The 71,651-nt window shown below is 42.7% G+C and overlaps 2 protein-coding genes across 6 annotated transcripts; one reads left to right on the top strand and one right to left on the bottom strand.

The window, feature by feature from the left end:
• Positions 1-12,035: 12,035 nt before the first annotated feature.
• On the bottom strand, positions 12,036-18,121 carry CHCHD7 (coiled-coil-helix-coiled-coil-helix domain containing 7). 3 transcript variants are annotated; one of them, XM_055546037.1, is made up of 5 exons: positions 17,968-18,121; positions 16,572-16,838; positions 14,807-14,876; positions 13,142-13,240; positions 12,087-12,998 (listed from the first exon to the last, which is right to left on the bottom strand). In XM_055546037.1, the coding sequence occupies exons 3-5, from the start codon at positions 14,858-14,860 to the stop codon at positions 12,891-12,893; spliced, it is 261 nt and encodes an 86-aa protein (XP_055402012.1). In that variant the 5' UTR covers positions 14,861-14,876; positions 16,572-16,838; positions 17,968-18,121; the 3' UTR covers positions 12,087-12,890. The 3 variants fall into 3 exon arrangements, with proteins under 3 accessions (XP_055402013.1, XP_055402012.1, XP_055402011.1); XM_055546038.1 differs by lacking the exon at positions 16,572-16,838 and having other exon boundaries at positions 12,036-12,183; positions 17,968-18,095; XM_055546036.1 differs by lacking the exon at positions 16,572-16,838 and having other exon boundaries at positions 17,968-18,113.
• A 338-nt stretch (positions 18,122-18,459) lies between these two features.
• PLAG1 (PLAG1 zinc finger) lies at positions 18,460-70,477 on the top strand. Of its 3 annotated transcripts, none has more exons than XM_055546033.1 (4): positions 18,460-18,692; positions 58,496-58,594; positions 61,535-61,893; positions 62,400-70,477. In XM_055546033.1, exons 3-4 carry the CDS (start codon positions 61,652-61,654, stop codon positions 63,655-63,657), a joined length of 1,500 nt encoding a protein of 499 aa, XP_055402008.1. In that variant the 5' UTR covers positions 18,460-18,692; positions 58,496-58,594; positions 61,535-61,651; the 3' UTR covers positions 63,658-70,477. The 3 variants fall into 3 exon arrangements, with proteins under 3 accessions (XP_055402008.1, XP_055402010.1, XP_055402009.1); XM_055546034.1 differs by having other exon boundaries at positions 18,465-18,570; XM_055546035.1 differs by lacking the exon at positions 61,535-61,893.
• Positions 70,478-71,651: the final 1,174 nt, after the last annotated feature.

Here is a 71,651-nt window from a genome sequence, read left to right as displayed (position 1 = left end):
CCCTACACAAACACTGGTTCTCAGATTCTATTTGTGCTAACTGAAAAACAAATTCCGTGGTTGGTACATCTGCCCCGCCATTGGGGCCTGAAGTTGACTCTCGGGAGGGGAGACAGGCCGACTCAGAACTTGCTGGAAAGTGTTTGGATGCTCACCTATCTGTGCTGCAGACAGGGAGGCCACGACAGCAGGAGCCTTTCCCAGACTGCTTGAAGGAATGTAACCAGGCTGTCTCAGAGCTGTGTGCAAGCCAGAATATATATTGACATGATAGACCACAATGGATTTAAGTGTTTAAAGTCAAAAATACACTTTTAAAAATAAGTGCTTGAGTTGGCTGCTTGAGCAATACCTGGGTGCCGGAGCAAATTTGTTTAGAATAAACCACGGAGTATACAGTGGCTCAGACGAAGAATCTTCTTGCAATGCAGGAGACCCAGGTTCGATCCCTGGGTCGAGAAGATTCCCTGGAGAAGGAAATGGCAACCCACTCCCGTATTTTTGCCTGGAGAATCCCATGGACAGAGGAGCCTGACAGGCTACAGTCCATGGGGTCACAAAGAGTCGGACATGATTGAGTGACTAACACACACACATTCTTTTTGTCAACTTTTTTGCACTGGGGCAAGGACAATCAAAGGGGAGAAGCACAATTCCGTGGACCACTTTCACATTTCTGTGTTATGGAACAACTGCTGCTGGTGGCAGATTGTATCACGAGGCCAGCAAATCCTGCTGGCCTCTGTAAAACAAGGTTTAGCTTTAGATAAGCATGCTTCTATTACCCTGCTCTGTGTCCTTCTTGCTAACGCTTCACACACGTCCCTTACGCTTCCTGTAGCCCTCCCTTTGATGGGCAGAAACTCTGCTGCCAAAGAATCTCCCGAATTTGGGAAAAAACTGCAAAAATGTCGGCTGCCTCTCTTGCCCTGATGTGCCTGGGGGGGGCAGGGCTGGTCCCAGGTGGCTCAGCAGTAAAGACCTCACCTGCCCATGCAGGAAACACAGGAAAGAGGGTTCCATCCCTGAGTCAGGAAGATCCCCTGGAGGAGGGAATGGCAACCCACTCCAGTATTCTTGCCTGGGGAATCCCAGGGACAGAGGACCCTGGAGGGCTACAGTCATGGGGTCGCAAAATCAGGCACGACTGAGCACGCTCGTGCATTCTGAGGGCACACAGACTGCTGTCTCTTCCTCTGGTAATGCACAGCTCCTGTGACCCTTCCAGGTTGTCTCCACTGCTTCAATTCAGGTGTTACATTGTGAAATATTTTGTCTTGAGTGACATCTTGTGCGGGCGGGATAGCCAAGGGTTCTGAAGCACGGAGATGAGTTTGTCTCATTCACTTGGCTCATTTAGGGAGACACCACTGCCTCTAGCATATTCTAAGAAGCGATAGGTTATTTCATTATTTGGTGAGATTCCAAACTCCAGCTTGAAGCATAAGGGGAAAAACCCTGTGGAACCAGGCAGGTGGTCAGAGCACTCTTGGTCCTGTCATGTCCTCAGATATGCAGACACTTGGCCATCATGTAGTGACAGGAGAGGTAAGGGGGTGGCCCTGGGAAGGTCTCGGAATTTGCCACGGGGCCTTGCTCCTCCACTTCTGACCTGGTTCTGCATGCCAGGGGTGGGAACTGGGGAGCAGGACCCCACTCTCCAACACAAATGTAGAGCAGTAGGTCAGAGGCAGTTGATTCTCCCTTTGGCCTAGAGGGGCCCTCCGCAATTGAGAGAGATTTATCAGGTTTGCCTGCCTGTGTCAGAGGTGAAGTTCCAATAAATAGTTAGCTCATTCTCAGCAGCAGGTAAACAATCTACCTGCGATGCAGGAGACATAGGAGACACAGGTTCTATCCCCGGGCCTGGAAGATCCTCTGGAGGAGGAAATGGCAACCCACTCCAGTATTCTTGTCTGAAGAATCCCATGGACAAAGGAGCCTGGCAGGCTACAATTCATGAAGTCACAGAGTCAGACATGACTGAGCGACTGAGTATGCACATCAGTGGCCAAGACAGCCTGTTTCCTCCGAAGGAAGGAAGCCTTTCTTCCCTCTACCTTCCATCTATGGGTGACATTCCTCCGACCTCAAGTGAGTGTCCTGCTCATCCTTCACCAGCTCTTGGCCACACCTCCGAGCTTGACCACAGGTGCACAGGGCCACGTCCTGGAGGAAAGAGAGAAACTAAGGCAGTCATGCAGGTGCTGGGGGAGGGGGGGGTGGTCACGTCAGCGGGCAGTTAACTGCATTCCTCACTTAGGTCTTAGAATCTCCTGTGGGGAGAGATCTCTTCAAAGGCGTTAGCCCAATCGGAAGTGTTTCTGAATCCCAAACCTTCCTGCAGAGCCTCTGTGTATTCCTCAAGGGCACTCACTCCTCACTGCCCGTGGTTTACAAGTTCATGGTGCCCTGTGGGCTTTGGCTGCCTGGGCCCTGGGGAGCTTCAACACTGCTTTTCACTGTGTGTTTCCATCACCTCCATTACCTATGATTTCCAGGTTCTTAAATGCTTATTCCTGCTCTCCCTGGGACATTCATATGACCTATTTTACTCTCACATCCTAAACCAGGAGATGATCACTAGAAAAACGAGGTCAGAACAGCAAGAAGGTAAGTCATCCATTTGGGTGGTGGCCCCAACTGCTGTCAGAGAAATGAGCTTTGTTGCCCCTGAATCAGTACATCCATACCCCCTTCCCATCCCACATCCACTACTCCTCACCCCTCTTCTCTTGCCTTTACGGTCCTTTTATTCACAACCCTTACAACTTTCTAACAAGCTATCTAATAATAGTTTATTTATTGTGTTTATTGCTTACTCATTCTCTCTCCAATCATATAAGTCCCATGAGGGCACAGGTGTTTGCCTATCTTGTTCAATAATCAATCTTAAGTTCCTAATCTTATAGGACAGTGTAAGGCATAGTAAATACTCAATAAATAGTTGCTGGAAAATAAAAAAGAAATATTTGCTGTACAAATGAATGAATGCCAAAAGATAGATACCTCTCTGATGCTCAGGTCATAAAGCATACCCTTCAGAGTGCTAAATCTTTTCCTTGCTTAATTTCCTCATCTCTACATACAAACCTTCAGCACAATTTTAAAACTTGGCCTTTCTTTCTTCTACTCTCTTTACCTCTTCTCACAACTGTAAACTAGAAATTTTATTTAATCTAAACACAACCAATTCCTTGGTCAAGTCTGACTATTCTCCAAAGAACCCCATGCTTCAGTAAGAAATGCATTCTCTCTCAGTTGTTCACCCTCTTCTAATTAAATCCATCCCATTATTTATTGTTCAGAGAAGTACTCAAAATTTCAGAATCATAAACATTTCTGGAAAAAAGAACTCTTCAAGTTAATATAATTGTCTATCTTTGCAAATATGCTACTGTCTTCCGGAGGATTACTAGTGCCAAATCATACAATCTTGCACAGCTGGCCCTCTCCCTTAGAGATACCCAGATAGTAGAATTACTATAATTAGTTTTGCAATCACTCAGCACCAAGGAACTCTTACTCAAGACCGGGATACTGTTTTTGTGATGATAAGTTCAACATGGAAGGAAGTGGTACTGATCTAAAGACTAGTCTAGTGAAGAAAAAACAAAGTCTAAGATCTCTGATTTTCAAAATGTAATCTCCTGGAATGGAGAGTTCATGGGTATGTTTTGCTTTTCCTTCTCCTCAAAAGGGAGGGACACAGAATAAAAATAAGTGAGATTTATCAGTGCTTCTTATGGTCCAGTTACCGTGCTAAGCTTTTGGTAGCCATCTGATTCCTGGCCCACGTTAACTGTAAAATGTTGGCATTTCAAAGTTGCAGAACTGAGACTTCTACATTGAAGCAATTATCCAGAGCCCACTGTTAGGACAGCTAGGAAGTAGGGCTGCCCCTACCCTCCGTCACCAGCCACACCCCTCCCGTCCTGTCCCTCATTTCCTCCGCTTTCCACATCTTCTCCCCCACGCCCATCCCAAAAGGATAAATAAAGGGGCTTCTGAAGAGATACAGGTAATTGACCCAGACACTGCTCTGAGCCCTCGTGTCGTGAGGGGCTGGAGTCGTGACCCCACCAGGAACAAAACTCAGGAGCGGCGACCATGTAGGGTGTGCTGCTGTTTGCATTGTTGTTGGGTCTTGTTTCCCCAAGAAATGTAGTTCACAGAGCTTGTGAAAGGCATTCTTCAAAAGTGGGAATTACATACAGAAGCTGTCAAGGGTCTGGAATGCAGTTCTACAGGATATCATCCATGTTTTAAGGGCGACAAGATGACAGCCCCAGCTGCCAAGCCCACGAACCGCAAAGTGGAAACACCCCCATCCCGGCCATGAGTCCCCAAGTCTCCAAGAAGCCCGGGTGTGTGTCAGGAAGCACTTCAGCACACCAGATTGACAAAGTCCACCTTTTTATCCAGGAGAGCCTCCTCTCTCTGCAGATGACCCAGACCATGGCCTTCCTCTTCCTTGCTCTTCACGACAAACAGCGTGGCCATGTTCCTCTGACATCTCTGGAGCAGAAGACACAAGCACCCAGGACCGAGCATTTGGGGGAGATTTCTTAGAGGTTTAGTGAAGAGTCAGTCACACGGTCACACACACTAATTAACTTGTAAATTTACTCATATAAATCCATATTCATGTTTACATCCCATGTGGAAGCCTTTTATTTGTGTAGACTTATTAAGTATTAAATGATGAATAGTAACTGGAACACTAGGCAGAGTCAGGAGCTGCGAAGAAAATGGAAAATGCTGTGAGGCCGTGTCTATGCGGGGTGAGGAACATGAGGGTCAGAGGCGCACAGCATCTGCATGGATCACAGCTTATAGGGCACAAGTTTTGCTTCTGTATCTGCGACCCAGGAAGACGCCTGGCTTCCCACAGGGTGGGCTGTAAGATTATAGGACGTTTCTGACCCTGCCTTAAAAACTGCAAGGTGCCACGCAAACAGAAGTGTCAGGTCAGCCTCTGCTTCTGCAGTTTTGCACAAGATGTAATGGGGACAACATAGGTCTACAGCTGGGCACATGACAGAACACGCACCTAGTTACAGAGTGGACCAGTGCTGCATGGGGAGCTCAGGCACTGGGAGGGTACAGATGGCAGACGGTTACTTCTGGAACAGGGCAAGGACTGGTGTGAAATAGAGCTGAGCCACCACGAGTCTGCTCCTCAACGGAGCAGAGGATGGCTTTGTAAAAGGAGCAGGAGAATGCTCCCAGCCGTGGGCAGAAGGACCAGTCAGCTCGGTTTATGCAGCTCAGGCCCTAAGCACCGAGGCACAGTAAACTTCTGACTGATGTGGTAAATAGCTTGTTCTTATAATCTGCCCCCACCCCAAAATGAAGTTTACTTGTTCTTGCTTATCAGAGGTTTCGGGTATACATGAAGCAACTAGGATGGGGGCGTAGAGTGTGGAGTTGAAGCTCCAGTACTCTGACCACGTGATCTGAAGAGCTGACTCACTGGAGAAGACCCTCATGCTGGGAAAGATGGAGGGCAGGAGGAGAAGGGGACAGCAGAGGCTGAGATGGTTGGATGGCATCACCAACTCAAAGGACCTGAATCTGAGCAAACGCCAGGAAATGCTGAAGGACAGGGAAGACTGGCGTGCTGCAGTCCATGGTGTCACAGAGTTGGACACAATTGAGTGACTGAACAACAGAATGTGAGAAGAAATCTATAAGGACAACATTCTGGGCCAAATTATATAATAAAACTATAAAAGTAAAGGAGTAAATGAAACAAAGAGTTTGACTTTTTGTAATCTTCTCCAGCAGAGATGTTTTTAGGGGGTCAAGTAAGAAGATTGTCATAGTTTATATCATAGTTTTCAGAGTAGACCAAGAATTAGCCAGGCTTTCACGGATTACCTATAAATCCCCTATCTTTTTATCAATGCATTTGAAATATTAATAATAACTACTTGCATGCCACACATGAAACCTGCTGTGGGACAACCTACAGGAAGTTATGGCGTTTTTTAAAGACGTATTCCCAGGGGTGAAAGGCTTTGAAAGAGTCAGTGGTTTGCTCAGGTTGTAATGGCAGCAAGTGGCAGAGCCTGAACTCAGTCCTGGGAACAACTCCAAATGCAGTGCCGTTTTCACACCAAGTTTGGGTCTGGCTTCTGGGTATTACGTGGATTTCTGCTGTTGGAAGCTTTATTTTCACTGTGAACAACCTTATTCCTCAGTGTTCACCACACTGGGCAGGTCACCCTCTCCTCCCCCACAATCCCCACACCCCACTCCCGTCTCAACACCCTATACTTGCCCCTCCTTCACTCCACCCACCCTGAAGACAGGTAGAGCCCACCAATTCTCTTTATTTCTCCAGGACGACGATCAGGACTGGTGGAGAAGTCTGAGTTGGTATCGAGCTAATCTGTGGTCTCTAAACACAGTAATGAGGGGACTTCCCTGGTGGTCCAGTGGTTAAGAATCTGCCTCCTAATGTAGGGGGGCCCAGGTTCAATCTCTGGTTGGGGAACTAGATCTCACATGCCACAACTTAAGATCCCACATGCCGCATGGTGTGGCCAAAATAAAATTTTGAGAAGAGAAAAAATAAACAGTGATGAAACACAGTGAACCTCAGCGCACAGCCCAAGGGAATGTCTGTGACTGGGGCTGGTCCTATAGGCCAGCAGGTTTGCAGAATGTAAGCCAGGAGGTCTCCTAGAAGCAAGCAGGTGTTCCGATGTGGATTTACATTTGGTTGTGCAACAGCTCCATCCAGGGCAGAGGCAGAGCCTGGTGGCCCTGAGAGAGTCAGCTGCCTGGGGCCAGGGGGCAGCACCGGCCACCCTGCCATCTCAGGCATCAAGCACACTCGCTTCTGATGCAGGTGCCTGTCCATGAAAGCTGTTTCTGGGGTTGTAACTGCAGACCAGAACCAGTTCACCTCATTCAATCTCCTTTTCAGAATAGAGCATTTCACACTTCTACAAAATACAAAACCAAAAAGGTGAAGTTAAAAAGTTGGTTCAGGTGGCACTGGTGGTGAAGACTCTCCTGCCAATGCAGGAGACGCAAGGCACTTGGGTTTGATCCCTAGAGCAGGAAGATCCCCTGGAGAAGAAAATGGCAACCCACTCCAGTATTCTTGTCTGAAAATTTCCATGGGCAGAGGAGCCTGGTGGGCTTCAGTCCATGGGGCTGCAAAGGGTCAGACACAACTGAGCATGCATAGGTGACTTTATTTTCCAGGTTCTACATCTAACTATGTGAACTCACAAAGCGAGAGCCACCATGGAGTCGGGGAGTGGGGAGGGAAATGGGCTCTGATGAGGTGGTACGGAGACTGCATAGACAGCCAGGGGCTGAAGGTCAGGGGAGATCTGACTGCAGCCCAGGAGGCTGGGGCACTCGGCTCGGAGGACTAGGTTGCTCAGGGAGCTGCGTGGGTGCAGGAGACCCCGTGTCTGGAAGGAGGCAGCTGTGTACCTGTCTGTCTCCCTCCCTGAAGACTAGGGCCCTTGAGGATACAGCCTGGGTCTTGTGTGTCCAAAAACACACCCTCCCCACCCTGTTCTAGCCTGCACCCTTTACATGGAGCTGGATGGCCAGGACCATGTAAACAAGAGGGAATGTGGATGTTTATCCTAAGGTGACAACAGGTCTCGGGAAGTTCAAGGAGGTAGGTTGCTGGGTTTCTGTTTGGGGAAGGTTCTCTGGGCTGCAGTACCAAGGAGGGCCTGAAGCGGACCAGGATTCCAGCGGGAGACAGTGTAGATAGAAGGGATCCCGGACCATCACCATAACCTCTGACTCAGCATCTCCACAATTACCCTTCTCAACACACAAGTCAAGTGTGTTGACTTGACCTTCTTTATCTCAGAACCCTGCAGAGCTTCCCTTTCTGTACAGAGTCAAGTTTAAGTCCTTGTAACAGCCTTCAAGGCCACACACAATGTGATCCTAAGCCACCTGTCCACACCCCCTGCCACTGCCTTCATCTACTCTATCAGCCAATAAGAGGATGTGTCTGTCAAGGCCACTCACCCTCTGGGAAGCTTGCTTCTGCCCCTCCCAGGAGCCAATCCTCCAGGGAGCATCTCAAAGTCTCCTGAGGCCAGTGGTGCCTTGCTCCTCCCGACAGTTACCCCAGCACTCTGCACACTGTCGGCACTTTGCTAAGGCTTGTGGAGTAGAATCAAACTGCAGTGCTTGCAGCCGGATTCATTTAATACTTACTGAGCAGCAGAAATCATAAGCAAAAAGACTGATTCATTTAATTACCTTAAAATATAAAATACTGCTCCGAAATGAAAATACAAAGTTAAAAGACAAACTGGGAAAAATACATAGAATACATATGATGAAGAGGTATTAATAAACTTACCAAACCAAGCATTCCCCAACTGGTTCACAGCAACAATCTAAGAAGAAAAAAAAAGGGGGGGGGGGGTAGCAAGGGAAATAAATACACCCATTCCATTTTTCACCCATCAATGATAAGGACGGAAGTTTTAAAGTGCCCAGCGGGAATGAGGGCCTGAGGAATGAGGAAGGACTCGCAGGCTTTTCATCCAGGACTGTGGAGGTGTGCTTCCTGGCCTGGGGGAAGGAGCAACAACAAAATTCCAACTACTGAAAATTTCAGCCTAGAAATTTCATTCTTAGAAATGCAGCATACAGATAAAGACAGAACAAGCAAAGCACCACAGCTGACATCATTTCTAAGAGGGAAGGAATCCATCTGTGGGAAATGGGTCCATGACCTAGTATCTCACAGGGAAAGACCTACAGTGGACCTGTAACCGGCCATGCAGAACTATTCCAAACTACAATTCTCAGCGGAAAAGGCCAAGCGCCTCCACTCACGCACTACCATGCTCCTTTTTTGCAAACCAAATATACAGCTACACCTGCTGTTTAGTGGCTAAGTTGTGTCCAACTCTTTTGCGACCCCACAGACTGTAGGCCTGCCAGGCTCCTCTGTCCATGGGACTTCCCAGGCAAGAATACTGGAGTGGGTTGCCATTTCCTTCTCCAGGGGATCTTCCTGACCCAGGGATCGAACCTGTTTCACTGAGTCACCTGGGAAGCACCAGATGTGCCTGTACTTGCATGCAAGACCTTGAAAACCCCTAAAATTGGCTGCTTCTGGGCAGATTAATCTACATTGTATACCTGTTCACATCGTTTGAATCAGCCATGTTTTCCAATGTGTTCAATTTTAAAAGCCTGCTCTCCTGCTCTCCCCAAACACATACACAGATGTTGATCATTTATTATATACTAGAAGCTTCCTAAGGAGGTGTTATGGACAGAGCTGCTTCTTGGAGTAGTTGACATTGCTATGTCCATTATAGTGGATGACATTGCTTCCATCCTTCAAGAGCTTCTGGATAACTACAAATATGCAGCTCTTAGAAGAAACACACGAAGGCAATGGCACCCCACTCCAGTACTCTTGCCTGGAACATCCCATGGATGGAGGAGCCTGGTGGGCTGCAGTCCATGGGGTTGCTAAGAGTCAGACACGACTGAGCAACTTCACTTTCACGCATGGAGAAGGAAATGGCAACCCACTCCAGTGTTCTTGCCTGGAGAATCCCAGGGATGGCGAAGCCTGGTGGGCTGCCGTCTATGGGGTCGCACAGAGTCGGACACTACTGAAGCGACTTAGCAGCAGCAGAAGAAACACAGATGTTAACCTTTGGACTTTTTTGTAGACATGACACCAAAAGCTACAACCACCACCACAAAATGGACTACATCAAAATGAAAAGCTTCTGTGTTTCAAAAGACACCATGAAGTGCAAACACAACATATTCAGAATGGGAGATAAAATTCAGAAACCATGTATTTTATCAGGGACGTGTATCTAGTGTATGTAAAGGACTCTGGCAGTGATAAAAATACACAACCCAATTTAAAAATGGGCAAAGGATCTGAGCAAACATTTCTCCAAAGATCTCTAAGTGGCCAATATGCATGTGAAAAGATGCTCAGCATCATCAGCCATCAGGGAAATTCAAATCAAAACCACAATGAGATACCAACCCAGCCCCTCTAGGATGGCTGTCATCAAAGGCAGGTATTACAATAAATGTAATGAGCACGTGAACAAATTGGAACTCATACACTGGAAAGTGGTGCTGCCACTCTGGAAAACATGTTGGCTCCTCCAAAGACTAAATGTACTCACCATATGACCCAGTATGGTCACACCAGGTCAACTGCCGGGCATATATCCAAAAAGACGCTGTCTATGCAAAATCTTGTACACACAAGTTTCAAGAAGCAACACACCTCATAAAATAGCCAACAACACAAACAACCAAATACCTGTCAACTGATGAATGTATAAATAAAATGTGGTGTATTCACACAATGAAAGCTTTGTCAGCAACAAAAGCAACGAAGCACTGATAGAAGCAATGGGACTGAACCTTGAGAACATGAGGGTGAGTGAAGGAAACCAGTCACCAAAGATCACAAGGTACATGATTCCATTTATGGAAATGTCCAGAGCAGGCAATTCTAGAGACAGAAAGTAGGTGAGTAGCTGCCTGAGTGCTGGGGATGTGAAGTGGAGACGAAGGGTGGTGTGTGTTAGGAGCAGACCAAGAGTGCTACAGGTACAGGCTTTCTTTCTGGGGTGATGATTCCTAAAATCAATTGTGGGGATAGATGACAATTTTGTCAATATACTATTAATAAAAACCATTGCATTGTACACTTTAAACAAATGATTTACATGGTATACAAACTACATGTTGATAAACCTGCTATTTAAAAATAAAAAGAGCTAGGCCAGGACAAATAAATGTGGATATTGGTATGTACATTTAAAGAGGTGACATTAAAATTCCACTTTTAAATAAGCCTAGAAGTACTGAAATGTTTGTTACACAGTAAGTATTCATTGCTTGTCAGCTCCTATCTAAATCCATCATTTTTACAGCAATCAATACAAATCAAAGAATTTCTGAAACAATTCTACCTTTTATTCAAATAGAATCACATTTGAAAATAAAGGTTGCATAGTTTAAAAACCTCTGACCTGGATTTTGGACTAGGACCAACGAGCTGGACAGTTTGTGTCAGCAGCCATCGTAATACTCCTGCACCAGGACCAGATGAAGAGAAGGGACACAAACTATGTTTTCACTTTCTGTACACATGAAATTTGATCAAATAATGTGTCTTTTACAAAGCAATCCTGTAAATGAAAGACCCTGGATTTTAAAAGGCGTGGGTTTGAGAGCTGCTTTACAACCCCACCCGAGTCATGATACTGAATATTCTCACTTTTGTATCATAAAATGAAGCTCAGCTCCAGCCTCATCCTGTGTTGCCATCACCTGATGAACCCCAGCCCCTCCTGTCCATCTCCTCCTTCAGGTGAAACCCCACCTCTGAAAGCACCACCTTTTCTTTAGAAGGCTGTCCAGTAACCACAGACTTCAGTCTCAGAATCCTTTGACTAAGCCCATCCTTAAGGAAACATAAAGAAAACCAGTTCTCTGTATGTCATTTAAAGACACCCGTGCCTCCCCAGGGCTTTTTAAATCAAGGTAAAGGACTGAGATCAGGGCAGAGACCTTAGTAACATGCCTGAGACTGAGGCCCATCGGGTATCCACCCTGAACTTGCTGTCCAGTCTTCTCCCCACCACTCAGTCCCCACCTCCCCTTCAGGGGGACAGTCCACACACTGCTCTCCACACGTGGCTCCAGCCCGCCCTCCTGTCGTGCTGTCACGCACATCACTTCTTCCTTGGAGACACTGCCTCCCTTTCACCCCCTTAATCCCTCCCTTGTTTGCATCTTACTTCTTTCTCTCGAGACCTGGCAGAAAAGCTCAACTCTCCACTGAGCTGTTCCTAAGGCCCCCTTGCATTCAGCAAGTCTTCTGAAGTCGGGGACGTGGCAGAGCCGGGGTGGCTTGCTCTCATTGCGGCACTGAGAGCAGAAGTGGAGGACACGGGGCTTCCCCTGAGGAATCCAAGATCTGTCTAGGTAAGGCCTGGAAAGTCTTATGAAGATGCAGTAACCACTTATTAAAAATATTTATCTGTTCCTAAGTTAAATAAATAATTTTAATGCAAGCACTCAATAGGGCATCTTCCCCAATCCTCCCAAGATCTCGTCTCTCTCTGCTGCCGTGGGCATGGGCGGCTTCACTCCGTTTTGTCTTCTCTGGATCATGACAGAGTTCTGTGCGTATGTACAAAAGAGAAGAAACCAGAATCAGTCATATACTAAATGCCAATCAACTGCCAGTAATCGGGTATCTTCTAAAAGGAAACATAAAAGGGCAGGTTAATAAAAAACAGAAAATAAATTCTAGGACTCCAGATAATGTTTTGAGATTATTATCCATTAAAAAGAAGTGATTATTCCCTTGGTGGTGGTGGTAGTTTAGATGCCAAGTCCTGTCTGACTGCTTTGCAACCCCATGGATTATAGCCCTCCAAGCTCCTCTGCCCATGGGATTTCCTAGCCAAGAATACTGGAGTGGGTTGTCATTTCCTTCTCTAGGGGATGTTCCTGACCCAGGGATCAAACCCACATCTCCTGCATTGCAAGTAGGTTCTCTACTACTGTGCCTCCAGGGAAGCCCCATTATTCCCACAGGAATAATATGTCCCCTGTTACTAGGATGGGGATACAGTGTTGAACTACCAGCCCAGGAGCACAGCCCACCAATTCAGGAACAACTGCCCAAAGAAGCCAACAGGTGACCACAACAAGTGAGTGAGCAGAGGGAAAGGAAGCCATTGGAGCCGGTGCTCAGAGAAGCAGAAATTACAATATATATGAGAAAATGGGGACCATGGGCAGCAGTCGGGGAGGAGGCAGAAAAAGAAGCTGGATACACGTGGTGACAGGGCAAGCCCGCCATTCCATCCACATCTAGAAAACTAACATGATGGCGAGATACTGATCCACGTAGGAAGACCCACCTCAGTTGGAGCTGAATCCTCACACGTGGGAAGGGTTGAGGCACCCAATGAGAGTGCCCAAGGGTCCTGAGGGCACACGGGGGATGTGGTCAGAAAGCTGGGCTTCCCACAGCCATCACTAAGGAAGGGTGGTGGGTTCTGACAAACCTCAGGCTTCAGACTCATGCATAACAAATGAGTTCTGACAGAGGTGACCGAGCCAAGCTTACCCAGAACTTCCGGCAGTTCTTGTACTTCAAGAAGTGAGAAGAACAGCTCTCCTTGTCATAGTTGTTTTCGGCCATGCATCTGGTAGACGCGTCCGATTCCTTAAAAATGTAAGACAGGCAGCATTTAGGAGGCAGAGTGGCATCTAAAAAACAGATACACACACTTCTGTAGCTGCGTCCCAAGCAGGTAACTGGAGATAGTTTCAAAACGGACTTAGCTTTCCAACTATCCCAGCATCCGTTATGCTCAAGGACAACACCTGCCTCTTCATAGTTGGGGTCAGTTTTCTCTGTATCTGATTCACAGGAATTTGAGTTGAAGCACTGAATGAGATCAGTCAGTAACCATTTATCGAGGCGGCTGAGGCAAGGTTCAATTTCGATGTGCTCAGTCATGACTGCAGGGAGCTTTCTGCGGGTCCAGGGTTAGGGCTCAGCACTTTCACTCCCACGGGCCTGGATTTAATCCCTGGTTGGGGAACTAAGACTGCACAGCAGGGCCAAAAGAAAAAAAAAAATCACTGCTGCACAGCAGAAGCCAAACGCCATCTCCTGACTCAGAGGGCAGCTCTCCACTCCTCCAAGTTCTCACCTGGACTTGAACGTTTGATGTTAAGGTGGTTTCGAGACCCTGAGTAAATAACCAATGACTGGTCTACAACAAGGTAAATTAAAGTAATGACATTCATCTCAACGTATGTTTGGCTATCATTCACTCCATTACGCAAGTAAATACACTATTATGTCAGTAATTTTAATAGGTATCATTAATATCACTTCAAAACTGAAGTGAGCTACACAGGGCTACAAGTTCAAAGGAGGGTAGCTGCCATTTGGGAATTAAAGTTTAGCTGTCTGAACTGCAAGTAGATTGGATAACAAACTTCAGAGTGAAAGGCATGATTCTGAGAAGTCATCTAAAGGAAAACTTTAAATTAAGGGCAAGTAATTTGCTTCACAGATCTGAGAAACATGGTTCATCTAAAGCAACTTAGGAAAGCTGCTGAAAACAGAGTTCAAGTAGAACAAAGCCAATACTCCACGCCAAAGAGTTAACAAATGTGTATATTTGGAAAATGCACATGAGTCAGGAAATACAATTTTCATAGCACCAGTCCAATGGCTGCCTTATTCAAGGATGACAATGCCACAAGAACTGCTAATTGTACCAAATAAATGCCAATAAAAGCTTATTATAACAACCAAACATTTTGTTTACATGATACCCTTGTGAAAACCTTCAGGCTTTAAATACTCTAATTCAGTTATCAGCCCTTCACTCTCAGCGAGGTGGTCTCAGGGACATGATGAAATCATTGTTATCAAAACAAATTTCAGTAACCATTTAAAAATACCTACTTTCCAACTTTGCAAGTTTGGACTCAAGAATTTCCTCAGTGTTGCACATGCTTGTCTAGGGTTAAGAGTGACAACTAAAAGCTTGTATGCTCTACAAATTAGGGAAACTTAAAAGAGATGAGTCTTTGTCAGCTAAATGATGAATATCTAAAAATGCTCTTGTGAAATAAGGATACGCAGGCCAGGAATGTTTCTTGTACAGGAATAACTTTATTCAAGAATTGAAGAAAACTGATGCCCACAAAATCAGAAGATGCTTATTTTTCCAACATAATACTTGTGACAATTCAAAGCCAACCAGCTTACCGACAAGCAAGGGTTTACGTCAGGATCCCTCAGCCTCCGTGTCACCAGGGGCATCCTAAGTGTCTTCTCCCTGCAGGTAGAGGTTGGGAAGGGGAACACAGGGGATGACGCACGAGTCACTTAAGCCTCATCAACTGCACAAGTACAGTACCTGAAAAGTTAACTCTGGCATAAAGATTTTCTAGTGAGGAACTCACGCGCTCTCTGTATTTTCAGAATGAAGACTTGGATGTGATTCTCCTCTACACTGACTCATGCCTCAGCACAAACACCTTGTTTAAACTGTTTAAGTGCCTCTACTGAAATCTGACTAAAATGAAAAAGACAGTTCTGCTAAAATTCAGTTTTAGTTTACTCCTATTTCTAAAGGTGGCTCAGTGGTGAAGAATCCGCCTGCCAATGCAGTAGACAAGGGTTCTATCCCTGGGTTGGGAAGATCCCCTGGAGGTGGTACTGACAACCCACTCCAGTATTCCTGCCTGGAGAATTCCATGGACAGAGGAGCCTGGTGGATTATAGTCTACAAGGTCGCAGAGTCAGACTGACTTTCAGGGACTAAAAGACAACAGTATCTATAGACTAAGCAATTAAATGTATTAACAAAACAAAAATACAGCATGCACTCTAATGATTACTTCCTTATTATACACTGATTAGCACACAAAATAAGGGTGGAATAATTTAGTACAACCCAACTTTAGCAAGTCAACTAAAGTATCTGAATGTCTACTCTGTGGCCTGTCCTGTGTTGGCCAATGTACCAAAAAAAAAACACCACACACACACCAAAGTTATTGCTCAGTGGACTTTTTGAAAAGTTTAAAAAAAAAAAGAAATCTGAAATTTAACTTCCCAAAAGCATCTTCTATTTAACTGATACTTACGGGGATAAAGGAAGTGAGGGAACACCACTGTGGCACATTCATCTTCCGGCTAAAGCCCTATAGGCATACAGCTTGGAGGAGCCTTTATCAATTAAAGATGATCACAGTTCTCAAGAGCCAATTAGGGATTCCAAGTCAAATCATATACTCTTATAACAAGTACGTCACCTATACTCCCAGGACAAATGCCCTCTCTAATGAATCTAACTGAAATTGGTATGTCTGTTATCTTCAAAGACACCATCACAGAAATGAACTAAAAGAGAATTTTTTTTAAAAAACTCAATTACTTGTTAATTAAACACAATTCTTTATTTCAACACATTGGCATATTATCAATGAGCCACCCACAAATATTTTTAAATGGTCTGCGCTAACTTTATGGAACTTACTCCTGAATCCTGCTCTAGCTTAACTGTCTTTTACCTAAAGATCAAAGAAGACAGCAAATAATGTAGGATGACCTACCCGAAACACCAATGAATAAAAAACTGAGTCAGTATAACTAGACAGAGCTCTGAATTTTTACATAAAGTGGTTTCTACTTTCCCTCCCCAAGATGGGACCATCACAAAATATGAGCCATGTTAAAAGAAATAAAGTACATTCAGGAAAAACAATCAAATCCCCATAAGCTCCTGAAAAGTGGAGGTATTCTAGGATCATGAGTCAACTAGTTCCGTTTCTCTTTTACAAGCTCAGTATGTCTAAGCTAAAGGGGATAACCTTTGCAAAGAAGGATGGAAAAAAGTCTAACCATTCTGCGTCCTTTCAGTAAGTAATCCTTCTATGTTATGATCTTCATTGACCAATACATGAGTACACCTAGCTAACAGAAATCTCTTGACAGGAAGAAAATTCAAGATGCTGTTCAACTGTACCTAGAAGCTTCTTCCTCTCCCGCACAGAATTCCTTTGTAGGCTTGACTTCTTCCTAAGACAGGTGAGGCCACAAAATGAACTCACGGCTTTCTTGTCTACGTGTGTCCTGTGTTCTGAGCACAGAGCTCTGCTCCGCTGTTCACACTCCTTGGATGTAATCTCAACAATGATCGGACGCAGACTGAACTCAGGTTGCCCCCCTTCCGTGAAAGTGTTCTACTTTTTATCACCATCGTCGGTTAGAAATTCTTTAAAAACCACACCACCTAGGTAACATTACATATACTGAATCAGGTTTGCTGTAGGAGTTTAATCACCGTTCCTTTCCTTTCCCTTCCGGGTTCTAAATACCAGTCAATCTAAGTTGGATTTCCGACTGTCAACCTGCTCTGCACGAATCCACATGTAATAACTGGAAATGAAGAGGAAATGTCAGTTTACAGTGAGGACCCGGGCTGAAAGCGGGTGTTCCGCTAGGGAGGCCTTATCTACTTACTCTCTGAAGGTAACAAACAAACGTGCCTAAGCTCTGTCCGCAGAGGATAGTGGGAGAGAAACCAACGATTTGAGGGAGGGGGCGCAAAAAAGCACAGCACGTTTGAGGGAGAGCGCTCAACTCTTTTTTGCAAAGGGCAAAATGCTTTAAAAAGTATTTCTTGACTTTCCATCCAGTGGTTCCACGTCCCCACTCGGAGCAGCTTTGCAAGAGAAAGGAACGCTCCTGACCCGTCCAAGGCCCCCTGCCGCCACCACCGCCCCGCGCTCCAGGCTGTCCGAGCCCAGGCAGGGCTGCGGGCCTCCCCACCGCAGGAGCAGCCGTCGGGAACCCGCAACGCGTCCCGCGAGGCATTCGAGCCTTCAACATATGTCTAGGAGCAGGCGGCGGATCAGGAAGTCGGGGTGGCCTTGCGGAGGGGGCGGGGAAGGCGAGAGGAGATCCCGGAGCGAGGCGAGCCCTAGGCCCGCGGCCTCCCGATAGCTGCCCGTCCAACCTCGTGAGCGGTGGGCGCAGGTGAACACACCTTGCTCTCACTTTCGACGGCACCCAAGAAGGCAGGGGGCGAAGAAAACGCAGGGAACTGGGGGCGCGGGCAGGGGGTTGGGAGGGCGATTACGCTCCAAAGGCCGAGAAGCAAGGGTGAAGGAAGGGCTGGGGGTGCCCAGGCAGGGGGCATCTCCCTCGCCCCCGGCCCGAGGAGACCCGCGTTGCTACGAGGAAGCGCAACGGCAAGAGGCCCGCGCTTTAGGCGAGGCCTGGTGGAGGCGGCTTCACGCCGGAGACGCGACTGCGGGTCCCGCGGCGGCCGGGACGCGCCAGTCTCTTCCCGCAGCCCTGCAGCCGCGGCGGAGGGCAAGGCGGGGGGGGAGTGGGGGGGAGGCGGGGAAACCACTCACCTCGGGCGGCCGCTCCGCCAGCGCCCAGGCCGTCTCCAGCTCCAAACACGTCAATGGCTCACGCAGCTGGGCCTTAAGTAGCGCGCATCCCAACGTGCTGCCCCCGCTCCGCGGCGGCCGCCGACCCAATGAGCGCGCCCCGCCGCCTGACTGACAGCCGAACGGGGCCCGGCTCGGCGGGGGCGGGCGGGCCTCGCCCCGCCCCCAGCCGGCGGGAGGAGGGCCGAGACGAGAGGAGTGGGCGGGGCGGTGCTCGCGACCCCGCCTCCGCCCCCGCCCCGCCGCGCCCCCCGCGCCGCGGCCCGCCTCTTAACACTTCGGCTTGACGGGCGGCGCGGCGGGCCAATCGGAGCGCGAGGCTGCGGCGGCGGTGGCACCCAGTGGCCGGCCCCGGGGAGGAGCGCGCGGGGAAGGGCGGGGAGGGAGGGCGCAGCGGCGGGCGGGGGCAGGAGGCGGGCCGGCGGGAGGCGGGGGCGGTGGCCGAGCGGGCCGGGGGAGGCGGCGGTGGGCGCGACGTCGGCGGCGGCGGCGGCGGCGGCGGCGGCAGCTGCAAGTTGGGCTGCAGGGGCAGCGCATACACTACAATGGCTGCTGGAAAGAGGCGTAAGGAAACAATTTCCAGGCCCGCCGCGTCCAGCCCGAAATATGAGAAAAAAATTATTAGAAATTCCGCGGGCGGTGTAAAGGCGGCGGACGGGCCGGAGGGAGGATGTTAAAGCCCCGCGGTGAGTTCTCCCGGGGTCCGGGGCGGCGGAGAGGCGTTTAGCGGGAGAAATATCAGGGTTATTTAAATTATGGGACTCGCTGAGGGGGCAGAGGAGCCGCGGCGGCGAAAGGAGGAGGAAAAAGTTTGTGCTGCTCTCAGCCCCTGCTCAGGACCCCAGAGAGAAAAATAATAATAAAAAATAAAATAAAAATAATCGAGCGGGGGTGCGGGGACTCCCGAAGTCGCTTCTGACAGGGCAGGGGGCGATGCGGCTGGAGACCCGAAGGTGAGGTCGGTGGGAAAAAAAAAAACCCCTTTATTCAGGGTCTGGAAAGTTTGAAAAGTTTTCCTCCTCCTCCGCCTCCTCTCTGGTGCTGCGAATATTGTGACAGCGGCAGCGGCAGCAGCGAGAGCGGAAGACATTAGAGACCCGAAAAATAAGGGAAAAATTAATATAAATTCGGTTTTGAGAGTAAACTCTCCGCATTTTCTACCAAAACATCCCGGGGGAAGGTGGGTCCCCAAAGGGCCTGGCGGAAACCCGCAGTCGGCAATATTTGGGGGGCACTTGGAGTGACTTGGGGGGAACTTTGCCCCTTTTTTCAAAAGAGGTTTTTCTTTTTTGGAGAAATGCATTTGTTTTCGCCCTTTCCTCAGGTGGGCGAGTCGGGGTCGGGGTGCGGGGTCTGCGAGGAGGTGTGAGCCCCGGGTGTGTGGCTGCGGGGGGGGAGGGGGGTGCTAAATGAAAGCAGGAGATCTGCACAGACCAGGGACAGCTTGTTGTCAGTATCATAAACAACCAAAATGGAGGGAGAACTCAGGCATATAACCAAATAAAAATTTTTTAAAAATCGCAAAAAAATCCCAAAAAATCCGGGATGCTCCCCCTTTTCTCGCTCAAGGTAAAAGGATGAACCGCCTTTCCCCTGAAGTCCATTTTGACTTTGCAGGGACCAAGGAGTTAATATTTATTTATTTTTTCAAAACTTTCGAAGGGCAAAAGCCTTTTATAACTCAACCGACAATGAGAAAACGTGAAAATCCGATGCTCGAGAAGGAGGGGGAGGGGGGGGGAGGTGGTAGTGCAGAAACTGCTAAACTTATTGGTAATGTGGGCTGATCTGACATAAGATAAACACTATATTTGCTATTTTATAACTCTGTTTTAATGATCGTTGCGGGTTTTTTTTTCTCCCCCCCCGGTGGAAAAAAAAAGTGATGCCATTTTCTTAATAGAGTTAATATGTGTGATTGGAAGAATAAACCCTTTCGGCTTTGAATTGCATTTTCGTCGCATTTATGCTTCAGGTTTTGTTGGTGGCTCCCTCCTTTCTTTAAACTAGGCTCTACAGAGGAGGGGTAGAGAGGTGGTGGTGCACACAGAGGCTGGTGTGCAAGACTGGAGCACCTTTTGGGGTGGGGTGGGGAGTTACTGAGCTGCTCGCCTCCTGACACGTTTGCTTCACCTGCTCATCCTCAGGATAGAATGTCCAGCCGAGGTTTTCTGGTTTTATGTATAGAAAAGGATGGTGCCTCTTGCATCACAGTGAAGTTAATGGGAAAGTGCTGCTGATGTTGGTTTCCACGTGGGATGTGGGACAGAGCAGGGCATTTTAAAGGGACAGCTTCTCTTTTCTTATGATTTTTCATCACCTACACAGAAGCCCTGCGTGAGGACCAGCAGCAGAGGTGCTGGGAGGGTGTGGTGATGGAAGAGCCTCCTCTTTCCATGACTCAAACGCACCCACCTTTAGCAGTGATGGAGGGAAAGGAGGGCTAAAGCAGGCTCAACAGAAGATGGATATTGTGTAGATCAGTTTGTTTCCAAGCTGTTCTTTTGTGTAACAAGCCCTCCCAGGAACTTTGCATGTTACATTGCTGTGCTCTGGAAGCTGATTTTGGAAGGAATTGTGGAAAAATGGAAATAGTTTAAGGTGTGTGGTGTAATGGTATAGCATTATTGAACAGTTATGAATTCTGTGCAGTGAGATCAAAGAGCTGTGTATGCCCATAACATGATTTTACAGCCATTTTGTAAAAGCTGTAAAATACCTAATATTCAGTTTGGCTTAAGGTACACTGAGGACTTCTGGTTGAAAACTGCAGACAGAGTGGTGGAGATTCTTTTACTCTGTAAGCAGTAGGCATTTCTTTAAGGGAAAAAAAAAGCACATACACCAACACCATGGAAAAGTTTACGCATACCCATTTTAAAGCCCCATCCTATACATGTGCAGTAACTCTGTGCCTCTGAAATGAAAAGGTTTTAAAGTCCTGTGACCTACCGGTTTGCATCTTTTAAGTTGAATTTATTTGTGTTATTTAACAGGAAATGTTTACTGATCATAAACTACTATTGACTCTGATGGCTTAGATTTTCACAATATTTTCAAAATTGAAAATATGTAAGTTGTGTGCTGTACTCTATTGGACATTAAGGTTCACCTTGAATAGAATTTACTTGTGTTCCGTTTTCCACAGGTATATGAAGTTTCTGGAATAGATGCCTATTTTCCTTTGTTTTTATGATTTATAGAAATGGATTAATATAAGGACTGGATTTTTAGACTTCTTATATAGAATATTTTTTCTGGCCATACTTTACAAATTATTATTTTGAAGTCTGGTGTACGTTAACCTGTGTTCACATCTGAACTCTTACCTGCACCTTTCTGTAAATACCTCCATAGTAGCAGTTACATCAGTGTAGTGTGGTTTCTGATTTTGGAAGCAATTGCAACTTTCTAAGAACTCATTAAAAAAATTAATCCCATGAACCACTATTAAATCAAAATTGGTTGGAAAGTGATTAAACTGTCAGTGGAGAAGGGAAACTCCCCCCTCCCAAATAATCTTTGCAGAGATTTCATGATGCCATTAATACTTATAAAACCTTTGAAATTTATCTTACATGTTCATTGTAGTTTGGCTGGAGACAGTTACATTGACTGTAAGTAGTCAAATTCAGTATGGATTTAAAATAAGTGAGACTTTTAGATCTTGAATAGTTGCCACTTTGACAAACCCGTTACTAACATCAATAAATTCAGTTTCTGTAAATGTGAAGGAAAAGTATTTCTTCCAATTACATGTGACCATGGAGTTATTCAGTTTGCTTGGACACTTCACATTACGATTAATTTATTGTCATCCTAAATAAAAGTGCTGGTATTGTGATTTTTTTTTTTTTAATATCACAAAAGGTGGTATGAAACCTTCTTCATGTTTGGGTTTTACACACCTGGCTACTTGTCTGAATCAGAGAATACACTCAGAGCACACAAGTATAAAACCTGTAATTCCTTGGAGAGTCTTATTTAGCTGGGACATAGCATAATTCCTCATTTGAATTGATTGTACTGAGCTTTTGTAATGCCTAAGAAATACTACCTGTTCAACATCCTTTTTCTGAAGCTACTATTAAATTGTACCAATTAACAGAAATAAGTTAAGGCTGTTGTATACTCATAATCTTTATTTCAGGTAGAATTAGAGAAGCCTCATAGCTGGAGATGCTTATTTGAAATTTATATTTCTAATTTTGCTATTGGACATTCTATAAGGAATTTAGCTGCTGTGGAAGATGATTTATAAATATGGGCTAATTCTGATAAAATTCAACATCTGCATATTTATTACAATCTAAATATTTTAATAAACACATCTTATAGCTAAATAAATTAGTGAATATGTTTTTATCAGTATATTTTCAAAGTTGTAAGTGTACTCTTGGTGTTTTAAAATCATACAAAGGTGTTCTTTTTTTTCCTTTGTTTTTAATATAATACTGGTTGTCACTATATACATTTTGGTTTGGTATTCTGGAAATTTTCCTTTCTAAGGATTAAATTGTTATTTGCTGAATGAAATATAATGCTGCTGTCTTTGAGATTTGAAAAGCTTGAGAACTAAAACATGTATCTATAGCTGTCTTTGAAGTTTTGTTTTGATAATCATTTGCCCCTTGAGCTGTGTAATCAAAATATTGGTTCCTTCCAGGAATGTTTTAATGTTTTTTATTTAGAATCTTGTTCTTTGGAAAATTAATATGTCTGAAAAGTTACCTGTTACACATATACACACACACACACCCCCCCAAGAAAAAAGTTTTACTGAGTAGCTTTACTTACACAATCTGGAATACTTGTTCTTTTTGATGTGTTTCCAAATGTATAGGAAATAAATAGAAATTTTCTCTTTATATTGATAACATCTTAGATTCTTTGGTTAAGTTATTTGAGTAAAGGAAGAGTTTCAGAAGAAGGCAAGAACAACTGAATGTGTTCAACAAAGTCCAGGATAGTGAATGTGTTCAAGGTAAAAAGGCTAACAGTTGTCCCTTGAGCCATTTTTTAACTGTTTTAAAAACCTGATGAACACCTTATCTGAAACATCAAATACTTTGAAAATATATCAGACACTGCAGAGGAGCAAAAACTGACCCTTAATTTCTTTAATTGTAACAGGAATTAATGTAGGCAGCATATTTAACCAATTAGTAAGTGTTTAGGTAGCCTTGGAAAAGTATTTACAAATAAGTTAAATGTGAGGGCAGGGTACAGTGAATTGATGAACTGAAAGTTAACTATGATTTTAGAATTCATGCAGGAGAAGTCTTTTCCATTTTATAATAGGACCACTTGGAGGTAACTAATTTTTACTTTTGTGTGTATTTCAGTACCTAATTTTTTTCTTTTTTTGAAAAAGCCTGAACCTGACATCTACTGTGTTACTACATTTCTTTTATAACAGGGCAACTTTAATATCTCATTAGCAAATTTAATTTGAGAAATTAAATGCAAAATTTTACATTGTAACATTTTCTGAAAGTATTGATGTGTAGTTATTAATATTTGGAGTTGTGAGAAATACTCATGTATGAAAGCCTAGTAGCCATTATTGCAGGGGCATAATTTGATTTTTAGTTTTGAGTCGCTTGGCCTAGTGCCCAGTAGCTTACATTCTACCCTGGGTGTCCACCTGTCTCTGCCTCCTCCCTCCAGGGTGGTATTGACAAGGATATGGTGATGAAGAACTACCAAGGGTGCTTTGGTATTTTTGCTTTCTGATTTTGTGTATGCAATGGTGTGTGTTGTTCAAGTGTTAAGGTTTTTGTTCTTTTTTTTTTAAATGCTTATCAGAGAACAAAATCCCAATTTTAGAAAACAATATCTCATTTTTAAAAAGTGAAGTGGCGTGATACTGCATTAAAATTGTTAGTATTGAAAAGTCCCTGGATGTCTTGTAAACAGAGTTACTGCAGGGACATGGCATTAAAACTAACCACAATGTGTGGGGGGAATTTGAGATGGCAACCCAAGAAATGGGTATGCCTATGTAGAAGGAGTGAATTTAGGCAGTTGTATCCTAGGTTAATAGGAGGAGCAATTTGCATGAAGTGTTTCCCTGTGTTTTTTTTAAGTGAAAACTTTTTCCTAATCTAAATACATAGAAAACCTAGAAATATGAATGTGTTATAAAGCAAAAATGTTCTTTTTGATGTTTTTTTTTCTTAAAAAAAATTGTAAGGAAAAGTGTATTATAAGAACCTAAGTGTCTAAATTTAATGGGGAAATGTCCAAAATTAATGGGGAAAGAACTAGGTATATGAGAATATCAGATTTAATCGTGGTGAATTTAAAAATTTGACTTCTGTGAATACAGAATAACTAACTATAAAGCAAATGATAGTAAATTTACTCCCCCAAAATGAGAGTGTTAACTGGGGGAATCTGTAAGAGAGTATTTTTAATACAAATTGCTGGTTTATGGTAACCTTTTAAAAATAGATTCCTCCCCAGTTTTTCCTCCATATCTTTAGACTTGTAGTAAACTAAATTAAACTCTAAGAATAATGTGTAGAGATTATTTGGAATACTCTATTTTTAAATAAGGAAAAATGATTTTTTGTTATTTTTTTAAAAAAGAGTAAAGATTATTTCAAATGTGTACCTAAGTGAAGTGTTCTGAAAAATTTTAGAAACTGTTGAAAATTATTTTCTTAAGTCTTCATCAGAAACTTTAAAACTTCCCATTAAGTTAATGAAATAAAATTTAAAACCTTAGTTTAAGAACAGTGTACTTTGTGGACTTTTTTTAGGGCAATTTAAGTCATTTCTTCCAGACTCAGTAACATTTTAAAAGCTTTTCATAAGGTAAAGATGAGAACACTCACAAACTTTTTGACTTCTGAAGTGTTTTTAGGGGTAAGCCGACATTTAAAGAAATTTTCTTCCCCATTTATTAATTAGCAATTGATTTTCTGAAGGAGAATCTAGATCTATTACAGTATTGTGTTCAAGAGTGGAATTTTCTTTTAATATTAGAAAATATTTTGAGGGTAAAGGAGGCGTCTTTTCTTCAAGGGTCTCAGCAGACTGTGGTTATCTGTTATTGCAGAGCCTTGAGCCCTACCTTTTTTTGAGAGTCAGAGACTCATTTTAGGCTTTCAAATATTAAATATTTGAATTATTGTGTCAAACCAATGTTGGAATTGCACATTGTTTATTGGTTATTTATGGTATCCTATCTTTTAGTTTCTGAATATGGAAATGTTAATTGTCAGATGAAATGCTACAACTACAAGGCTGCCATCTGATTTTTTGAAAAATTTTATCTTTTAAATCAATAGTTTGACATTAGAGCCTTGAGTTTTGAGATACATTTTTGGAGACTGTTCAGCCAGAAGTCGGAGAATGAGGAATTTAGTCCCTTTGACTAATAGGCAGAATTAGAAAAATGTTTTAATCAATTTTTTTCTACTTGAAGATATTTTAGTAAAAAGTTGACTGAATTGTTCTTAATCAGAAGAATTTTAAGAAATTGAACCTGAAAGTTTGAGGTAGTTCAAATGTGCAGGTTCAAAATAGCACCAGTTGAATTTTAGACTAGTAGATTTTCTCAATAACTTGATTTTATTTCCTTGTATTGCCTTAATGCTGGAATTACATAGAGCCCACATCACTTTTCATCATATTCTAAAACAGTTACACTAATAGGTTTTATTTTTATCAACTTTAGACAATGAAATGAAAACATTATTTTATATAAGGGTACATTACCTTTTTAAAACTATTTTGTGCATTTCCTAAATTTAATTTCTTTAACTGTTCCATTCCAAGGAAGAGAAACTAGCTCCTTTACTTTAAAACTAAATTTGCTCAAAATTTGCAGTGTATGGGAGAGTTGTCACTTTATATGTTTAGATAAGATCTATTATAACCTTAAATGTAAATGTTAATATGATTATCATATCTGATTATAAACTATATCTCAAACATGAATTTGCTCCCCTTCTTCTAAAATTGTTTTCTGAATAAAACTGAGAAAATATTTTTCATGTGTTTTTCTCATTTGTTATTGTCTAAAGTAATTTAATTGGGTAAGTTTTCAATGTCAATTATATTCCTCTTCTAATATTAATAGAATTTTACCTAAAATTACTATTCAAATACACAGTGTCTCAGCAGTAAAATAGAACTAGATATATAATAAAATAGTTAATTATACTATGAGTGGTGGAAGCAGTCTTAGTAGTTCCTATTTGGAATAGTTTAAAATGGCTCAAACAAACTGGCCCATGGGTATAAGGCATGCCTCTAACAGCAGTTAGTGATATTTTATAGTTTTCTTTTTCTGCTTCATAAAGTTTGAGCATTCTCAGAGCTACTGTCATGCAATAAATAACTGATTTAACTATGCCCTGTGTAGAGTACACATATCAGGTTTAGCTTTTAATATAAGCTGCTTTAGCTTTCTTATAAAAAAACTGAATAAGACAGGTATCCCTTAGTTATAATTTGGTGGACATCATATCTTAAAAGATATTACAGGTAAAATATATTATCATAATCACTTACCCAAATCAAAATGAAAATAAACTATCAAGTAATTGTTTTAATTAGACAGAGAATGATGGTTTTAAATATTTAACTAGATAATTTGATGTACTGCTGAAATATAGGGTATTTTAATTGAAAGTTGTTATTGTACCCGAATCTATTTTTGTATGCCTCAAAAGTTTGTGAATAAAAGTGAACACATGTGAAAGTCTGGTAGTTCACAGACGTTCCTAAACATCTATCCTTTGATAGTTAATGAAAATGTATTTTTTAAATATGTGGGCAAAATTATTTCAGTAATTATTAACATTCAATTATTATACTTATTTTTCAAGGAAAAGTGGAGATGAATGGTTTAGTGTTGCTTATATCTCTTATCAGTTGCATATTCATTGCATTTGAAATTTTAATCATTAAAGCATTTGCTACTTTAGGGATATTTTAGGCTTTTTTATTTTTTTATTAGTATAACAGTATTTTCCTTAAAACCCTTTCTTTTTGGACATTATAATCTATTTAAGATAGTTATTTTAAAACTTTAACTGCTTTTATTTAATAAGAATTTCTGTTCCCTAGATCATGTTATTCTTAAAAGAAGTTCCTATCTTGAAATACTCTTAATCTATAGCTAAAAGGTTATCTTTTTAAATATATGCTAGAAGCTTTTCTTCTTCCTGGAGTTAGGCTTTATCGCTATGAACTTACCTCTCAGAACTGCTTTTGCTGCATCCCATCAATTTTGGTATGTTCCATTTTCATTTTCATTTATCTCAAGGGTTTTTGTTTTTTAATTTCTCTTTGGATGTCTTCTTTGACCCTTTGGTTGTCAGTAGCATTTTGTTTTATCTCCACATATTTGGAAATTTTCTGGTTTTCTTCATGTAATTGTCCACTAGTTTCATACCATTGTGGTTCCAAAAAGATATTTGATGTGATTTCAGTTCTCTTAAATTTACTGGGACTTGTTTTGTGACCTAACATATGGTCTGTCTTGGAAAAATGCTTCATGTGCACTTGAGAAGAATGTGTATTCTGTTGCTTTTGGATAGAATGTTCTGCAAATATGCATTAAGTGTACCTGATCTAATGTGTCATTTAAGGCTGATATTTCCTTATTTTCTTTCTGGATTATCTAACCATTAGTGTAAGTTGGGTTTTAAAGTTCTGTTCTATTATTGTATTGCTGTGTATTTCTCCCTATGTTTGCCTTATATATTTAGGGGCTCCTATGTTGGGTACATGAATATTCATAGATGTTATATCTTCTTGTTCAAAGAAACATCCTAACTTTTAGAGATATTTTAGGAACTAGGAAAAGAGCTCAAGGAACTAGAAAAAGAAAGGAAGGAAACATGAAAGATTAGAGAAAAAAATGAAATAGAGACTAAAAAGATCATAGAAAAAAAATCAATGAAACTGGTTCTTTGAAAAGGTAAATAAATTGACAACCTTAAGCTAGACTCATCCCTCCAAAAAAGAGGACTAAAATAAAATAAGAAATGAAAGAGATAGTACAGCTAATACCACAAAAATACAAAGCATCCTAAGAGACTGCTATGAGCAGCTATACACCAACAAATTGGCAACCTAAAAATGGACAAATTTCTAGAAACATAGCAACCTACCAAGACCGAATCATGACAAAATAGAAGATCAGAACAAATGAGTTACTGGTAAGGAGATTGAATCAGTAATCAAGACTTCCCAACAATCAGAAGTCTGGGATCAACCAGATGCCTTCACTGGTGAATGCTACCAAACATTAAAGACTTACAGGCATGCCTCATCTTGTTGCGCTCTATAGGTATTGTGTTTCTCACAAATTAAAGGTTTGTGACAATCCTGAATCAGGCAAGTCTGTTGTTGCCATTTTTTCCAACAGCATGTGTTCACTTCCGTGTCACATTTTGGTAGTTCTCACAATATTTCAAATTTTTTCATCATTACTGTATTTGTTTCGGTGATCTGTCATCAATGATCTTTGATGTTACTATTGCAAAAAAAATTACAGCTCATTGAAGGCTTAGATAATGATTAGTATTGTTTAGCAATAAAATATTTACATTGTTTTTTAAGACATTCTGTTGCACACTTAATAGACTACAGGATAGTGTGAACATAAATTTTATATGTACTGGGAAAACAAAAAAAAATCATGTGACTTGCTTTTTGCAATATTTGCTATATTGCAGTGGTCTGGAACCAATCCTGCAATATCTTTGAGGTATGCTTGCAATTTCAATCCTTCTCAAACTCTTCCAAAAAATAGAAGAGGAGGGAACTCTTCCAAACTTATTTTACAAGGCCAGCATTACCCTGATACCAGAACCAGACAGGATGCCGCAAGTAAAGAACCTCATAGGCCAGTATCTTTGATGAATGGGCTTCCCAGGTGGCTCAGCGGAAAGAATCCACCTGCCGATGTGGGAGACTCAGGAGACATGTGTTTGATCCCTGGGTTGGGAAGATCCCCTGGAGTAGGAAACAGCAACCCACTCCACTATTCTTGCCTGGAAAATTTCCATGACAGAGGAGCCTGGTGGGCTACAATACATGGGGTCACAAAAGAGTCAGACACAACTGAGCAACTGAATAAGCAGGCACACCTCTTTCATGAACATAGATGCAGAAATGCTCAAAAAAGCATTAGCCAGCTGAATTCAATAATACATTAAAAGGACTGTACACCATGATTAAATGGTATTTATTCCAGGGATGCAAGGATGGTTCAACATCCACAAATCAGTGTGATATGTCACATTAACAGATTGAAGGATAAAAATTATATGATCATTTCAATAGATATAGAATAGGCATTTAATAAGATTTAATATTTATGATAAAAAGAAAACTTGCAACAAATCAAGTAAAGAGGGAATGTACCTGAACATAGTTATGACCATATAGGGCCCTAAAGCTCAGAACTAACATCATACTCAGTGGTGAGAACCTTTTCTCACTCAAAGGTGAGAATCTTTTCCTTGATAGTCAGGAGGAAAGAGGGATACCTACTTTGACCACTTTTATTCAACACGGTATTGGAAGTCCTGGCCAGCCCAGTTGGGCAACAAAAAGAAATAGAAGACATCCAAACGGGAAAGGAAGAAATGAAATTGTCACTATCTGCAGATGGCATGATACTTTACATAGAAAACCCTAAAGACTCTCCCCTGAACAAAAAAACAAACCTGTTAGAACTAGTAAATGAATTCAGTAAAGTTGAAAGATACAAAATCAATATAAAAAAATCTATACATTACATTTCTATATGTTAATAATAAACTATCCAAAAGAGAAATTAAGGAAACCATCCCACTTAAAATTGTGAAAGACCGTATTCTGAAAATTGTTAAGACATTCATGAAAGAAATTAAAGAAGTCACAAATAAATTGAAAGATATCATGTGCTCATGGATTAGAAGAGTTAACATTGTTTAAATGTCCATATTTCCCAAAGCAATGTACAGATTCATTGCAATCACTGTCAAAATTCCAAAGGCATTTCTCAGAGAAAGAGAACAAACAATCTTAAAATTTATATGAAACCATAAAAGACTTGGAGTACCCAAAGGAATCTTGTGAAAGAAAACCAAGCTGGAGGCTTCACACTTCCTTAGTTTCAAACTATACAAAGCTATAGTAAGAGAATAGTATGGTATCAGAATAAAAACAGACACACAGATCAATGGACCAGAATAGAGAACTCAGAAATAAACCCATGCATTTTCGGTCAATTAATGCATGACGAGGGAGCCAAGAGTATACAGTGGGGAAAGGACCGTCTCTTCAGTAACTCATGTTGAGCAAACTGGAAGCCATATGCAAGAGAATGGAACTAGACCACAATCTTAAACTATACACAAAAGTTAACTCAAAATGGATTAAAGACTTGAACATAAGACCTGAAAACATAAAACTAGAAGCAAACATAGGCAGTAAGCTCCTTGACACAGGTCTTGGCAATGATTATTTTTAATCTGACATCAAAAGCAAAAACAATAAAGGCAAAAATCGAAAAGTGACATTACATCAAACTAAAACTTTCTCCGTGGCAAAGGAAATCATCAACAAAATTAACAGACAACCTACTGAATGGGAGAAAATATTTGCACATCATATATCTGATTAGGGACTAATATTCAAAGTATATAAGGAAGTCATATAACTCAAAAGCAAAAAAAAAAATCCAATTAAAAATGGACAGATCTGAATAAACATTTTTCCCAAGAAAACATGCAGATGGCAAACAGGTTCACGAAAAGACGCTCAACATAATTAATCATTAGGGAAATGCAAATCAAAACCAAAGTGAGATAATACCTCACAGCTGTTAGGATGGCTGTTTAAAAAAAAAAAAAGCTAGAAATAACAAGTGCTGGTGAGGATATGGAGAAACGGGAACCCTTGTGAACTGTCGGTGGTGTAAACTGGTGCAGCCACGATAGAAAAACAGTATAGAGTTTCCTCAAAAGATTAAAAATAGGAATACTGTATGATCCAACGATTCTACTTCTGGGTATTTATCCAAAGAAAACAAAAATGGTGACTTGAAAAGGTATATGGATCCCCATGTTCATTGCAGCATTAATTGTGATTGGCAGGATATGGAAACAATTTAAGTGTCCATCAGTGAATGAAGGGATAAGGAAGATGTGGCATACATGTGCATGCGTGAGATATATATTAATTCATCCATAAAAGAGAATGAAATCTTGCCATTGATGACAAAATGGATGGACCTCAGAGCTCTGTGTGAAATAAGTCAGAGATAGGTGCACACCATATGATCTCTCCTATGTGGGATCTAATAAACAAACTAATTTTTTAAAAACCCACGCTCACAGATACATAGAGCAGATTGGTGGTTACCAGAGGCAAGGAGTGGGAGATGGGAGAAATGGATGAACTGCTTTTGGCTTTGATTTTTAGTTTAAATAAATGGGAATCAAAAACAGCAAAAAATATGTACTAGAGATGGAATCGGTGTGCTTAAGCTTTGCATCTGACGTGGTGCTTCAGTTTCATCATACTCATCTCACCTACCATCAGCCAATGCAGGAAGAGGAAGAGAAAGCAATTTGCTTTCAGAGAAGGGCAGTTGATCATATTCAGGGGCTGACTCATAAGAGCTTTTCTAAAAGGCATGATACCTCTGCCAGAATTAAAAGGAATTTCTTAATTAAAACCATAATGCCCGTGTGTCTAAGAAGTGTTTTCATAATCAGGTTTCAGGCACACTTGTGCCTGCACTGCCCTTCCAAGTGTTCTGCTGTTCGCACGTATTTGCTCTCAGTGCTGCCACCCTGTGTATGGCAGTGCCTCTGTCCTGTCTGCACTAATTTTCTGTGTGTGTGTGTTTGTGTGTTTTATGAAGCAATAGTGTCCAAAACTACTTCGGGAGAATGAACATGCATATTACAATAAATTTTAAAGATATTTTCGTATACTCTGCCCTGTGTTCAGTGGCTGTACTAAATCTAGACTTTTAAAGGTTACACAATTCAGAAATATGGTATTCAGTTGCCAAAAATGGAATTTGGGGGAGTTTTTAAAAGACAAATACCTTTATCTGTTTCATCCGTCACTTCACTAAACAAGCTATTCAAAATAGCTTGAAATAGTGAAATATGAAAGCAGAGGGTTTGATCCTTTATAAAGTTGAGAAATATTATAAGATGTTTTTTGTTTTAGCCAAGTTTTAGTTAAAAGTTCTTCCTAGTAAAAGCAAAACCAAAAATGAGCACAAAAGAGACTGTTTCTGTTTAAAAGAAAAAGAAACTAAATTTGATTGGTTAAATTATCCCCTGAATCATTAGCCAACATGACTTTTAAATTATATCACCCCAAATATTTTGAGTATTAATACTTTACATCAGTGATAAAGTAGTTCGCCTGGATAGCAATCTCTGTTTTCACCTATATTATCTCATTTAATTTTTACTGCAATCTTGTGAGATAGGAAGTGCAAGCGTAATATGTATGCAAGGAACAGTAATGACTTCAGAAACAAATTATGTTACTTTTTATGAACAAGTCTCTAGACTGTACAGGTCATAGAAGCTCAATACATTAATTTGCTAGAGAGTAAACCTGAATTATCTCCATATTGAGGATTTATTTTAAAAATCAATTTGTCTTAAAGCTAAAATTTTCAGTCGTGAAGTTGATAGTAACTCCAGTTAGGAAGTACTGCTTGTCTAGATATTTTTAAAAGTTATAGATAAGGGGGAAATTTTTTTATGAATTTACTAAGTTAAAGGAGATTTTTAAAGATGTATGCCTAAACTTTGCTTTTTAAAGACCTTAAATTTGTACAGTTTTACTGATGTTTGCTTCAAATCACATTTATAGCAAAGCCTTCTGATATCAGAATAATGAACATCTCTTTTTTAATGTTTGTCTATTTTTAGTTCAGTAAATAATGTAATCATATATCATAATTGAACATACTGTTTAGTTTGGTTAATTTCACATGTTAAGCTTCCTACATAGGAACGTCACTGACGATTTTACCACTCAGGAGAATTGAAAAAACGTTATGCAACATGTGGTGTCATTCCAACTACTGCAAAATTCCAAGTCAAGTTCAAATCTTTTTTTAATTTTTGCTGGGAAAGATTGAGGGCAAAGAGAGAAGGGGGTGACAGAGGACGAGTTGGTTGGATGGCATCGCTGACTCAGTGGACATGAATTTGAGCAAACTCCGGGAGATAGTGAAGGACAGGGAAGCCTTGCGTGCTGCAGTCCATGGGGGCACAAAACCGGTTAAAATTTAGTTGATTAACAGTGTGATTCAGTGATTCAGGTGTGCAGCAAAGTGATTCAGTTATATACATTCTCTTTCCGATTCTTGTTCGTTATAGGTTATTACAGGATACTGAATATAGTTCCCTGTGCTGTACACTCAGTCCTTGTTGTTTACCCATCTTACATTTGGTATAGTCTATGTCTGTTAATTCCAAATTCCAGATCCTGTTAGCATGTGCTTATCTCCGCAAGTTTAGGGAATTGGAGACACATGCCAACTTCGATGGTGGCCATTTCTTGACTTTGTCCAGTCTCCATGCAACAATGCTTTTCTCATATACCTGTCTACCTCTTAGCTGTCCTGATGTTAAGTCCCATCTCAGACCATCTTTTTTTTTTTTTGAAGTTTCTTTATTCTTTCTCCAAATGAGAGCCAGAAGTGGGGAGAGTAGCTCCTGCCCCTCTTAGGGTACTGATGTTAGCCTTTCCTTTTTCCTTGTCTTTTTTTTTTTAAGTACCTTTCAGATAATAGGTTGATATATGAAAGAGATGCTACCAAGCAGAATATTTTAAAATACCAAGTGAATGATGGACAGTAAAAGCTAGATCTTCAAGGGAAGGCAGAGGTGGCTCTGGAGGTGGGCTTTCCACAAGGTGTGATCTGGGACTAGACAGAAGGAGGGAGGGCATTCCGGTGCAGCAGATGGTTTCAGCAGGCTTTAGGAGGAGGCAGAAGTGTGCTTGTTGTCAGCAGTCTCCAAGAGGACCAGTCCGCCTGGAGGAGGTGCCGTGGTTGGGAGTGGGGCCAGGTGGAACTGCAGCGGGGTGCTGGGGCCTGCCGTGAACCACCTCACCCGCAGCCTGAGGAACCTGCAGTCTCCGCTGTAGATGGCACTGCAGGTTCTTGAGCAATGGAGGGTATTCAGAAAACAAAGTTCATTCAGAATCCAGAATGAACTGAGCCTACAGGTGTGAGACTAGAGTCACAGAAATGTTAATATGACCCAGATTTGGAGTGGAGATCCACTGCTGCTCAGATCTCCATCGCCAAGCCCATTCTCACTAGCAAGTTCCAGACCTTCATTCTCAGGGCCGCTTGGACGTAGCCACCAGGCATCTCAGACTCAGCATCTGTACAACTAGCAACTCAGACCTCAGTCATCTTATTTACGGCTCCGCTGTTCTTTCAGGCCCCTGGTCAGGAAACTGTCTTTTCTGCGTTGAGTTGGAATTTCGGTTGTAGGTTTTAGGACTTCTGTTGTAGAGATACCAAACCAAGTGGAAACGTAAGGGGAGTAGGAGGATTCAAGTGGTCCTGGAGCAGGGAGTTTGGGGTTGGGGGGGGCGCGTCCAGCCAAGAACAAGGGAATGATGAGGGCCTTGGCCTGCAGCGCCCACTGGGTGCTGTCCTGGAACTGGGGCCTAGGGCGTGGTGAGTGAGCGGAACACTGGTCGGTGAGGCTGGGAGGGAAGACTCAGGATGGGACCGGTCCTCACCATTATGGAGCAACCCCATGGTTCAGAGCTGGGACTGCAGTGGCGTGATGCCCCCCTTCCCTGGGTCTCCTTCTCACCCCTCTGCTCCGTCCTCTCATCGTGAACCCCCAGCATCTGGCCTGTTCCGAGCCCCCTTCCTCCATCCTCTCCCCAGGTAACAGAGAAGCTCCCTGCCCAGGGCCTGCCCTGCAGCCTGGTGGGGACGGCCTCAAGTCTCCTGCCCACCCGGGACTCCAGGCCTAGGCCATCTCCACGTTCACATCCTTGTACAGGACAATTGTCTCCTGTTCAGTTCGCAGATTGATAGAGGGCCCGCCATAGGCCAGGGATCCTGCCAGACTCAGCTGGGTGGGAGGCAGGAGACGGTGAGCAGCCATCTCCCCTGTGGGTGTGCCCCCCTCCCCCCCGCCTCATGCCTGGGCCCTCCTATCGTGTGCAGACAGACGGCTACCCGCCGCCAGCAGGCCAGCCTTGTAGCCAGGCTGCAGAGACAAGCGCACGCACCCCAGAGAAGGACTGGCACAGATGACAGGCTTGGGGAGGATGTACATACACACCCGGAACCGGGGGAACCCAGAGTCCCAGGGAGACACACCCCCACAGCGGGCCAGGGTAGACACATACCCTGGATGTGTGTCTACACATACCCTACTATCGTCTGTAGTTCTGCAGAGAGACAGCAGGGGAGAGGCTGAGGGATGAGAGCGCACCCGGCTCAGGCCAGAGAGGGATACACGCTTCCATGGGGTGGAGGTGCGTGACATAGTGACACGTGTCCAGAAGACAGGTGTGGGGGACAGAGACAGACACCCAGAAATGGTGGGGTACAGACCAGGATGGCATGGTCACTTACTTGTAGGGACAGAAAGAGACCCACACAGAAGGTGGGGGAGTCACACCCTGCCACAAAGAAGACACCCGCACTGGGGCATGGGGACAGAGAGGCCCTTCCGCACCCAGGAGAAGCTGGACGCCCGCCCAGGCATCCAGAGCCAGGGAGAGACGTGCACTGCAGGCGACGGACACCCAGAGGGGGGAGAGGAACATACACACACCAGGAGTGGGAGACAGGTGGCTGCACCCCCGACTGGGAGAGGAAGACAAGCAACGGAGAAGGGAGTTGGCACAGGACACACATGTCCACACATTGCATGCACGTGCAGAGGTGTGGTGGGGAGACGTGTGTGCACACCAGAAGGGGAGAGGCAGACATGAGCAGGGGCACACACAGTCCCCCGAACCATGCACACAGAGCTCACCTGCACCTTCTCTGTCTGTGCCCCCCTCCAGGGTTGGGGTGATGTGTCCTGATGCCCCGTGGGTTTGTCCAGAGAGAATCAGAAGTTATCTCGACTGCTCAGGGGACCTGATCCTCCAGGCCACCCTCAGGTCACAGCTCCACGCAGAAGGCCAGACCTCAGTCCTGTTACTCTCATTAAAGGACCAAACCGCCATATAGCCCCATCCAAATTGTTTTTCTCTGAGCATAATGTCCATGTCATCATACCCATCTCCCGGGTCTTGAGAGTAGAATTCAGAGTCTTGGGTGTGCCTAGACTCTAACCCATGAGTCTCAGCCTCTCCTCCTGGCCCCAGCACACAGTGGGCTTGGACTTGAGTGGGGGCGTCCATGTCGCCTATTCGTGGACCTGGGTCTTATTTGTCGTGAAATCTACCCTTACCCTTGCCCAGTGTAGCTCTCGGAAGATGTGCACTCCTAAGCTGAAATCATCAAAGCTGGGTCTTGGTCCAGCTTCCCACCCATCCAGTACTCCTCCGGGGTCTCCCCTCCCAGCTGGATGCCTGCCCCCACCACAAGCCAGACCCCCTCACTTCCTGGTGTCAGGTCGAGGGACCTCCTACACCCAGAGCATCTGCCTGCACTGCTCCCTCCTCACCGCGTGGTCCGGGGGTGGGAGGGTTCGTGGGGAGCACATCACCTGCTGTTACTTTTACCAAGCGCTCACTGCGCTCTCCCTGCTGGCACGCTCCCACCTGGCAACTCCTTTAAGCCTCATCACAGCCCTGTAGATGGTTTCTGAGCTCATCTGAGTTCCAAGTGGGAGAGGAGGAGGAGGCTAGGAGAAGTTAAGTAACCAAGGACTAAATGAGACAGTGCCTGAAAAAGTCTCCATGTGGCACCTAGTTCACACACATGCTCCAGCGGCTCTCACTGTCTGACAGCCCTGTGGACTCTGGTCTGTGGAATTCTCCCTAACACTGGTGATGGTGTTAACAGTTCTGTCATAGAACCAGGACCTCAGAGAGTCTGCTGCTGCTAAGTTGCTTCAGTTTTGTCCAACTCTTTGCAACCCCATAGACTCTAGCCCACCAGGCTCCTCTGTCCATGGGATTTTCCAGGCAAGACTACTGGAGTGGCTTGCCATTTGCTCCTTCAGAGGATCTTCCTGACCCAGGGATTGAAGCTGTGTCTCTTGTGTCTCCTAAATTGGCAGGCAGGTTCTTTACCACTAGTGCCACCTACTTCTAAGAGTCTAGTAGTCTATTAATAGACTGATGCTAATTTATTAAGTGATTAATATTTTCTTTTTATTTACACTCAATATTTGATAGAGTAGGACTATCTATTTTATGTTCTAATTAATACTAATCTATTAATAGCTCATACTCTAATAGAGATTCCTATTAGAGCTTATAGTAGACATTAGGTAACTTTACCCTAAGATCACTGAGAAGACTGGTCTATCAGGCTTGCCCTGTTCCCCTACCACCAACCTTATAGTGTGGGGCTTTCCAGGTGACGCTAGTGGTAAAGAACCTGCCTCCCAAAGCAGGGGACGTAAGAGCCTTGGGTTTGATCCCTGGGTTGGGAAGATTCCCTGGAGGAGGGCACAGCAACCCTCTGCAGTATTCTTGCCTGGAGAATCCCATGGACAGAGGAGCCTGGCGGGCTACAGTCCATAGGTGGGCCATAGTCTGTAGTCACAAGGAGTCAGACGCAACTGAAGCAACTTAGCCAGCATGCAACCTTATGGTATGGGCTTCCCAGGTGGCGCTAGTGATAAAGAATCCCCCAACATTATCTGCCCCCAAATCCCTTCTTCTCTTGGCTGCTGGGCAGCTCTGCTCTCCTGCCCAAGGCTCACCATCTCTTTCCCTGCCCCACTGAAGATGGATATATGTTTACCCCACTGGTTCTGTTTCTCTGCCAGTGGAGATGTTCAGGACTCTCCAAGCCAGGCTGTTGGAAGCTGGACTCTGCCACCTCCTTCCATCCAACTGTCCTCTTTTCCTTCAGACCTTCCTGGCCTCACCTCCTTTCTCAAACCTCACCACTTCAGGCTCCCATGTGTGTGAGCAAGTGCATGCACACACCCCACACACAGGCCCACCCCACTGCCAAGCCTGGCAGGTGCTCATCACCCCCCTCCCCTGTGTGATGCTCCCCTAGGTGCCGGTCCATCGACTCGCTCCGCGACTCGGGGCCCATCCCCTGTGGGGTGCCCACCACCTCCATCCCTCAGTGCTCAGCGCCTTCCCAGCAAGACACGGTTCTCTGATCTTGCTAGACTGATTTAGCCTTCAGTCTTATTACAGTTAAAAACGACCCAGCCATTGTATGCTAAATGATTGTTTGAAAGCCTGAATCGTGAAAACCCTCTCTCAGAATATTTATTTGTGGAAAATAATGTACACAGTTCAAAGGCCGTGACTAATAAAGGTATTTGTTTCTATTACTTTTACATCCTCTCAAGCTTCAAGTGGTAATTGCCTTGCTTCAGCAGAGCATGTAGAGTGACTGGTTGGCCTGTGACTCTGTGTCAGGGTTTCAGATACGATCCTGTGAATTCCTTCCTTCACAGAAGTTGTGAGTCAGAAACTGCACGTGTATATTATCTTTTCTGACTTCTTCATCGTCAGCTGGGTTTTATTGAGCATCCATGGGAGTTTGTACACAAGAGATGCTGGTTTGATCCCCAGGTCATGAAGATCCCCTGGAGAAGGACATGGCACCCGCTCCAGTGTTCTTGCCTGGAGAATCCCAGGGACAGAGGAGCCTGGTAGGCTGAAGTCCATGGGGTCACAAAGAGTCAGGCATGACTGAAACGACTGAGCACACACACAGCACTTGGAATTTATAGTACATCCCATACAGATTTATTGTGGAGGTTAAGTTTAGCGCTGCATCTAGAGACGTTTTGTAAAACTTATTATTGAGTATGTCAAAAATGCTGAAAAATCAAAAGTGGAGAGAACAGTAGAATGCATCCTTATCTACCCATGACCAGTTTCAGCAGTTACCACCTCTGTGGGGGACAGCGTGGTCCTCCTACCCACGCCCACCCCTTCTCCTGCCCACTAATTTAATACAGAATTATTTCCCATCACTCGTATAGTTTTGGTAAGTATTTCCAAAACGTACACTCTTTTTAAAGATATAGTCACAATACAACTGTCACACCCCAAAAGAACAGTAATGCCTTAATGTCATCAAATATAGTGTTTCATTCTTCCCACTTCTCGTAGTTTTTTTTTTTTTTTTTAAACCAATTTGCATGATTCAAATCCAGTAAGACCTAATTGATGCTTTTGAACTGTGGTGTTGGAGAAGACTCTTGAGAGTCCCTTGGACTGCAAGGAGATCCAACCAGTCCATTCTGAAGGAGATTAGCCCTGGGATTTCTTTGGAAGGAATGATGCTAAAGCTGAGACTCCAGTACTTTGGCCACTTCATGCGAAGAGTTGACTCATTGGAAAAGACTCTGATGCTGGGAGGGATTGGGGGCAGGAGGAGAAGGGGACAACAGAGGATGAGATGGCTGGATGGCATCACTGACTCGATGGACGTGAGTCGGGGTGAACTCTGGGAGTTGGTGATGGACAGGGAGGCCTGGTGTGCTGCGATTCATGGGGTCGCAAAGAGTTGGACATGACTGAGCCACTGAACTGACTGATATAGTCAGTTGACATATCTCTCAAGTCTATTTTGATCTATAGGTTACCTCTTCCTTTTTTTTCCCCTTAAAATTTTCTTGAAGAACTGATTTTTTGGGGTTTTTTGGGGTTTGATTTTGTCCTGTAGAGTTTCCCACAAGTCTGTAATTTGTTAATTGCATCCCTGTTGGATATTACTTTACTTGCCTCATTATATGTGAGAATCAGGTTCTGCTTTCTGCCTCCAAACACGTTAAAGTCTCCTAGAAAGAAAAGTGGAAAAGGTGGAATGTGGAAGAAGTAAATTTTGAATGAAGTGCTGTAAGCAATAAGAATGACATTGATATATGTATAGTAAATCTAGATATGTGATATCTTATTTCTGGTGGAATGTTGATATTCACATCATCAAAAATGATGTTCAGCACTAACAGGTATTTCCTTCTAGTATAATTTTTCTTTGAACCTGTGCAATACTTTTGTAAATTGGGACCTTCTTCATCGTGTATGCTAACCCTGTTTAAAGGTTATTTCCTGCATACTTTTGTGTTACTTCTACATACATCTCAGAAGCTAGGCTCCTTTGAAGGAGCATCTTTGAATTCAGAGCATCCTTTGAATGAGCACCACGTGTACTTAGCCTTCCCTGTGGTCGGCCAGGTAGCCTATGTCTAGTCTTCACTTGATGCTAGTGAGGGGCGGTCTTGTGCTTAAATCGTTATGTGTGTCTCATGTTGTTTTCTTCAGGTAAACTCTCAGGTGTGAAATGACTGGAGAAAATGGTAAATGCCTTCTTTTACTTGGCCATTGTGTGGCCAGTTTGACTTCTGGAAGTTGCCTGTAGTACCTGCGAGTGGTCATTTCCTTAGCTCTCCCCAGCGTGGCCATGACCACAGTTTATGCTTTTTTATTTCCGTCATGTATATTTATGTTTCATATCTTGCCCCTGCTTAGCAGTCCCCCCACTGCAACTGTCATTAATTTGTCTTTGACACCCGAGGCTTCTAAACTTCTCTGCACCAAAAATCGCAGCAACCCAACCTGTTGGGGTTTTGCCTGAGAGGTTGGCCCTGAGTGTGGGAAGGCACAGCACCTGCCTCCACAGTGTGGTGTGTGATGTGCGTGGGTGTGGGACACTTTGTTGGGCTGCTCAGGACTTGTGTTCCTCCTTTCTGTCCTCTCCCTTTGTTTTAGATCATTGATGTTTTGGTTTAAATAAAAGATCACTGTGTATTAATACTTCAAGTTCATGGTAGGATGAGGTGGGAGAAACTCACCTGCCAAATTCTGAATTAGAATTTGCAAAGCACATAAATTAAGGGAGTAATTACTCACATTACCCCGAATTCCTTTTTTAAAAAAATAAGGATTCAGATGGGCACCTCTTTTGGTGTCTTGCAGTATTAACTATGGAAGGGATGTCAGTTAGAAATCTCAAGTATTAGAAATATTCAAACATCATAATCAGGATACTCTGAAATCACAATACATCCTGAAAATACCTCCTATTTGCATAATGCTTTGCCACGTGTCATCATTCCTTGAACTGCTCGCCTCTGCGACCAGGTGACTCCGCGGCCACATATGTAGTGTTTAAGTAACAGCTGAGCCCCAGGCCTGCCCCCACCATGACTTGGTGACATAGTGTGGCCGTTCCTGGCCCTGCCTTCACTATGTTCCTCCCTCCTGGGTCCCCTCACAGCCCCAAACTGCTGAAATTCCCCAGGCACAGCCGTCTGGTCTCCTATGCCCATTCTCAGGTTGGCAGGTTTTTCTCACTGCCCTAAAGGAATCGGTCAGGTTGAGGCTGATGCAAGTTATGTGGAGTTCTTCTGGAAATGAATCTGAGCAAACTCCGGGAGATCATGAAGGACAGGGGAGCCTGGCGTGCTGCAGTCCATGGGCTTACTAAAAGTCGGACATGACTTAGTGACTGAACAACAACAGCAGCTTCCCTGGCAGAAGACTGCTGGTGGAGAGAGGTCCTTCCACCCTGAGGCAGAACTACACGGGGAAGACTGAGGGCCAGGCATAACCACAACATTTAACAAAACCTGCGCTGCAATGATGTGAGATGCCACGTCTTCCTCGGAGATATTCTCCCCTCCTCTGCCCGTGTGACGAGTGTCCACCCCTCCTCACAACCTGTGCTGGCCTCACTGCTCCAGGGTACCCATAGGGAAAGGGAAGCAGGAGGGGCCATACAGGGGTAGGGGATTAAGGGGTACAAACTATCATGTATAAAATAAGCTACATGTGTGCATGCGGACTCAGTTACCTCTGACTCTTTGCGACCCAGTGGACTGTAGCCCTCCAGGCTCCTCTGTCTATGAAATTATCCAGGCAAGAATACTGGAGTGGGTCGCCATTTCATCCTGCAAGAGATCGTCCTGAGATCGTCCAGGGATCAAGCCCATATCTCTTATGTCTTCTGCATTGGCAGACGGGTTCTTTACCACCAGCACCTAGGAAGCCCCATGTTAGTTTCTGCTATAAAGCAAAGGAACTCAGTTACACGTATACATGTATCCACTCTTTTTTAGATTCTTTCCCCATAAAGGTCACTGCAGAGTACTGAGTGGAGTTCCCTGTGCCATCCAGAGGGTCCTTACTAGTGATCTGTTGTAGATGTAGTCGGGTGTGTTTATCCAGAAGTGTGTTTGGACAGCACCTTCCAGGTCCTGTGCAGGTGGGGGCCGCTCTCCTCAGTTGAGGAGGACGAACGTTCTCGGCATGGCCACCAGGTGGCACAGTGACTGCAGCGTCCCGGTGTCTGGTGAGGGTGGGCCCAGCCAGGAACCACAGCAAGGTGCTCCTGACTGCTGGGCCCCAAGGGAACCCAAGGGAGTTTCATTTAAATGCTCAGCCAGTTCCTCATTGCTCACAAAGGGAAATCAAGTAGGGTGGGCAGCTGTACCCCTCCACAGGTCCACGTGGCCAACAGGAGGACAGCTTCCCCCCGCCCCCTTCTCTTCCTCCTCCTATGCCATCAGCACATGTGTGAGCACCTCCTTGATGCACCCCCCCATTCTAGGTAGCGGGGATGTGGAAACAGATGAGAAAAGGCAGGATCTCGGCTCTGAGGGACCTTTCTCTGTGGCCTCGCCAGGGACCCCACTGGAGGCAGACCCAAGAGTCTTTCTGCTGTCTTTTGTCACCTCCGAAGGCTCCATTCCCCCCTCGCCCCCAGCATGGATTGACTTTTTGTTATCTAAGTGGGCTTCAGTTTAGAAAGCAGAAGGGTCACCCATCAATGCACTGCTGTGACACGTTTTGTCTTCACCATGATTTTCTGTGGCCACTTTGACCTTACGTCCTGGTTAGCCCACTTAATCTGGAACTGACTGCTCTCTTTACGGTTAAGGATATTTAGGTCTAGAAAGACCATGAGGCATGTTAATATGGCGTACGTCAATACACGGAGAAATCCATGCTCAGGTCTCTGGGTCATCAGTCCATTAATGATAGAATCAGTGCCAGTAAAGTTTTTTTATAACTTATTTTTTAAATTTATTTTATTGAAGTATAGTTGATTTACAGTGTTGTGTTAGTTTCTGCTGTACAGCAAAGTGATTCCATTATATATGTGTATATATATTCTTTTTCACATTCTTTTCCATTATGTCTTATCCTAGAATGTTGACGAGTTCCCTGTGCTCTGCAGTAGGGCCTGGTTGTTTGTCCATCCTGTATATAATAGTTTGTATCTGCTAATCCAAAACTCCCAATTCATCAATACCAGTAAAGTTTTTGAAAAAAAAAAAAAAACAAACAAAACAAGCAAGTCCAGGATTGTGGCAGGTGCCTGTAGATAAATTTGGCAAACACTGCGTTTGCTGGAGAGAGCTGTTTGACAAGGTCAGCCCAATGTAAATGCATTTAGTTAAAATTACATCTAAACACCAGGGCTTCCCTGGTGACTCAGACAGTAAAGAATCTGCCTGCAGTGCAGGAGACCTGGGTTCAGTCCCCAGGTGGGGAAGATCCCCTGGAGAAGAGAATAGCAACCCACTCCAATATTCTAGCCCAGAGAATCCCATGAACAGAAGAGCCCGGTGGGCTATTGTCCATGGAGTCGCAAAGATGTTTAGAAACATTTCCTCTGCAAAGGGTGAGCAGGAGTGTGAGAACAATGCAAATATCATGTAGAAACCTCAGAAAACACACATTGTTTGTTTGAGACCATGGGAAGTTACTGTCCAAGACTGCAGCCATCTTCATTGTGTTAGACTTAGCCGAGGACATATAGGAATGCTGTCTCCTTCCCTCTGTCCCTAATCCCTCCACTAGCCTGGCTGTGCAAGATGCCATTCAGTTCACAAACCCTTGCCAAGCCCGCTTCAGTTTCAGGAGACTGTGGGGAGGGGACAAATTCAAGATGCTGTGTGACCAAGGCGTTTCCATGTCACAGCATCACAGTGAGGAATTTGGGTTTAGTGTGCACCTGGATAAAGTAGGTGTTTTCTCTGGTTTGTAGTAATCTTACTGTTTTCACAGATGTGTTATAATCTTTTACCACAGTTAGAAGAGACGATCAAAAATAAGCTGTTTCAACAGGTATCAGTTTTCATATGCATCTCACACCACATGTGACCGAACACTTCTTCACACATAGTTCTGCCCTGCCTGTCCTTCAGAGATTCTGTTAGCTCTGATTCTATATAGGAGCCTGTGCCAGTAAAGAGGGAGAAAAAAAATGAACTCTCTTCTTTAAGCACACATCCAGCCATTTGGGGTCAGCACTTAATCCTGAGTCACCCACCGAATAGGGGACTTTGGGACCTTGAGCCCTGAGAAACCCCACTAGAGATCTAGGTATGTCCCCATGATAATGCTCACAGGCCTGCATGGTCCCTTCCTGCCCTTAGAAAAGGGTCAAGCAGGATCAGACCTGGTTCTGACTCTCAGAAATTGGGGCCTGTGCCTCTGGTCCCCACTCTCTTGGCCCTGAACCCGGGTAAGAGTCTGTGTTTTGAGGCCCTCTCCAAGTCAGAGTTCCGAAGGAGCATCGTGAAGACGATGGATCGTCAGACTGCACTGGTCACGGTGACGGAAACACACAGCCCTGGTCACTCAGTCCTTATCAGAGTGTGGGGGGCCGGGTGTACGGAAGGAGCCCCCCAGGTCCTGACTGGGGCTTCAGGGGAGAGGACCCTCAGGCTTCATACCGATGGGTGTAAACCCCTTTTTGTTAATTATTGATACCTATCAGCAAACACTGCAATGGCCTGAGTTTCTAAGTAAGGAAGATCACATTTCTTTAAAAGAAAACGTGCTAACCTAAAACAACTGATAGGAAAATTCTGTTTCAGACAAGCACACAGAGGTTGGCTGTTTGTTGAATGATTTAAAACTGTGTGTGGGGATGGGAGTGGGATGGGAGGGAACATGTTATACAGACACCCACATTTAGGATAATTTTAAATTAGGAGATAATTTAAAATGTCCAGCTCCCATACAGGACTCCTCCACCATCTCCAGCTTCCTCCTGTCTTTCTCTCTTGGCTACAAAAAGCAAATTGCCTGAAGTCACCCAGACCCACCATGCTGTTCCTGACCCCCTACCTGCCCGTGCTTGACTGATAACCTACTAATTCTTTGATTGTCTTGGCTCAACTGTTACTTTATTATTTTTTTAGTTAATCAAAGGCAGGCCTCTCAGTCAGCATGACACTTCTTTCTTTTTAAGGTTACTGCTAATTAATATATTTAGAAGATCTGTCCCCAGGCTGAATTGCGGCTCTCCACCAAGTGCTTCTTTGGTATTTGATAAATGGAACCTGCCCCAGACTATTTATTGTGTGTCGGTCTCAGTTCCAGGCAGAGTGTATTCCCGGAGCCTCTAAATCACCGAGTATGATGTGCCAGCCAGCGTGCAAGAAACAGGTGAACCTCGCTGGCTTCCTCCAAGGGCGACAGCTGAGAATGTTGCTCTGAAAACGGCCCGGACATCTTATCCTTTCTAGTAAGGACTGAATGTGACTCTAACAGTCAGCCCAGGATCCCGCTCATCTTTTTTTTTTCTTTTACCCTCTCTGAATGGGAAGGAAGGATTTTAGTCATTTTGAGTCATAACCCTTATGAAGAATTTAGTTGATGAATTTATCATTTCACAGAAAAGTAGAGGGGTTTTTTTGTGCAGACTCCAGCAAATTCATATGATGATTTATTTCTGAGACTCATCAATTTTAAGTTTCTCTCAGTATGAAAACTTACCTTCTTTTATTAGCTTTAGGTGGCAGTAGTGGTAAAGAATCCACCTGCTGATGCAGGAGATGCAAGAGACATAGGTTCCATCCCTGGGTCGGGAAGATCCCCTGGAGGAGGAAATGGCAACCCACTCCAGTATTCTTGCCTGGAGAATCCCATGGACAGAGGAGCCTGGCGGGCTGCAGTCCACGGGGTCACAAAGTCGGACACGACTGAGCAACTGAGCAGCAGCAGCAGCGCTGAAGTATAATCGGTGTCTAGTAAACGGCATGCATCTAAGGTGCATGGTTTGCCAGGTGGTGACATCGGGGATGCAGCCATGAAACCAGCAGCGCAGACACCAGAGGGAGAATGACTGTCATTCCCAAAGCTTTGCTCATGTCCTTTTGTGAATGCTGCTGCCCCATCCCGTCCCAGTAACCGCCGAGCTGTTTCCTGTCACTGTAGATGGCCTTGCATTTCCTAGAATGGTGTGTAAATGGAATCATGTAACATGCCCCTGTGTTTCTGCCTGACTTCTTTGACTCAGCCTGATTATGTTGTGGTTCATCCTGTTACTGTGTGTATCAGTACTCTATTCCTTCTCATTGCTGGTGATTAGTTCATTGTTTGAACCTACTACAGCTTGTTTACCCATTCACACACTGATGGGCATTTGGGTTTTATCTAGTTTTTCACTTTGACAAACAGGACTGCTCTGAATATCCACTTTCAAATTTTCATACAGAAATATGTTTTCTTGTCTCTTGGGTACACACGTAGGTGTGAAATGGCTGTGTCACATGATGGGCACATATTTAACTTTTTAAGAAACTGCCAAACTTGTTAAAAGTGATTGTACATTTCTACCTTCCGGCCAGTGGTGTGAGTCCTACCAGCACTTGATGCAGTCAGATGGTCAGTTGTTTTTTTTTTTAATTGTAGTCATTCTAGTGTGTAGACAGCAGTGTGTCCTTGTGGTATGATTTGCATTTCCCTTATGATCCAGTCGGAGAAGGCAATGGCACCCCACTCCAGTACTCTTGCCTGGAAAATCCCATGGACAGAGGAGCCTGGTAGGCTGCAGTCCATGGGGTCGCTAGGAGTTGGACACGACTGAGCAACTTCACTTTCACTTTTCCCTTTCATGCATTGGAGAAGGAAATGGCAACCCACTCCAGTGTTCTTGCCTGGAGAATCCCAGAGCCAGGGGAGCCTGGTGAGCTGCCATCTCTGGGGTCTCACAGAATCGGACACGACTGAAGTGACTTAGCAGCATGATCCAGTGATGGTGTGCATGTTTTAATGTGCTTATTTGTCATCCATATGTCTTCATTGCTAAAACGTCCGTTCAAACATTGCCCTTTTTTTGATTGGCTTTTGTTATTGTTGAGTTTCAGAAGTTCTCTGTATATCCTGAATACAGGTTCTTTATCACATACATTCTTTGCAGAGTTCTTCCAGTCTTCTTGTGGCTTGTCTTTCCATTCTCTTTACATTGTCTTTTGGAAGAGCAGTTTTAAAGTTTGATGGAGTCTAATTAATAAATTTGTTGCTTTATGGGTTGTGCTTTTAGTGTTGTAGCCAAAAAGTTTTTGACTTACTGAATGTCACAAAATCTTTATCCTGTTTCCTCACAGAATTTTTATAGGTTTAGGTTTTACGTTTGTGTCCATGGTCTACTTGTATATGGAATGAGGTATGGATACAAGTTCTTTTTTTTCCCAGCATCATTATCTGAAAAAGCTTTTTTTGGTGGGGAGGTAAAATTATTTTTTTTAATTGTAAAAGTAAGACATTTGTAAAATACAGAAGAATATAAAGTCTATATCTTGCTAATTTTTTAAAATAACTTAGCAAGGGACATTTAAGGGTATTGTGAGGTGAGTGGGGAGGAGTAGTTCTAAGTGTGTACTTCAGAAAATTGGAATCACAGTGTATTCTGTGTCCTGCTTTTAAAAATTATTAGCATTATATTGGTGCTTAATCATGTGATTCATTGTTTTTAATGGCTGACTATTTTATCACATAGACATATCCTGCTAACCCCTTTTATTAGACATTATCAATTTATTCTTTTTTAAACTTTTATTCTTAAAATATGCTTTGAACATGCTTATACTTAAATCTTTATTTCTTGGTTTTTCTCCTTACATTTTTAGAAATTATTTATCAGATCAGCATACATGGACACTTAAAAGGCTCTGAGTACCTATTTCTACAACATATTCCAGAAAAGCTTCAACAATTTACACTCCCAACAGCAATAGCTAAGAAACTTAATTTTTTAAATTGATCTTTAAATTCTTTTTTGAAGTATAGTTGATTTACAATGTTATGTTAAGGAATACAATTTGTGATTCAATATTTTTATAGATTATAATCCATTTCAGATTAATTATAAAATATTGGTTATACTGCCTATGCTGTCCATCACGTCCTTGTATCTTATTTAAGAAATTTTTAATTTTTATGGCAGGTTTTGTTTGTTTATATAAAAGCCTCAGGGATGCCTCTAGACACCCCCTTCTTGTCCGCCACAGCATCACTCTAACCTTGGCCACTGTCCCCAGGCTGGGCACCCTGCTCCTCCCCCATCCTAAACACCCACACCACCCTCTTGCTTGGCTCTGCTGACACTGACCAAGTTAAGCCAGCTCCTCACACCCCTTACCCCTTTTACCAAACAACTTGCAGGACTAGTGTGTGTCTCTCCCACATCTGTAATCACCTTAGATGAAAACCTGTCTGTTTTTTCGGGCACAGTTTTGCCTTGTCTTCTGCCCCTGCCCTCCCGCCTCTCTATCCTCAATACCCCAGCTCGCTCCTGTCTCTCCTGCCAGGCACCTGACGGCCACCAGCCACTGCCCTACCATTTTTCTCCTCTTCCAGTACAAAGCTCTGAAAAGAAGTCTGTCTTCTCTGGAGGTCACTCCCTGTCCCTCTGCTGGCACCCAGATTGAGGGGAGCCCACTCCTGGCCCCAGTCTCCTCACTCCCTGGTCCACCTTCTTTCTTGCTGAAGCTTGATGCCATCATTCCTAAGTGGTGAACTCTGCACACGAGTGCAGGGTGGTTCTGGAACTCTTCGCAGTCCTGTCTTTTTGTGGGTTTTGCCACCTTTTCCTTCTCGAAGCTCTGCCTGATTGCCCCCACCCACCACAGAAGGCCAGTTTCATCCTATCATTGTGTCAGGAGGCTGTCTGTCCACCTTCCCTTCACCTCCTATGTTGATACTGTCGGGCACATGGGTGGCCTCTCTCTGGAAAAGCTTCTTCTTGCTGGTTTTCAGCTCTGTGCTCGTCCAGCACAGTCCTCCGCAGCCCATGGGACAAGCACTCCCTGCCCCTTGTCCTCCCCCCACTGGTTTTGCTCGCCGCATCCACCCCATCTCCCTGGTACTTGTTCTCAGAGCCGTGGATCCCTTACCTGTCTCACACTTGCTTCTTGTCACAGTACATGGGTGTGAGAGCCCCCAGCCTCGGACATCACTGCACTTTTCTCATCTGAACCCTTATGATATCCATGACTACACCCCACTGCAGCCAGGGGTCACCTTGGCCTGCATGTAACCTGCACTGGTGCCAAGTCCTGGCTTATCAGCGTGCTCCCCACACCACTTTTCTTCTTCTTTATTGTACATTCTTCAAGCACAAGCCTGTAGTAGTCTTCTCCTTTTCTGACCCTCTGTGTTCCTAGTTTACACCGTATAATGTCTCTGCTGTCAATCTGTCATGCTAATACGGCCTTATGTATGGTTGCACGCTGACCCCTGGTCCAGGGCAGTGAAGCAGATGGTTTCTGCATGGAGCTCGTGGTGCCTCTTTCTCCGGTAGTCAGCACCACAGACATAGGTCTCCATCACCTGCATGGTATAACGAAGCTGAGGACAAGATTCACAGTAGAGGCTTCAGAGTTCATTTGGGGTTTTCTTTTTGTTGACGATGAACTCTCCACCTGCGAATTCACCTTAGAACCAGTGACGGCCTTATCTGAAGACCAGCTCAGCGGCTGGGTGCCAGTTGTCCTTGTTCCGCCTCCACTTTGGGGGTGCTCTAGGTTTGCACACCGTCCTCAACCCACACACCTCCCCCTCCCCGAGAACACACAGCCCACAAGGAAACACTCATCCGTCGGGATTTCTGCCTCACCTGTTGTTCGGAACAAAATACACACCCCTAAAGGTTTTTCTCAAAAACGTGTTACAGCAAAAATAGTGCATGTGTTTAGAAAGTAAATGAAGAAAATAAGCAGCAAGTCTGAGAAACAACAGTAAACGCGGACTCTTTTACTGAATTAAAAACATGAACAACCTAGATAATTTCATGGTGGTTCAAGGGGAAAGTGCATGAGTCAAGGCATATTGATTGGTTTACTTTTCATTTTTCCATGTACTGTAAATATTTTTCTTTGATTCACATTTGTTCCTAACAGATTCTGAGCTAGATTTCCCACTAAAGTATCAAGATATGAATAAGTGGTAATGAATAAGAACAGCACTGTGGTTCATGTGCCATTAGCCAAGCTGGTGTGACTTTTGGAACTTGAGACTAACTCTTCTTTTCTTTTTAGGTCGCCTCTTGGTGGTGTGTTGGCCGTATCTGGCACCCAGAATGCCTCACTCTGTGACGGTCTATTAATAAGGTTGCCTTGCTAGACTTGGGAGCAGAGCCCCCGGTAGGTGGCTTTTATCATTATATGGCATGGCTTTCCAAGTGATTACTTATTCCAGTTTCTTCATAATAGAAGATACGACATTAAAAGCTTTGGAAAGCCTGCCACATAATAAGCATGCCACTTACTATTCTTAGGTCCATCAAAATGTATCGTGCTCATCAGGACCTCATTAATAGTTACGGTCTCACAGAAGGATCGGAATCCTGGCAACGAGCAATTTTTCCCCTGTCTCGTGCACGAAACGCAGAGCTGCTGTAAAAGCTTATTTGTCCACATTCCCCAAATAGCCTGCAGATGAACTCTTCCTCCTCCAAGTCTTGCCCAGAGTTTCCACTGTATCTCTTTCTGTCCACTGGGAAGGGTCCGGGTACCTCCGAGCAGGTGGGGACAGGGCTGGCCCTGCCAGGTGGGATGCAGCAGATGCTAGAATAAGGATCCCGGTGGAACAGCAACAGTTCGCTGACCTTGGAAAGAGGACACAGTCAGGCTGCTAGAGTCTGCAGCCTGTAGGGGCAGCTCAGTGGCTCAAATCACAGTATAGCCATACTTGGAAATCCAGGCACATGTGGATTTGGTACCAGGTAAGTCTTGTCAGCAAGACCTTGAATACAGGATGGAGGTTTAGGGGCCTGGACCCTCAGCCCTGGGATGGGAAGGACACAGATGGCCATGCCGAGTGCCAGAGGATGGGCTCGAGTCACCCGAACTCCACCAACAGCAGGCGGGCCATGCCTGGGAAAGAGGGACACGGCCAGAGGCCGAGGGCCAGGCAGGGTCTGACAGTTCACAGGGAAGGAGCTCTGATCAGATGAAAGGCCCACAAACTGATCTGGCTGAAATGCCCCAATCTCAGCACAAAAATCAAGTCAGAATAAACTTATAGCTGTTCCTATGTTGTAAATATTTTTAGTTATATATAAAGATGTTAATGGTTTTCTAGTGTTACAGGTTATGGATTTTTTTTTTTCCTCTTTCTATTTCATTGTAACGTTTACACTTGCTTTGAATGAAGCTGTTTTGGAGCAATTAGAAAAAGAAAATTTTTTTCATTTCTTTTACTTAGCCAACTCTGTTCACACAGATTCTCTCCCTTCTCATTTCTCTTAGTCTGTAACTGGTCAAAAATTACCTCTGACATTTTCAACATCATCCCCCCCGTTGAAGATCACATGAAGAACATCCTCTGTTAAGGGTTTTAAATTTTACCTGGTTCCTTTTTCTTTCCCATAAAACCATTCATTTCCCAACAGTAAATCACAGTGGAGACAGGTTGCATGTGCTCACAGAGCTATGGAGCTGAACATTCAACAGCAGAAATGTTCTAAAAGTCCAGGCCAACCAAGTGCCGCCCAGGGGTGCCTCCCTGCCCGTTGGGTCACCCACAGGGTGACCTCGAGGGGATGTGCCCACATCTCCACAGCTTCCCACATCCATGGCTTCCCAACGGCTGCAAATGCTCACTGGGTCTCGACCCCAGCGCGGGACTAACATCTTCCTCCTGTGGGGCTTGTCTTCTCAGCTTGCTTTGAAACTCACTTGAAATTTCAGGAGCCCCACAACATGTTCACCTGCTTGCTTTGATTCCTGAAGTTCCTTAAAGGGACTCAAGTGTGGTCCATGCATGTTCATCCAGCATCTGGCATTGTGCCAGGGATGTGGAGGGGGTGACCTGTGGTCTCCCTGCAGATGAATTTACAGTCCCAGGGGAGAAACAGGTCACTTCAACAAGGACTTGACCCTCCATGTTAGACATAAGAATCTCAGAGACATAGTGTTCTGAAAAGCTTCATTCTGAAAAAAGTTCACCCTGTCTCAAGTAAAACTGGTCAAGGAATCCAATTATCAGGTCTCTTCTAATTGTGACAGCTGGGGGAGGGCAGGGGTCCTCTGGTGGCAGGGGCAGCGGCCGCCCCTGGCTTAGCAGGCTTGCCTAGAACAAATCCCATTCACCTTCAACTTGGTAGGAATCAATCGAAGTGTTTTTGCCCCCAGACAGTCACACAGACACAGGGAGGACAGGGTGAGGGCACAGGTGGAAACTTTCTGGGTGTGGGTTCCTTTGTGTTTTTGCTGTTTGGTCACACTTCACAACATCTGTGCCTTACTGTGTACCGCAACATAAGCTGACATCCACAGCGCACCCGACTTTGAGATGGCTTAAAACTAATTCTCTGCATGAGCTTTTGTAACTTAGCGAAACTGTGTTTCCTTACCCCTTTTGTTGTAATGTGTACTCGTTCTGAACATATAGACAGATTCAGTGTGCGTGCTTGGGGAGGTCAGACTCGAAGCCTGGGTGATGCTGTATTTGTCATTTTAATAGCATTGGCTGTTAACCATCTATGCACGGAGGCAGCCCTCCAAATGTTCAGGGTTCTTCAGTGTGAACATTTTTATAGTTGGTGTCCAGCATTTTTCTTGTTGCCCTAGGAATTTAAGGGGTCAGTGGTAAGAAAAACAGAGAAACAAGTCATCCCAATTTGAGACACGTGCAGTTTTCAGATTGAGCTGACCTGTGAAGCCTGCTTTATAATCCTAGCCTGAGCACCAGTATTTTGGGAATGCTTTATGCAAAAAAAAAGAAAGAAAAGAGAACCTCTAGAAATAAAATTGTGATTAAGTAATCTTAACTCTATATTCAGGTGTACTTGAGATTTTTTGCTCTCTCTCGCTCTTTCTCTGGCATCTTTGCTTCTCTTTTGCATCATTCTGTGCTCATTTCCTGTTTGCAAATACTAATTGTCTAGATGAAGAAAGTGAAAATGCTCTAACATAGCACCCATCTGTAGTTTTTAGTTTTTTTTTTTTTTTTTTTTTTAATTTTGATATGAATATACAACCATTAAAAAAAAGGGCTTCCCTGGTGGCCAAATGGTGAAGAATCTGCCTGCAGTACAGGAGACCCAAGTTCAATCCCTGAGTGGGGAAGATCCCCTGGAGGAGGGAACGGCCACCCACTCCAGTATTCTTGCCTGGGAAAGCCCATGGATAGAGGAGCCTGGTGGGCTACAGTCCATGGGGTCACAAAGAGTCGGACACGACTGAGCAACTAAGCACACATACACACATACAACCAAATAAATTAACCAAGGAAGACATTTCTGAATTGAAAGATAAAATTTATTTGGATAAGTTTGTTTTATTCATCCAGCTATCTATTCTTTCTTCTGGGGACTCTAGAAAATGAAATAAACAGCCCACACCTAAGTTCAAGGTGGCCCCAAAAGGAACATCCTCATTGTGCAGAGGAGAGAACTGACATCGGAGTTTGTTGATGCCACTTTGGAATCCGTTGACTTTTTCCTCTTGGTTCTTAAGCACAAATAGGTCTGCAATTCCTTTCACTTCTCTGTCGGCTTTCAGTATTTGTATATTAAATGTTAAAGTCTTTCAAAATACTGTAGGGCTACATCGCGTGGTAAATTTCAGAAGGGCTGTCCTAGAACCGTTTTTTAATGAATTGCTCAAAAGTTGAAAATACCACATAAAGCAATTCCAAAAAGGCGTCCTCATAGTTGAAGGATTTTCATTAACGACATCAAAGATAGGAAGATTAGTTCTGTGATTATCAGTATTCCGGGTGTAAAATGAGACATTTGGGTACCTGGTTACAACTTGGCAGGCCAGGTCAGGCGCAGCCCTGCTCACTGCTGTGTCTCCTGCTTCTGGGCATGTGCCCTGCTCCATCCTGTCCTCTGGCATCGCAGATTCTCTAACCGCCTAACCATCTAGCCATCCTTCCTGGTCCATGCTAGGCACGGACGCAGGCTCCAAGCATGTCTTCACTTTAAAAATTTGCTTTAGGAATGAATGGGGTGCAAAAAAAAAAAAAAGAAAAAGAAAAAGAAAAAAAAAAAAAAGGAATAAATGGGGACCAAACTGATATTATACACTTATACTAAGTGATTCCTTAACAGTAAAGTCAGTCAGAGAATGTTTGTTCTATGAAACAAAAGGAGTATTTCAGACAGGTTTGAACTGCAGTTACTGGGTTCAGTCCCTTGGGTTGGGAAGATCCCCTGGAGAAGGGAAAGGTTACCCACTCCAGTATTCTGGCCTGGAGAATTCCGCAAAGAGTCGGACACAACTGAGCAACTTTCACTTCTCTTCACTTCACTGTTGTTTTAATCTAAGGCCTTACAAATAGCTGTTTAGAAAGTCCCTTTCTAGTGGCTTAAGTTTAGTTTATTGGACCAAATTATATCCACACTGTATTATTTTTTACTTGAATTTAGATACATGCATTCTGTCCTGTGTCTACTATGGGGGTTGAGCCTGTAAGTTCACTTCCTTGCTGGAAAGCACTTGTCTTGCTTTAATTATTTTCATTCACTCAACAAAAATTTTACTTCCTTTTATGGGAAACAACACTGAATATAACTAATACAGCTCCTGCCCCAATGCTGCCTACAGTCTATTTTTACTTCTGTTTTAGGTTTTTATACATACAAGATAAGTTATTATTCTTAATAAGGGATTTTGCAGACCTGCAAAAACCAAATGCTGTAAAAATTTGGCCATTATCATACCGTATCAAAGAAGTGTTCTAAGTATGCTGTTGCCCCTCAGAATTGACTTCAATTATGTTATCATGTTAGTAATTTCTTTCACATTATTCAAAGCTTTATCGTGTTTTATACATATAAATTATTAATTACTAGTAAATTTCCTTTTCCAACCCACCTGTTTACTATACATAAAAAACATGTTTTAAGCAAATGTTGACATTTTCTTAATTGTTTACTAATGGGTTTTATGATTAGCATAAAGGAGACTGAAACTTTGATTATGATAGCTTTTGCCCTTAATTAGCAAAGTATATGCGTGACTTCTAGCTTAAATATGAAAGAGTTATCGATGCAGGTAAGTGTTGTCAAAATTCACAGCTCTCAGAGAAACAACTATCAGAACTGTGAAACTTAAAGTACAAAGTACAGAAATAGTTTTAATTCAAGCTTTTTCTTTTGTCAGCATCCTCATAGGAATTCATTTTAGTAGACCCTCTGATGTATGATTCATTTCGCTTGTTATTTTTCTGCATGAGTCACCATTTCAGATTGTAAAACGCAGGGAGATAATAAACCTGTGTATGTGCACGCACACACTATATTCTCTTTAATTATTGTTTTTGTGTATGCAAAGTCGCCCTAGGAAAAATAACATCTGTTCTGGTACCAGCAAAAACTGGGCAGGTATTCTGAAGAGTGTTACTTCATCTTAGGGTAATTTAAAATAGGTATATGTATGTTTTCTACCTTGCTCTATGATTCTTTAGATCAAGACAAAGAACTTTGTAATTATTTGGAAAAGCATGGTAACCCATCTTTGATATGTAAAAAAGAAAAACTGGAGTGCGAATTTCATTGCAGACTTTTCAGTCATAATGCTTTTTTAAAGACTTTCTTAACAGTATAAAAGAGAATACACAGGTAATTTTAGTTGGCATTTTAGTTAGGAATCCATGAATGGAAACTATATATTTATGTTTATTATGCCAAGCCAAATAGTTATAAACTCTAAACAGCTTCTGGTTTCCTTTGTTTGAGGAAATAATTAGCCTGTCATAAGAACTCAAAATAATTAGGCTGAATTCAGGGAAATTAACCATGACTTTGGAATTATGTTTTGTGATAAAATGAATGAAAATGATGTCTGTTATTTTATTTCAGGGTGTAAAATATGTAAGTGGAGTAATTTGTAGACTATTGTAACATTTCAAATCAAAATAGATGTAATTTTAAACTGTACTGAATTATTTTGACTCTAAAGGATTTTTTCTTTATTACAAACGCCATTGAACAATAAGCATAAATAAAAATTTTATGAACGTATTTGAGATGCAGTAAAACTTATATTGGTTGGGGAAAAAAGGAAGAAAAATTGTTGTTCACTAGGCTACTTTGGTTTTAGATTTTTGTTTCTACCTATAAATCATTATCTACTGAGACAGATATGCTACTTGTTACTTTAACTGCTATTTAAATTACCTTAAATTTACTTTACAAACTGTCATTATTTAAAACAAGCTTTTTAAATCTTAAAGGTGTGTCTGTTTGGGGGTCATATTGGCAGCTCTAATAGAGAAAAGAGGACCATCTCCTATTTCTTCATGCCTTTTAAGTGTAATCAGAGGATTTATCCACTTGCACATTGGTTTGCCAGCCTGCCCTTCTACAAAGCAGTAGAATAAGACCAACATAGGACACTGGCCCCTTCTTGACCACATACATGCTGTCAAGATGTTCAGCTTCTCTGGGCCTCTCACTTTAAAATGGACATAGTGATAAAAGCATCTGCCTCTCAGACCCATTGAGTTCCAGGGAGGTAATAGAGATGAAAACACCCTCCACTGTGTAAAGTATTTATATTATGAACTAGCATAACGTGCAACACAGGCTTTCATATTCTTAATTACCCTACCAAAAACCCAGTATGTGCCCTGGGCAAGTAAGTATTCACCAAGTTTATTCATCATTTTGCAGTTTTGAAGTGCAGAATTCAGTTCTTCCATTTATGCATGTTCTGTGCTTTACCAAAAAATGGAGCCTTTGCTTTAACTTTGTTGAGCATCCTTTATTAGTCTAAATTTTTGTCTTCTCTTGTCTTTTAAACTATGAGAATACTGCTTTCACATATACCTGTAGTATTTTTGTATTGATGCTTGAATGCCCTCTATTAAATATTGTATCTACAGATCATCAAATTCTTAATGTGAAAATTTGATTTCAGGGGAAATTAATTAAATGTGTGTTTAGAATGTTAGGGCTTCCCTGAGCTCAGTCAGTAAAGAATCTGCCTGCAATGCAGGAGACTCAGGTTCAATTCCTGGGTCGGGAAGATCCCCTGGAGAAGGAAATGGCAACCCACTCCAGTATTCTTGCCTGGAGAATCCCATGGACAGAGGAACCTGATGGGCTACAGTCAGTGGGGTCGCAGAGTTGGACACAACTGAGTGACTTTCACTTCACTTCACTTCACTTCACTTCACTTCAAATGTTAAGTAAAGTTATTGTCATTTAACCTGTCATCGGAGAAGCTTATTTTGTTTCAAGTATTGGATTTATATTCTCCTCAGTTTCGCATAATCATGATTTCTGAATTGTTATCTTTAAACCATTTGGGATTTACTTATTTCTCTGTGCCCTGTACTGTCTACTTTTTTTCCCCTTCTCTTTGACCATTTCTGCTATTTGTTCTTTTCACATTTACTTGTACAATCAGGAATTATCAGCAGATTTTTTTTAATGTGTCTTCTTAGTCTACTAAGGATCTTGCTTCTAATAGGCATTTTTAAGATATTTTAAGGTTTTTCAACATCGATCTCTTAAAATACCCCTTCTCCTGTAGGAAACCTATATTTAACTTCCCTTGCATGCTTTTGAAATCTAAGGAGTGCAAGGTTATTGCCACATGTCAGCAGCGCTTGCAGCATCCTGGGAAATAAAGTGGGGGCTATTGCAGGTAATACACATATAGCGTAGAAGCCTATGTTGCACAAGCATGGGCAGTGTGCGCTTGGGAGGTGCTCTCCTCAGGGAGCCCGCTGTTCTGAGCTCAGGCTGCTGGTGCGCTGTCCCCAAGAGAGAACCGAGCTTGTCTGTTCTTGAGTAGTGTTTAGCTTCATGAAAATTTGATCCATTTGGTTTACAGTCACCCTAACAGGCATTTCTCTGAATAGGCAAGTTAGGATTAAAAAATTGAATTTGGGGAAAAGTGTGGGGTCATTCAGCATCACGAGATGCCATTTATCTAGGTAATACTGTCTTACTTTTCATTTCTGCCTTAATTTGGTCATGTAAATGTGCTCAGAACTAATAAAGATTTGCAACTGGTAAAAATTAATGCATGACTCTTCAGCCGAGTACTGAATGAAAAAGCATGTGTCATGAAATCGCCATTCTCTGATCCCGTGTTTTCCATCACTTACGGACTGGTTCCGTTTAGAGTGTAGTCCATGCTTATTTTTTGTTTCATAGGTTGGCCAAAATGGGAAGGACTGGATTCCACTCTCTTCCACGAAGAGTCAATGGGACTGGCTAAGATCAAGGTCTGAGGCTTCATCCATCCATCATCAGGTATGCATTGAACAAAAATCACTACAGTTCTATGCATGTATCTTTGAAGTATTTGGTTGATATGCATATTATAAATTTGGATTTTTATACAATGTTGAGTCACAACTTTATCCTATAGTTTTTAAATGCACTGTAAGTAATTTAAATTTTGAAGTATATTGAGTTAAATGATATTGTTAGCCATGAAAAAATTTCAGCTGGTCTTAGAAAAGTGTAATATTTGAAATATGCAATTCTTCATTGCTCAGTCTGTACATCCAAAGATAACAGAATTCTTGTGTTACTCCATATTAAGTGTCACCAATTTTCATAGGATCAATTGTTTGCTGCATCATGATGCAGTTTTAGTACATTCTTTTCAATAACTTAAAAACTGTTTTTCTCAACTGGAATTCTCGGCCCAATTATAGTTGGGTTCTTCTAACATGATAATGGCAAAATATGACCAGTCTATGAAATATTTTCAGATATTACTTATACATGGGGTTTTAGATACTTTGTATTCCATGTTGACTTAACAGTTGCAAAATTTAACAGCTTGTTTCCCACACCATTCTAAATAGATGCACAAAAGCATCATGTTAGGAAGTCAACATTACTCTCTTTTCCTGCTTTGGCAGAATGCTGTATACCAACTTACATTGTCTTTACTGGTTACAGCAGAATAGCTGTTTAGATATTTCTGAGAGAGGCAGAGAAGCTGTGTCTTGAATGAAAATATAACAGGGAAAGAACAAGCCGTTGAGATTCAGAAAAATCTAAAACCAGAGGGAACACATTGTGTTAGCAATAGTGATGTCAGTTGCATTAATTGTGTTAATGTCACTTAAAAAAATTTTTTTTTTATTTTTTAAATTATGAAAAGTATGATAACATATACAGGAGACTTGGAAAATACAGAACAGAGTTACATATAGTTCTAATACATATTACAATTTTTAAGTAGATAAATTAAGATAATTTTTAGTTGAAGTTTCTCAAAATAGCAAACTCTTAAAAATTAATAGAATTAATACATAGAAAAGTAGAAGGATATAGTCTACCCAAAAAGTACTGTGCACTAATTCAATGTAATTAAGATTTATCCAGTTTTCACATAACAGCTGGGTACAAATGCTCTCTTCTCTGCAGTAACCCTCTGTGTTTTTTCAGTCTTTTTACCTTCTTGAGGCTTTTGATGACCAAGTCTAAGGTCTTTCTTGGTAACGGTCACATTGTGCTTGAAAATATGTGGGTTATTTTCCATTATCTTTTGATATTTATTTCTCACATAATTCCACAGTATGTGGGGACTTGAATTTGTACCCTGCTGTTGTGTGAAAAAAGTGTTAATGTCACTTTTAAACTGCAGAGGAAACTTAGGCGTGAAGGAAAGCCTTGATGTGTCTGCCTGCTGAAGAAGAAAGGCTGTGTGACTCAGACACCGATTAACTCAACATCCATGCTTTACTCTTTAGTCACACGAGCAGATGATTGCTGTATTTTGCCTGTTTAGGGACAGTCTTTACATTAAAAATACAATAGGGTCAATTGCAATGTACACTTAATTTTACAAAAATATAGGTTAAATCCATCCACTTTTCATGAGGGCAAGTGTCAGTCTGATGCCAAAACACAAGTGATAGAAAGAAACTGGTTTTCATTGCTTTTTGAATATATAATAGGATGAGAAATCCAGTTAATCAGTAGTTGATAACATTTAGCCACCTGCCAATTTTCAATTTAAAGTCAGATCTTTTTGAAAGAGGTTGCCGGTATTATCAGTTCTGTGTCTCTTAGAAATATAGTACCCTGCTAAAAACTAGCATTCATGAACTTGAGGAATCGTTTACCTTTTTAATATCAAATGGATCTTTGAGGAGCTGGTTTCTTCCTCTGAGAAATACAGTTGATAATATTTACTATCTCTTGTCCACAAGTTTTCAAAGTTTTCAATCAATGTAAGTTTTTAAGTAGACATGCTCTTTGCCATACACAATATACATTTCATTCTTTCTTTCTCAAAGCACTGATAATGAGTTGAAACTCTGACCCACCTTTTTCAAACTGATTCCTCCACACTGATGTACCGCTGCACAAGTATTGTGCTTACCACTCTCACAGGTCACAGGTGTGTCAGAGACTAGCCCCCTATATCTGGTCATCCGCTCTCCCTGGGTGCTCCATGAACAGCATCTTCTTCTATGACGTGAAAGACAGTGGGGAAAATTACTTCAGCCAAATCATTGCTTCCACCCAAGAGACAGGGAGCCGTGACCCTCACCTAACATAACACCAAAACGTTTCACCACCTCAAGAATGCATATTTGTCCTGAAGACAAGTCATTTCTACTCTTGAGTCAGAAACCCCTCTTCGTGTGATGACACTGATGTAAAGAATTGATTTTCACCTTGGGCACTGAGTTCAACTCTTTCAGGCCTCTGGTGTCTCTTGTCTTAAGAACTCCTTCCCTGGACTGAGTGGTTCACAAGGTGCCTAAAAGAGTTTTTGGCTGATTATCTATATTTTTCTACAACACAAATTGTGGCTAGAGCTGCTTCGCACAAATTAAGAGGATTTTTAGACATTAAAACATACGTGGAAACATTTTTATGTTCTCAGCGAGATTTATGTTCTCTGGGTCCTTGTAAAAAGTGAAGCTTTAATGATGCTACTTACAGCGTCACGTCTTGATGATTCCCGAGGGTTCCCTGCTGCTCTCCCTGAGTACGACGTTTGTCAGGTGGGATCTCAGGGGATCTGTGAACTGTTCATTCTGAGCAATGCCTTAATATGTATTTTGACAAATATAAAAGAAGCCTAAAGATATTACATTAGACCAGCTGAATCCATTTTATGGTTTCTTCTTTCTTTTTTAATTCAAAAGCATCACATAGCAAGTAAAACTTTTAAAAATTAAATCTAGTTACAAACTAGTTGTTTCTTATTTTTTTTTCCAGTCCCTTTTTGCTTTCTTTTACGACCACATGAAACTTGAGAAGCCACCTAAAGCTAAATCATTTAGTGGAGTTGGGCAGTTCCCAAGTGTCCAACAAGAAGGCCTGCTTTAGGCTGCGATGGCCACTGTCATTCCTGGTGATTTGTCAGAAGTAAGAGATACCCAGAAAGTCCCTTCAGGGAAACGTAAGCGTGGTGAAACCAAACCAAGAAAAAACTTTCCTTGCCAACTGTGTGACAAGGCCTTTAACAGTGTTGAGAAATTAAAGGTGCACTCCTACTCTCACACAGGAGAGAGGCCCTACAAGTGCATACAACAAGACTGCACGAAAGCCTTTGTTTCTAAGTACAAATTACAAAGGTATTAAACTCTATTTGTCTTTCAGATTCTATTTTCTATTATGTTGGCTATTTGAAGCCATTGTTAACGTATATATTTGTATCCACCTCTTTCCGCTGACTTGCAGAGAGAAATGTTTAAGTAGATTAGACGTTTTAGCATTCTAAGTCACAGACTTTTGTGTGTTAGTGCTTTTGGATCTTTTTTAATGCAATGCTTAAACAAGAGTAGAATGTCCGTTTGTACAAAGAAATTGCAAGAGAAGGGTATGGACGTTAACGTGAGTATATTCTGTCTTGCTCAGTTGCATTTGCAGTCACTAAAAACCAGAGAGAACTAAAGTGGCGACTTAGATGGTTCCAGGTCTGCGGTGTTTAGGTGTGTACCCTTTGTAACAGACGGGTAGTGAGTTAGAGAGTGTCGGTGAGTAGGGCAGGTCTGTGTTAGCCTAGCAGCTTAGCTTCCTTTTGAACAGGGAGGCCAAGCCGTTCTTACCATGATGCTGACAGAATATGTCTGTGTTCAAGGCACATGGCTACGCACTCTCCCGAGAAAACCCACAAGTGTAACTATTGCGAGAAAATGTTTCACCGGAAGGATCACCTGAAGAACCACCTGCACACGCACGACCCCAACAAAGAGACGTTCAAGTGCGAAGAGTGCGGCAAGAGCTACAACACCAAGCTGGGCTTCAAGCGGCACCTGGCCCTGCACGCAGCCACGAGCGGCGACCTCACCTGCAAAGTGTGCCTGCAGACGTTCGAGAGCACCGGCGTGCTGCTAGAGCACCTGAAGTCGCACGCGGGCAAGTCGGCGGGCGGCGTGAAGGAGAAGAAGCACCCATGCGAGCACTGCGACCGCCGCTTCTACACGCGCAAGGACGTCCGCCGACACATGGTGGTGCACACGGGAAGGAAGGACTTCCTCTGCCAGTACTGCGCTCAGAGGTTCGGGCGCAAGGACCACCTGACGCGGCACATGAAGAAGAGCCACAACCAGGAGCTCCTGAAGGTCAAGACGGAGCCCGTGGACTTCCTGGATCCCTTCACCTGCAACGTGTCGGTGCCCATCAAGGACGAGCTCCTCCCGGTGATGTCGCTGCCCTCCAGCGAGCTGCTGTCCAAGCCGTTCCCCAGCACCCTGCAGCTGAACCTCTACAACACTCCGTTCCAGTCTGTGCAGAGCTCGGGCTCTGCCCACCAGATGATCACCACCCTGCCTTTGGGCATGACGTGCCCCATAGACATGGATGCTGTCCACCCCTCCCACCACCTTTCCTTCAAGTACCCGTTCAGTTCTACCTCATACGCCATCTCTATTCCCGAAAAAGAACAGCCCTTGAAGGGGGAGATTGAGAGCTACCTGATGGAGCTGCAGGGCGGCGTGCCCTCCTCCTCCCAGGACTCTCCAGCGTCCTCGTCCAAACTGGGGTTGGAGCCGCAGCTCGGGTCCCTGGAGGACAGCACGGGGGACCTCTCCCTGTCCAAAAGCTCCATCTCCATCAGTGACCCCCTGAACACACCAGCATTGGATTTCTCTCAGCTGTTCAATTTCATACCATTAAACGGCCCTCCCTACAACCCGATCTCGGTGGGGAGCCTGGGGATGAGCTACTCCCAGGAGGAGGCACACTCTTCGGTGTCTCAGCTCCCCCCGCAGAGCCAGGACCTGCCGGATCCTGCCAGCACCATAGGGCTGGGCTCTCTGCACTCGCTGTCCGCAGCCTTCACCAGTAGTCTGAGCACGAGCACAACCCTGCCCCGTTTCCACCAGGCTTTCCAGTAGAGTCCCACCGTGCGCATCGATGGCCGAAACGTATGTGCAGCCCTGCCTTAGCTGACCGTTCTGGTTGTAGTGCCTACTTTAAGACAGTATCACAGTTTCTGCTTCTGTATAGTACCAATTTTCATTAAGCCAGTATAAAATAGAAACTAGCTTTTTAAATGAGCTACAGAACCATTTGTGTTCAGCTATGTTTACCTGGGTATTTTGTCCTGATTCACTGCCAACTGTCATATTTTAAGACGATTTCTCACATAGGAAAGCCATTTAGCAGTCAAGTCTTACAAATCCCATGTTCTGACTTACTGTTAGATCTTAAACTTTGCATTTTTGTCTGAGATCAATGGCTCTACCTTTTGACATTTGGCTCCTTAAAAATATTTTGCTTCAGTAAGTTTTCTAAAACGTACATGAATGACCTGAGAGTTTAAAAAATTTTACTAGCCTCTAAATGGATTAATAAGGAAATGCTTCAAATGAATTTAGAATCCAGTCTGGGGACATAGCATATGTTTCTTAGATATAACCATAATTTCAGGTCAGTGTATTTTGAAGACTTGCTATTGTCTGGCTCAAATGTTTGCTGTCTTTTTTATGCACATATAAGAAAAACAAGCCTAGACACAAAGCGCACCAGTATTTGTAGCAAACAGACACCCCCTAGGAAGGTGACACGGCAGTCCATGTTACTTAAGAGTTGGCCTTAAATTAGTACACAGGATATTTGCCACGTTTTATCCTTGTTGCTGTCTTTCTTGCATTCATGCTAATAGTCTATGGCGTCAAGAGTCTTCAGCGTCAGTCTTTAGGTGCGTCTCTTTCATCTTCTCCATCTTTGATGGCCAGAGGGTAGGTCGAGGACAGCCAGCCACTTCCCTTGGCTTCTCACTGCACAATTGGTCCAGAGTCCACAGCTGTTGGGGAACACAGGTGTGCTTATCCCAGGGGTGGGGCTGTCCCATCTTCTAGGGTGAGAGACCCCAGGCAGAGAGACCAGTGTGAGGCCTGCCACTCTGCTAGGGACTCGTCTGGGGACCACGTCCCCGGTTGCCAGGGTGGAAATGAGGGGTCAAGTCACAGCATATCACTTACATCACTCTTGCTCCCTTTGATTCTGTTTTCTCTCCCTGAGCGCCAAAAGCGGAAAACAGAACAACCCGGCTCGCCAACCACCACCATCCCCCGCACTGTGGTATCTTTCTCATTCAGTTTTTTTTTTGTTGTTTTTTTTTTTCATTCAGTGTTAATTCTTTTTTCCCTGCTGTTTTTGGACAGAGACTTTAAAGTTAAATGCATTCGAAAACTATTTGAGGAAAGATCACAAAATTTAAGTGACTAAAAGTATATACAGTAAACCCCACGTTTACAAGTCCCTGGGAAGGTGGGAGGAACGTCACAAAGAAGCTGAATTTGCAGACAGAGGGGGAAGAGCACAGTAAAACAAGCACTGTCTTAGGTGATGTGAAAAATAACAAGAGCGTGGTGTTCAGTGAATACAGTAGTTATTACAGGCTTTCCTCACTTGACAACCAGCACATTTTCTCAAAGGTCAAACTATTATTCTATTTTTCTAATAATCGGTTGGGGCGTCAACCTAAGAAACATATCTTATTAAGCACTTGTTAACACCTTATTTGGGGACCCTGTCTGTCGGGGTGGGTTTGAGGAGGGAGGGTTTATAGAAGAGTATATATCTCTTTAAAAAAAAAATATTTCTGAGCACTCATGAGCCCTGTGTGGAAGCTTCTCTTCCCTTTGACAGGGCCAGCTATCACTGCGGATTTCCATGTTTACCAAGAAGTTCTAAAGATGAGTGCAGATTACTGAATATAATACATTATTTAAACTATTGGGGAGTAGTATAATTTGTGGAGAGATGTAAATTGTAATAATGTAAATGGGGGTTTCACTATATATTATATATATGTACACACACGTGTATCGCACTTCATAGAATCAGAGTTGCTCTCGTACGGAGCTTTGGCTCCAGTATTTTTATCATGCTCCTATTTGTTTTTGTTTTTTTAAATCCCAGGAGCAGTAGTTTTTATACGTATGTATTTAAATTTTATTATTAAAAGTAACATTTTATTAAAAAAGTGTGTTCCAAAGGCATTAAAATTATATATGTTAATAAGGAAATACATTTAAAAATTTTTCAAACTGCTCCTGAGCATTTGCCTAGGAGACTGTTTGCTCTCAAAGTAGGCTTTTAGCTCTGCTGTGTTGCTGCCCGCTTTAGTTTCTATGAAACAGATGCTTACTTAAATCATTAGTTGAATGATTAATGTTCAATATTGCTTTAATCACCGTCGAGAGGAAAAGCAAAAAGAAAAAAAATATTGGTGACAGAGCACAAATGAATAGAAAACCTGTTTTTAAATAGAAATCACAAATCACAAGTGTGGAAGCACTACTTTATTTTTGTCTAAAATTTGCTTAAAGAGAAGTCAGATGAACGAACTGAGATGTTGGCCTTTTTGTGGGCTGTATTTCACTGCTAATAAAAAAGTAAAAAGGGAGTACCAGGATTTATTAAATAAAGCATTTTGGAAATGGGGAATGGCGCCATGTAGGTGTATATATATATATATTTTTAGCCTAATTCTCGCCCAGCATACCTTCCAGGGCACCAGGGCTGAAATTGTGGACTCTATTTTCACGTGTACACACCCCTTTGCCTGTTGCTTTCCCACAGACTTTAAATCACACTTCCAAGTAAGAGGGAATTCTGCTCATTCATTTTTTAAACTGACTATAGTGGTCACTAAACCCCCTTTGAGAGAATCTCTATTAAGCATGAGGTAGACTCATTTTATTTTAATTGCACAATGGTCTGACAAGGCTGTAACACCGAACTGGCCCTTTTTTTTTTTTTTCCTTAAAAAGAAAATTGACACTTTTGATGTCAACGGGATGTGATTAAAAATAATGATTGCCAATTCTGTTTTTATTCTCCAGTGGCCAGAATCATTATCCTCGAAATTTCTAGTAGTGCCTTTGCTTGGGTTTTTCTTTTTTTTTTTATAAAGGGATTGTTATTAAGTAAAAATATTTCAGTTTAGAATTTGGACCTCAGACAAGATATTGAACCTCATTCGGTTTGACCTTCCACGTGTTTGTACAAATTAATGTCACCAGATACCGAAGCACGAGCATGGAAGGATACTGACACTATAAGCAATATTCTCCGCGGATGGACCCGAACATCACCTTGATAGCTACTGGTCACTGCTACAACATGCATCTTAAAACCCTGTTACCAAGTTCCGTTGTTCATGTCCTGACTGATCACGCGCTACTCTTTGTGCAGCTTGTTAATTTCATGTAGGTGTTTCTTCCAAACTATGTATTTTTGCCGATGTGTTGCTTGTGTTTTATTCTTCTTAGTCACTTGTGCAACATAGTGATATATTGTGTTAATTTGGACAGTAGCGGTTTTTAAAAACCATATACTGACTGAAAACATGAGCCAGAGCTGACTGCTTTATTAAGCTAATAATGAATGTTAAAGAGTACATATTTTCAGGATTATTCATCTAGTAAGCAATACACGTATATAGGCCAATATTTTTTTAAAAAATAGAGCTTGGTCAACCTCTATACTACACATATTACAAGATATAGCACTTTCAAAACGAATCTAAACCTTTACAGAAAAACTTTCTTATAGGTTATGCCTTTTATTTTAAGACTTATTATAATTTGTTTCAAGTGCCATTAGAGGATAGATATATAGGCCTTTGATGTATAATGCTTTGTGTTCAAGAATGGTAGACGGTATTTTAAACAGGTACAGTTTTACAGTGTTTTCTTATCAATTTGCTATATTGCACAGAATCAGTGTGTCTTTTCATAAGGTTTTACAATGGTTTATTTTTTTAAAAGGTTTACGTGTCTCAAAACACACTGTCTTCCCAGTATGTAAGTTAAAATACAAAAAAAAAATATTCACCCAAGTTGCTTCCAGCCTACTGAGATCCAGGCGACATTGGAGGAGATCTTTTAGATGTCATGTATTCTTCATTAGCAATGGCAGACTGTTACCTCTGAGAAATGAGTGCCTACATTGAGACCTTGTCTTATTTTTCTCACACTGTGTCAGCAACCATGTCAATCACACAGATAGTCTGTGGTGATCCCATAGATCCATGTTAAGCTGTGTTGTGTAGCTCTGTGCTGAGAACCCATGCAGAGCTCCTTTCTGATCCATCCAAATGGATCCTTTCTTATACATCCAAATGATACCACCCACAACGGGCAAGGCACGTTCCTATCACCCCCGGCCCTTCTGCAATATTGTCAACCTCTGAGGTTGGAAGGCAGTGTCTTTTGATTAAGTTACCTAGCTTAGAAAGGACAGAACTATTGCTAATGTGTAAAACACTTCATTGTATAAGCTTCAGTGGTACATATGACCCAGAATGAATGTGTATCTTCTCAGAAACACTCCTTCAATATTCTGTCGGATCATGCTGCTAATGTAACTTGGGATACAACTCTTCATGGTGCTACAGACTTCTCTGTCTCGTTCAGTCGTATTTTTTTTTTATCCATAGGAAAAAAAAAAGGACTACATTAGGTGTAAAGGTGTACAATATATTTTTATACTGTGACTTCATTTGTCTTTAACAAGACTTTTACACCACCCACCACAATGTATTCATGTGCACTTGCAAAAGGAAACCTTGGACGTGCAAATGTTATACCAGAACAAACCCAGCTTTGTCCACAAAGGTGACCGTGACTCGGAAAGAAACATGGGCTTTATAATATGGTGTGGAGTGAAGAACATGCTGTACGTTACTAACAGCCCTTTGAATTTAACAAAAACTGGGCATCCATTCGGAAATGGATTGCATCATGCCTGAACATAAGCTGGACTGCTGAAATTGTATTTTTAGCTGACGAAAAAGTGTTTGGACTAGTACTCTAAAAATGTTCTGATGATAAAGTTTTGAGTCAAAATAGAAAAGAGAAACTGCATTCCAGGCTGCATTTTGTATATTTTTATTGCATTTAAAATTCGCTCTTCTGTGATACCGGGAAATCAAGTGGCTTATCCTGTATATCATGTACTTAAAATGTATTCACAAACTACTGTTGTGTTTGTATAAAATATAGACAAAGATCATATTTTCTGTGTGTGTATAAGCTCTGTAAAATAGCAATCACATTATGAAGCTGCAGCAAGACTACATTTTAAACATCCACATCCAAAGAAGCAGGCTATTTATTGTCCAGTTACCCAGTTATAAAATATTCATTTGCTGCTAATTAAACAATAGTACTGCAGCTTCTCATGGCCTACAGTGTTATGTTTGCTGTAAGAAAAAGATATGTGAACTCCACAAAAATATATGAATAAAAATTATAGAATGGCTTTAGATAATGTAGATCTTCCTGAAATTATAACAGATGATAAATTTCTATTTGGTATAACAGTTTTTCCCTTTGAATTTGAAATATTTTCTCATTTGATAAATATAAGATTCTAATAGCTGCCTCTAGGACAATACTTGGTTGAAATGTAAAGTTCTAGGGTTTCTTTTGTTTTGTCTTAAAACTTTTGTACCTTGAAAGGAAGGATAGAAATTGTAAATAAAAAAGTCAAAATGTTGTGCATCAAAACTTTAATCCAGGTGAGAATTCAAACAAAGAATCTCCCAAAGGCTGTTAGAATGTATAGATCAATCATGTTTTTATTCATATGAGATAAAATTGGCATTAAGTATTTCTTTGGCACTTACTGTCCATCAGTCCTGTAAATTATCTTTTAGACGTTCTCTTTGGGCTACTTGTCTAAAACTTTGCTGAAAATCCTCCCTTGATCATTCACCTGGACCAGAGTAATGAGCTCACAGATGTCATTTCGTCTCAAATTCATCAGTTAAACAGTGATGCATCTTTGAAAGAAAGAGATTAATTCTGAAAATCCAGTTAATAATCTGGCCAGGAACCAGTGGCAGGAAAAAAAATTTTTTTGGATTTCTCATAGCACCTCTTTCATTATGATAGGAAAAATTGCTTCTTAACCTTTGACTTTCCTGTCCTAAGGTTCTCTACCTTCAGAGAGGTAAAGAAAATGCACAGTGACTCCCCATTTGGCAGTTCCTCTTTTCACATACCTAATTCCAGCAAATCTAAAAGCATTTCTTTGTTAATTCTTAGCATTAACACTACATACATTTTTATTTAAATTCACGCATATGAAATATTTCAAGGACTATTTATAGAAGGGAAAATGCTATTGCTTTTTATAGTCAGAATACTCTGAAAAAGGATGTTTGGGGTTAATTCACTTAAGGTGTATTCTCCCTTATGGAAAAGCAATTAGAAGTGCAGTTTAAGCAAAGCATTAAGCATAAGCATTGCACCATAGATCCAGTGGGGCTAAAAGACTTCTTCATGCAGGTTTTTGTTAGATGAAAAGTTAGTACTGATGATTTATCATTAAGGGGAGGAAAACTTCAGTCTGACTAAAGACAGCCTGAGTTTTTGCTGCCACTTTTCCTTAAATGAGCATTTCTTAAGCAGAAGGCACCTCTTCATGCGAAGTCCTGGGCTGTTCCCAAGGAGTCAGCTTTATAGAAAGAGGCTGGTTTCCTGATGAACCATTGGAATGAAAATGACACCATCATTACAACAGTGGAAGGTGTAAATGCTGTATTGAGTTGTACCCAGTTACCCTTTTTTGTAGATCAAAAATGATCAAATATTGGCTGTTTCAGACTAAAACTAAAAACAACCAAGCCCAGAATGTCTCAACTTCACCCGCTTTCTATTCAACACAGAGGTCAATAATAAATCTGTCTACTGAAGATGTTTGACTCCTGACTAGTGTGATGGTTAATTTTCTGTGTCCACTCGGCTTGGCTGTGGTGCCCAGACTGGATGCCTGGTCTAGTCAAGCACCGGTCTAGCTGTTGCTGTGGAGGTTCTTTGTTAGACGTGATTAACATTTATAGTCAGCTGACTTTAAATAAAAGAGACTGCCCTCCATAATGTGGGTGGGCCTCATCTCATCAGTTGGAGGCCATAAGAGAAAAAACCCATTCTCCCAGGAAGAGGGAGGTCTGCCTTCAGATGGCTTCAGATTCAACCTGCAGCATCAGCTCTCCACGGGTCCCCAGCCTCCCTGAGTCTCCAACCTGCTGGCTTGCCCTGCAGATTTCAGACTTGTCAGCCTCCACAGTCGTGTGAGTCAATTTCTTATAGTAAATCTATTGTATGCAGTATCCTGTGGCTTCAGTTTCTCTGGAAAACACTAACACAGCTAGTTCAACTGCTGTTCTTCAGAGGTTCTGGTTCTCAGAAGTGGCAACATCTTTCTCTCTGATACACTGTAATAGCAAAGAATGCAAATTCCCAGGTTCTCAGAGAAAAGTATCGTATATTAATGCGTATAGGTGGAATCTAGAAAAATGGTACAGATGAACCTATTTGCAAGGTGGGAACAGAGACTCAGACATAAAGAACAGACATGGACACAGTGGGGAGGGGACGGTGGGATGAACTGAGAGTTTGGATTGACATATATACACGTGTAAAACAGTGAGTGGGAAGCCGCTATATACCACATGGAGCTAGAAGGGGTGGGGGGGATGGGGCTGGGTGGGATGGAAGGAGGTCCAAGAGGGAGGGGACAGATGCATACTTACAGCTGATGCCCTTTGCTATACAGGAGAAACTAACACAACATTGTAAAGCAATTACACTAAGAAAAAAAAAACTGGTTAAAAAAAGTTCCCAAGTTCTGACTGCTTTAGAAAAGAGATAAACAGCACAGTGCCTAATGGAGATTGTACCTATAAAGGAGTCCTTGGGCTCTCCTTTTGCATACTAGTATTTTGACTGCCGTGATTTTTTAAAACTTTATTTATTGAAATACAGTTGATTTGACAATGTGCTAATTTCTGCTGTGTAGCAAAATGACTCAGATACACACACATATATATACATTCTTCATATTCTTTTCCATTATGGCTTATTACAGG

This window comes from Bubalus kerabau, chromosome 14, assembly GCF_029407905.1.
Source record: "Bubalus kerabau isolate K-KA32 ecotype Philippines breed swamp buffalo chromosome 14, PCC_UOA_SB_1v2, whole genome shotgun sequence".
Lineage (NCBI taxonomy): Eukaryota > Metazoa > Chordata > Mammalia > Artiodactyla > Bovidae > Bubalus > Bubalus kerabau.
This window is presented reverse-complemented; position numbering and strand designations above follow the sequence as displayed.

Excerpts from the sequence above, each read along its gene's own strand:
- CHCHD7 (XM_055546037.1), bottom strand. The coding sequence starts at position 14,860 with ATGCCCCTGGTGACACGGAGGCTGAGGGATCCTGACGTAAACCCTTGC. Across the intron at positions 13,241-14,806 it reads ACGTAAACCCTTGCTTGTCG|GAATCGGACGCGTCTACCAG; the intron begins GTAAGCTGGTTG and ends TACATTTTTAAG. Across the intron at positions 12,999-13,141 it reads AGAACTGCCGGAAGTTCTGG|GACCCTTGGGCACTCTCATT; the intron begins GTAAGCTTGGCT and ends GTGTGCCCTCAG.
- PLAG1 (XM_055546033.1), top strand. The coding sequence starts at position 61,652 with ATGGCCACTGTCATTCCTGGTGATTTGTCAGAAGTAAGAGATACCCAG. Across the intron at positions 61,894-62,399 it reads TCTAAGTACAAATTACAAAG|GCACATGGCTACGCACTCTC; the intron begins GTATTAAACTCT and ends TCTGTGTTCAAG.